Raw genomic sequence first — 72,089 nt, forward strand, 5'->3', positions numbered from 1 at the left:
AAAACATGTCGTCCTTAGACCAAACAAATAATATCCAACACATAATACATCACGTACACACGTCAAGAGGTCCAATCCACATGTTACGTTAAAGTCAGTACATAACCTAGATCAACCGGGACCCAGTATAGGTCCACGCGCTAAAGCAATTATCTCCATCTGCCAAGTCTTGAACATGATCACCAACAGAATCTTGAAACTCGACCAGAAACTACACCAACACCACTTATGCATGTCATCAAATATCTTCATCAAAAGCTCTGTCGATTAAACCCTTATCGGAACCAGAAGCCAAGCTTCTAAGTAAATAGGATAGCATCCGATCACCAGACCAAAACCAACTTACTGAATATGAACATGAGTATCATGAATAAGCCAATTCCATAACCAAATCATATCGGAGCCTACCAAATCATGTCGGATCCAAACCAACCAAAAACCACTCAATCTACTGGGACCAGAAGGGTGTTGGTAAAGCATCCAAATAGCTAGTGTTGGCATCAATGACAAAACATCAATGCAACACAAAATCAATTCCACCAAATGGCCAACAATCTCCCTCTTTGGAATTGATGGCAACACTAGATGTGAAAAAAATCTAAGTACCAAGAAATGCCAAATAGGTCTCCCCCAATGGAAGATAGCCAACAATCTCCCACATACAGTTTTGAAATAAAGACCAAACTTCCCCTATGAATGATATCTCAGTAGCTCTAAATTATACATATATCTCTCCCCCTAACGTATAGAACTCCATAAGTTTTCTTTTTCACGTCAATATCTCTCCCCCTTTGAGATCAATGCCAGAAATCTGATAAAAATATCAAAGCAAAAACATAAACCACTAAATCACAAAGCTGGCGACTCCCCCTGAGCAGTAGCATCCCCACATTAGTACCGGAATGAATAGTATCTCTGATAATGCATAGCGTACTGATGCCAAACCGCATCAATCAAGTCTCTAACAGAGGGGCAAAAACTCCCAATCTGTCTCTTAGGTACTCAAATGATTCTTTAGGCAAAGGTTAGTGAAAATATCTGCAATTTATTCTTTAGTGTTTGCATAAACAAGTCTAACTTCATTTGCTTCCACCTTTTCCTTCAAAAATTTCTACTTGATAGATATGTGCTTTGTCTTAGAATGAAATACCAAATTCTTTAATATGTCAATAGCAACAGAGTTGTCATAGTGAATAACTACCGGTGCATTACAATCCACCTTTATATCCTTCAAAAAAATTTCATCCATAAAACTTGTGTACAATTAGTAGCAGCAGCAACATACTCAGCTTCAGCAGTAGATAAATGAGTATATGACTGTTTCTTGTTGATCCATGAAACCAACTTCTTTCCAAGAAAGAAAGCTCCATCGGAAGTACTTTTCTGGTCATCAACATCTCCAGCCCAATCAGCATCTGTTTATGCACATAAAGTAAAGTCATCATCCTTAGGGTACCACAAATCATATTCTGATGTACCTTGCAAGTATCTAAAAATGTTTTTCACCTAACTCTCATGATTCTCTCTAGGATCACTCTAAAATCGTGAAACAATACAAACAAAATTCATTATGTCAGGCCTAGTCTAAGTTAAATAAAGAAGACCTCCAATCATTAATTTGTATCTTGTAGGATTTACCGGTGCAGAAACATCTTTTCTTGTCAATTTTTCACTTGTAACCATAGGAGAACTTACCCGTTTAGACTCTCCCATACTAAATTTATTCAACAATTCCTTAGCATACTTAGTTTGATAGATGAAAATACCTTTGTCAGTCTAAGTAATTTGCAAGCCTAAGAAAAATTTCATCTCACCAATCATAGACATTTCAAAATCTTTCTCCATATTCTTAGAAAATTCTATGCACAACTTATCTTCACCTCCAAAAATGATGTCATGAACAAATACTAAACAATAATCAATATATCATCATCAGTGATTTTGTAATATAAATTATTGTCAACATTAGCCTTAGTAAAACCAAGCTTCAAAAGATATTTATCCAACCTTGCATACTAAGCTTTAGGTGCTTGTTTCAATCCATATAAAGCTTTCCTTAACCTGCAAACTAAGTTTGTATCATCTGATAATGAAAAACCATCAAGTTTCTCAATATAAAATTCCTCATCAATATCCCCATTCAAAAATGCACATTTAACATCCATCTGATAAACCTTGTAGTTTTTATAAGCAGCATAGGCAAGAAATAATCTTACAACTTCAATCCTAGCTACAGGTACAAAAGTCTCTGCATAATCAATTTCTTCCTTCTGAGAATACCCTTTACAAACCAATCTAGCCTTATTCCTTATAACTTGACCATCCTCATTCAATTTATTCCTAAAAACCCATATAGTTCCAATAACATTCTTATTTTTAGGTCGGGGAACCAAAGTCCATGTGTTATTTTTCTCAATCTCATCTAATTCTTCTTCCATAACTTTCAACCAATATTCATTTTTACAAGCCTCAATTACTAATACCAGTTCAACTAGTGAAATTAAACATACCTCATTAGTTGATAGTCTTCTTCTTGTCATTACTCCATTGTTCTTATCGCCAATGATCGGATGTTCTGAATGATTCAATCTCACATACTTAGGAGTCCTCTAACTCTCTGTTCCTCTTGCCTGATCTTCAGTTACTGTAGAATTTTTTGATACTGCCAGAGTAACTGGTTCAACACTTTGTTCCAGTAAAGGTGCTACCGATTCAGATATAACCATTTCCACTGTCGGTTCCTTCTCATAAACTCTAATTTGACCTCTATTCATCTCATCCACTTTGACATTAGCACTATCCACAATTGTGTTCAATCTCTTGTTATAACATCTATATGCCTTGCTTTCATTAGAATAACCAAGAAATATGCCTTCATCACATCTAGGATCAAATTTTCCAATGATATCATCTCTCCTGATATAACATTTACTACCAAATATTCTGAAATACTTAACTGTAGGTGTATTGCCAAACCATAATTCATAAGGTGTCTTATCGGTTTCTCCTTTGATATGCACTTTGTTGAATGTATAAACTATTGTGCTCACTACTTCTCTCCAGTGGGTATGAGGTAGACTATCTTCCATCATCATTGTTCTAGTAGCATCCAAGATAGTTTTGTTCTTCCTTTCCCAACTCCATTCTATTGAGGTGTCCAGGGAGTAGAAAATTGTCTTCTTATACCATGCTTCTCACAAAAGTTATTAAATTCACCGGATTTGAATTCTCCACCATGATATGACCTCAAACATTCAATCTTCAATCCTATCTCATTTTCCACTTTAGCCTTAAATATTTTCAAATTCCTCAGATTTTTCCTTTAGAAAAGTAATCCACGTCATTCTAGAATAATCATCAATGATTCGCATGGAATATCTATCACCTCGAAAACTTTTAACTCTAGTAGGGCCACACAAATCAGTATGAATAAGATCAAGAACATCATTAGAATTATTTGGTATACTCTTAAAAGAGGTTCTGACCTATTTATCCATTTGACATTCTTTACATAGCAGATTATAGGGCTTCATAATCTTGGGTATATCCCTAACTGCCTTAGTTGAACTAATCTTTACAATACAATCAAAATTCACATGTCAAGGCCTTTTATGACATATCCAACTCTCATCAATTTATGTAATCAAACATGTCTTCTCAATGGAGTTCAAATGAAATATATTACCTTATGTTTGTGTTCCAGTTGCAATCTCCAAGCTAGATTTGTTAATGATTTTTCATTTTCCATCCTTGAACTATAATTGAAATCCCTTATCCACCAATTGTCTGACACTCAAAAGATTATGCCTTAAACCTTCAACATAATAAACATTGTCAATATTGTTCTTACCATCCAATGATATAGTTCATTTTCCTTTGATCATACATGCTTTGTCATCTCCAAATATAACTAGATCGTCATCAAATTCTTGCAAAGATAGAAACTTCCCTTTATCTCCAGTCATATGATGTGAACAACCACTATCAATTACCCATTCATCCTTGTATTTAATTTTAGCAGCAAGTTCCTTCTCTTCAAGTACATTCTCTTTCAGTGCCGGAACATCTTCCTTGATGTCCAGCAACACCCATTGTTGAAACCACTAGCAGAGTCTTCTGTCAATTCATCATCAGAATCAGTAATGCCTTCCTCATCTACTATGTAGCATGATTTGTCTATGTTTTTATTTTACTTATACTTGTTCTGATATCCAAGGTTAGGCTTAAAATATCTTCTAACTCTTTCTTCAAATTTTGAATTCCTTTCAGGACATCTAGATGTAAAATGACTAATCTTATTACATGCAAAATATTTAAAAGGCGCTTTTCCTTCATACTTACTTCCTACCAGTCCTTTAGGTACTCTTCTAGCAAATAATGCTTCAAGTTTCTCAAACTCATCATCTTCTCTCTTCATATCTTCCAATTCCTTTTCATACAAAGCTTTCCAATCTTTTTTATCGGTTGTAGATGTAGATACGTGAGAAGCAAGTTCAATCTTCATAGCTCTAGAAGGTCCAAATTCTTCAAGCTCAAAAGAAAATAGTTTCCCAACCAAGGTATCTCTATTGACAGATATATTAGCCATTGTTCTCAACTCATTAATAGTAGTAGCCTTCATTTTCTAAGCTGGTGGTAGAGCTCTCGGAACTTTAGAAACAATTTCATCTTTGCTCAGAGTTCCACCACAACATTGAATTCCCATAACAATCTCATTTACCCTTTCCATGAATGCAGTAATCCTTTCATCTTCTTCCATCTTTAGGTTTTCATATCTTACCCGGTAACCATCAAGTATAGCAATCTCCACTGTAGGGTCACCTTCATTAAGAGTCTCCAACTTGTTCCATATAGCCTTTCCAAATGATTTGTCAGTTAATCCCATTATTTGCTGATCAGAAAGTGCACACAAGAGGGATTCTCTTGCTCTACAATCATTCTCAAGCTCCTTATCCAGGTTTGCCAGAGGAGGATTTCCAGATGCCGGATTATAAGGTGTGACACAATTCTGTGTGATCTCCCAAATATCCTTGCCAAGACATCTCAGATGATTCTCCATCTGAATCTTTCATACTGTGTAATTTGTTCCATCAAACCTAGGAATAACTCTTTGTAAGATAGCTCTAGAAGAACTGGATGAACTAGAACTTTTAGTCACCATAGGATCTTCCTCAAGTGGCTAAGCTTTCTGCAAAGAGGACCAAAGCTCTGATACAAATTATTAGATAGTTCAAATAACCAGAAGACGGCTGAGAGGGGGGAGGTTATTCAGTTGTCACAGATTACTGGAACCATTAGCAATTAAAACTTAAATACCAGAACCCAAAACATTAATACTAGAATGCAGTTAAACCAATTAAGCATAAACAATAATCACAAAATAAATACCATCCACATGACACCAAGATTTATACGTGGAAACTCAGTAAAGGGAAAAACCATGGTGGGAAGCCTACCCACAGTTAGATAATACTTCTATAGTAAGTATGTGAATTACAATTGAGGGGCCTGCACTTGCAGGAAGTCCAATAGCCTAGAGTGGACTACTCATCACAAAAGGAGCCTCACTGACTACATAGAAATCTAGACTACAATCCAGAGAATTGTTGAACTACAAAAGATAGCATCTCCTATGCCCGAGTACAATTTTGGTTTAGCTCAATACTGAAGGACTAAATCCTCTTACATAAACCCAATTCAATCTGCAATGATCGACCAAATCATCTGCCTGAATGATACTACATTATTAGCATATTACATCCCTTTCCATAACCATGATGATCTACAATGAGATCTTACATCTATATATACAAACCCTCGACCATAAACAATCAAGTCAGCCACCAGACGATAAACCAATTACATACTTACAAAACATGTCATCCTTAGACCAAACAAATAATATCCAACATATAAGACATCCCGAACACACATTGAGAGGTCCAATCCACACATTACGTTAAAGTCGGTCCATAACCTAGATCAACTGAGACCCATTATAGGTCCACACACTAAATCAATTATCTCCATCTGCCAAGTCTCGAATATGATCACCAACAACATCCTAAAACTCCACCAAAAACTACACCAACACCACTTATGCATGTCATCAAAGATCTTCATCAAAACCTATGTCGATGAAACCCTCGTCAGAACTAGAAGCCAATCTTCTAAGCAAACAGGATAGCATCCAATCACTAGACTAGAACCAACTTACTGAATATGAACATGAGTATCATGAATAAGCCAATTCCATAACCAAACCATACCGAAACCTATTGGATCATGTTGGATCCAAACCAACCAAAAACCACTCAATCTACCGGGACCAGAAGGGTGTCAGTAAAGCATCCAAACAACTATTGTTGGAATTAATGACAAAATATCAATGCAACACATAATCAATTTCCCAAATGGCCAACATTTTCAAGACTAGGTGGCACAGATCTTCCCTAGTCCTCTAATTTTTCTGACATCAAAATTTGAACATGTTCATCATTATTGACACTACTAGAATTCCCAAGTACAACTCCTACACCTATTTATTACACACAAAAAGAAAAAGGAAAAGATGTTGGGGATAAGGGTTTGCCTAAGTAAAACCCAATTTAGTAATTAACCTTGAATTAAATGATGCAAATACTAAATAACTATTAAGGAGATATACCTCAGATCTACGATTGTTGATGATGATGGAAAGATCTTTGAATGTAATCACAAATTTTGAATGTAATGGCATGACATATAAAAGGACATCAAAAACCCTAATCGCACACACATACTTGCATGAAGATTGATGTAAATTTTCTCCACAATGTTTGAAGGATGAATATGTAGCCTTGAATCTTTGTAGATGCTCAATGATGAATGCTTCATGAATGCATAAATAATATGAATGGAACCTTAGATATAAAATAAATTGATAGGATGTCTTTATATAGGGTTCCTTGGGTAAATTATCGATTAGGCTAACCTCCAATGGTCATGTGTAGCCCCAGAGATCAAATGTCATTGAGGAGATATAGAATCTTCCCTATTTCAAATTAGGGCTTGTTTGAGAGGTACCAATGCATTTTGGAGTGCCCTAGTCTAGAACAATCAATTATCATCATATTTGTTAGTTGTTGCAGGTTTTATGTAAATATTCAAGAAAGGTATAAGGTTGCATATCCCTATCAAAGGAGTATTGTAGTATCTTGTGATATTTTTCAATATATAGTCTGATGTGTTGTTGAGTAGAGCTATTCAAGATTATGATTCATGTCCTTGATGTCAAAGGGGGAGAATATTTAGTATAGTGCTCTTTGTCCTTGATGTCAAAGGAGGAGAGATATACAAGTTGAGCTTAGTTTACTTTAGTATTGGTGTACACATGTGTTGCCATCAATGACAAAGGGGGAGAATGTTGGAAACTTGAGTTTTGTTGTTGTGTTACCATTGATCTCAACCAATCTTGTGTTGTCACTGATGTCAACCTATCTTAATTTATCAGAGATTTTGAAGTAAGGATGATATAGTGGAAGTTCTAATACACAGGAAAGAGTACTTATGGGTTCAAGTATGATGATGAACTAAGGATGGTATACTTATGGGTTCTAGTATGATGATGAAGTAAGAATGATGTAGTGGAAGTTCCAATATGTAGAAAAGACTATTTATGTGTTTTGGTACTATTGAATTATCTAGCATTGATGTTGATGTATTTTTGGAAAGGTGGTATAGTAGAAGTCTCAATATGTAAGAAATAATATTTAATATCTCAATGGAAGAATGTATTGCATTCCTCTAGCATGTGAATATTATATGTTATGGCTCCTCATATGATGTCTATTATCTATGTACATTGTACTATCGATTTTATAGGTTATCTACAATTCAGTTCAAAGAGTTGGTTTTTGTTGCTTCTAATAGTAAGGATGTATTTCAAAATAGGTCTAAAGTATACCTAGTAGCTTTCGGAGATATGGATTCAAGTACTGTAGTTTTGAGGATTTGTTCATGTGATCTATGTAGTGTTCTAGTTAAGTTTTCAAGTGGAAACTTGATCAGCAAGTGGAGTTATGATGTTCTAACTTCTGTGTGTTAGCTATTCTAGTCTTTGGCTTACTATGATGTTGCATTTTGCTTGGATAATATTCTTTTGATCTAGATATACCTTGTTGGTTGAGTGTGGATTTTTATATGAGTCTCATCATGGTGTGTGTAGATCTGCATTGAATTTCAAGCATTGGAGAATGTTTTTACATAGATGACTAGTTGGTGTGCTTCATTATTCATCTACATGTTTCATTTGATGTTGACCTCAAAGGATGTGAGAGTTTGTATAGTTCATTGGAATCATTTGGAAATGTTGTAATATAATTTTTTGGGGTCCTCTATATCTCCTAGAGTGGACCACATTTGATATTTTAGGTCTAGATGGCTAAATTAATGTAATAATATATATTCTATCTATGGCCAACCTAATTACTTGAGTTTTGATGATTAATATTGTATATAAAGGAGTGTGGATCTATTACTGAGTGTGTGGGATAGGTGTGAATTAATTTTCAAAGGTTTAAAAGACCTACAAGTAGATTTGGTATTGGAGATGTGTGAAAGATTGTTGTGAAGAGATTTGATTATGATATTCTCAATGTGACAGAGTTCAAAGATTGTGTTCTATAATGAGAAGAGTTTGTTATGATATTGATTACTTGACATAGTGGTTCAAGGTAAATCTCATGATCAATAGATCTTGTTCATTCCAATTCAACTATTCCTTTCTCTATTGGAGGATAGTGAGTCTCTTGGCAGCTTTTTGTATCTTTCCCTGAAATAGTGATTTTCACTCTTGCAAGTCATTTGTGTATTTCCCCGAGGAAGTGATCCTTAGCTTGCAAGTCCTTTTGGGAGTAGTGGGATTCCTTGGGCAGTGATCTCTAAAACAAAAATTGTAATACTTGTTCATATAGTGTGAGTTGAATCTCACCATGGTTTTTCCCTGTTTGGGTTTTCCACGTAAATTTGGTGTTCATGTGTTTATTGTGCTCCATGCTTTAATGATTTGTTTTTGCTAATATTATATGCTTGTGGCTTAAAGTTTGATAATCCGTATTAAGTATTTGAAGGTCCAAACTAATTCACCCCCCCTCTCAATATTGTGGTGTGTTCAACATTACCTTTATGATTGAGGGTATTATGCAGAAGATGATGAGGGGAGCAATTTATAGTCACATAAAAATCAAAAAATAGTGGAAGAACAAAGAAATATAAAGGATATCTTAAAAGATCAATGAAAACAAAAAGAAAGGTAAGAAAGTGTAGGTTAAATAAGACTAGGAGGAGATGCTCGACTCCCTAATTGGAGATTAGAACCTCATTAAGTGAGGTTGATTCTAGATCTTGGTGCTATTTTTGTTAGCAGTTTTGTTGTTTCTCTGGTTTGTCTAGTTTTCATAGGCCTATGTGCTTGTTTTTGGTATTATAATGGATATGTACCTCCTTTTATTATACTTTTGATGTTTAAGCTATTTATGTTTTGAACTTTTGGGATAAAGACCCTTTTACTTCTTATCTAATGAAAAATATTTTTTTTGTATGCGGATAGGAGGGGAGGACATTGACACAAAGGTGCCACATAAACAAGTTCAATATATTGGTGGTGGAGTCGATCTAATCCTAGGTAGTTAGATCTGATCTCCCCATGGATTAGATTGAACCCCACTTAGACTAGACCTTGACATTCCTTTAGGTGATTTTCCCTATTAAATTATTATCAAGACACAATACTATGCTTATACCTTTATGAGTTCCTTTGGAATCAAGAATGTACTCAATTAGCCCCTAACAAATGAAACAAGAAAATTAATGTTTCTTGAATGTTTTAAAATATTTGTATCCCTCTTCAAAATAAGAAACATTTCAAGGATGTCAAATAATCCTGAAATACCTCTTGAATTTCTCTAGAGCATGAAGAGATTGAGTATCCTTCAAAAGATTTAAGAACTTCAAAATATCTACATTGGGTAGTAGACATGTCCCTTTCATAGAACATATATAGTGCATAATATCAATCATTTCATATACATCACATTGTAAAATTTTGTAGCTAATCCTGCAAAATAGATACTGGATCTAGTTGGAAAATAAAAGAAAAACTTGCATATTGAAATCTAAAGAAAAAGAATAGAATGCAATTAAATTATTTACATTACTAAATTTGTATGAATTACAAAATGATATATATAGATCGTTGGAGCAAAAATTATGCACCAGATGCATGAAATTTTTGAAGATGAGTAAGAGTTAAACTAAAATTATGAGGAAGACTCTAAGTTAAAGACTCTTTAGTTAGCTTACATGCACAATGCAAATGCAATGTATGTTCTCTGTAAATCACGGCTAGAATAGAAAGTTTACTATGTGCTAATACCCCCCCTTAAGTCTAACTAAGGAGAGATATGGGTCCTAGCAACAAAGCCTGATCATAAACCCGATTACAATGAAGAAAGGAGAAAACCCAATTAAGAAAAACTCCTAACCATTATTCAAACTAAAGAAGAAAGATGCAATTATAGATGAAGAAGAATTGCAAATGAATCCACATTTCAATAGGATTGTATCAGTCATAGAAACCACTTCATGAGTACCTTCTGGATACTTTCAAAAAGAAGTTGTACATATTCTGCATTGCTCAAATGGATGAACAGACAAGTACATGGTCTTTGAATCCAGAAATTGATCATCTCAAGATGGGAAGATATGAATCTGTAGAAATGTGCTCCAAGATGAAGAACTACAAAATGTTCTCCAATTAGGATGATGCCATTGTTTATCAAATGCTCAACATTGTCCCACTAGAAAGAAACTTTGGAAACATTAGAGGATGTGACTTTGGAATCTCATGTAGTTAGGAACCCTGCTAGAAAGAATCTCTAGGAGCAAACAAAGTTGTAACATTGGAATGTCATGTAGACAAGAATTTAGAACAAAAGAATACTTTTGGCTATCAATCAGAGGAAGAGTGCATAGCAACTTTAATCTTCTATTTCATTCAAGAAACTTATTAAAAGAAACCTATACTAAATGCATTAAGAAAAACCCCCATATAAACTTTCTAAAAGTTTAATTTTCACAAAGCCCCATATTTTCCAAATCTTTATCATGCGGTGCTTGCACAACACGTAAAATTTGTAAAGATTCAATATAGAAAAGAAGCAAGGAGCATGCAAAAATTAGAGGAAGAATATGCATGCATCTAGAAACAAAGGTCTACGTCAACTTCCATGGTTATGGTAATCTTAAGAATATGCCTGCAAATAATTGTGTTTAGCTTCTTCTTCCTAGCAACCTCGCTCTGATACCATGTTAAATTTTCTAGACATGCACAGTATGGATCTAGCAAGAAGAGAAAAGAAATAAAACTTGCAGAATGAAAACAAAGCAGAAAGATTTGCATGTGAATGAAAATATTGTATTAAAATTACAATGATTGCATGATTTAAATACAATGTTGGCCACCACATAAAGATAAATTACGGTGAAGGGAGGTGGTAATAACTAGCCTAATAGACTGTTGCATTAGTTAGATTATTGCATGGAGCGCATAAAGCATGCAATTTAAGGATTGTCATAAATCACGATAAGACTGGAGTTGCATGTTAGGAATTAACGTTAACATGTTAAATTTCCTGACCTGCACAGTATGGATCTAGTAAGAAGAGAAAAGAAACAAAACTTGCAGAATGAAAACAGAGCAGAAAGATCTCCATATGAATGAAAATCTTGTATTAAAATTACAATGATTGCATGATTTAAATACAATGTTGGCCACCACATAAACTGAAATTATGGTGAAGGGAGGCGGTAATAACTAGCCTAACAGACTGTTGCATTAGTTAAATTATTGCATGGAGTGCATAAAGAATGCAGTTTAAGGACTGTCATACATCACAGTAAGATTGGAGTTGCATGTTAGGAATTAACACTAACATGTTAAATTTTCTTACCTGCACAATATGGATCTAGCAAGAAGAGAAAAGAAACAAAACTTGCAGAATGAAAACAGAGCAAATAAAAGAACAGAGCAGAAGATCTGCATATGAATGAAAATATTTTATTAAAATTACAATGATTGCATGATTTAAATATAATGTTGGCCACCACATAAACTAAAATTACGGTGAAAGTGGGTGGTAATAACTAGCCTAACAGACTGTTGCATTAGTTAGATTATTGCATGGAGCGCATAAAGCATACAATTTAAGGATTGTCATAAATCATGATAAGACTGGAGTTGCATGTTAGGAATTAATGCTAGCACGCCCCCTTAAGTCTAACTAAGGAGACAAGGCCAATGAAAGAAATGAAGAAAGAGGGAAAACCCAGTGGGAACAAAACACCCCTCAAAATAGATGCTAACTCTACATGACACTTAATATGCTATAGTATTCTTCAATCAAGAAGATCTCGTAGAAAGTGCTTATTTATGCCTCCACAAAGAAGAAAAAGAATGTCAATACAAAATGTAGCATAGTGAATGTTGTAGTAGGTTCCTTTGGAACAAATGATGCCTCTTCCTTTTGGAAGATAGAAACCTCGAGCTATCAAACTGCTGAATTCCCACTCAAGTGAAATATATGAAGGAATCAAGATGAATGGTTCTGGAATATACCCATGTTTCTCCAATCTCATGTTGAACAGTGACTTTGCCATACAAGATTCAGGAACAGTGACCATTGAAGTGTGAGATTTGTTCGGATGTGAATCAGGATGTGTCAAGATAGTAGTAGGGAGTGGCTGAGAGAGAACAAGAGAATCCAAACCAAAAGAAGATTCAACTTGATGTGAGCTAACATCATAGAGAAGACATGTGTCCTCAATGTTTTTATCATGATCAAAGAGAGATTCAATAAACAAATGATAAATGTCTGATAGGATGATATCTCGCTCATCAAGAGGACAAGAATGAACCTACTGAAGAGAATCTGAAGTAGCATTCGGAGAAGCCAAGATCTCTATCAAACTGGTAGTTTGAGGTGACTGAACAGCTGCCAATACTGGAGGTGTGGAAAGAGTAGAAGCAGGAGGAGATGTCTATGTAATCAAGGCAATTAAGACTCTTCCAATAAGCAATTTCATCTTCAGTGTCATCATCATACAGAGAATCATCATCATTATCAAGGGAGAGAAGCATGTCTTCATCTGAAAATGGAGGTTCATTGGGATCTCCATACATTTCCCATAATGTGGTCCAAAGAGTGCGAGGGCACTCAATTTGTGATAGAGCCGTGATGTGTGGTCCCCAACAATTAAACCAATTAATCCTAAGACATGATCATTTCTACTTTCCCATGCAGATTTATGCCAACAAGTACTTGGTTTGGGAATAAGGACCCATATAAATGTAGCAAAATATGAATCCAACAAAAATGCTTTAGGATTCCACTACGCCAAGAGTTGTAATTTCCTTTTTCCAAAATGATGACAGATGGATGATATCTAATTCCCATTTAGACTTAGACTACCCCCTTTTGGAGCTTTATTTCAGTTCTTTTTAAATACAAAAAACACTAATAGATACCCCCAAAGCAATGAGAATTTCATTCTAAAACAACTTAGAATTTCAATACCTGCAAAAAATAAATGTTCTACTCCTTTCTTCTAGCTCCCAAGCTCTGATACCATGTAAAATTTTGCAACTAATCCTACAAAATAGAGACTGGATCTAGCAGGAAAATAAAAGCAAAACTTGCATGTTGAAATATGAAGAAAAAGAACAGAATGTGATTAAATCATTTACATTACTAAATCTGTATGAATTACAAAATGATATATATAGATCATTGTAGCAGAAATTATGCACCAGATGCATGAAATTTCTGAAGATGAGTTAGAGTTCAACTAAAATTACGAGGAAGACTCTAAGTTAAAGACTCTTTACTTAGCTTACATGCACAATGCAAATGCAATGTTTGTTCTTCGTAAATCACGACTAGAATAGAAAGTTTATTGTGCGCTAACACACATATTATCAAGTAATTATCAAGCATTTAATTATTTAATTGTAATAGAAATTATTTATGATCACTAAATAAATTTAATAAGAATTAATAATAGTACATATTTCTAAAATTAATTACAAAGATCTTATTATTTATTGTGATATAGATTAAAAAAATCTTTTATAGTGTATTGTTTTTTTTCATAAAAAATGTAATATAAAATTAAAGATATTAGCGAACAGAAATATTTTTACACATAAACATGAATACATTGCCAAAAATAATTACATGACAATGAAACTTCATGATGATATAATAAATTAAAATTAAAATTTCAAATAATGAAATAATATATAAATCATATAATATAAAAATTTAATAACACTAAATAGAAAAGTATTAGGAATATTTTGAATGATGAAAAACAATACAATTTTATTAATAAAAGAGGATAGCAACAGATGTCAAATGAAATCTTTAAAAATATAGTGAATGTTTAGTTATAGAAAATGCATATCCCGAATATTGTTAATAAATAGGAGTTGTTCAACGAATTTTTAATTTAACTGACCTGTGCAAATCATAAATGTCTTTAATATATTAATTAATAATAACAGATAAATGTCTTCTCTAAATCGAAGTTCAACGACTAATTGTTTGCTATTTTTTAATTATTCAGTTTGAAATCTGGCATAGATCATAGTGTCATCAAGACATTATTTAGCGACTTGCCCAAGACGGATTCCTTACATCACAGAAATTTCATGATACCTAAATTATATTCATTACCATGCATTAATTACTTCAATCTTTTTGGTCAATGCTAGTATTATATTATATGGAGTTAGCCAAGGTGTGAAAGGAAATTTCTTACAAACAGATTATTGGAAGAGGTACTTCTTGTGTAGTATAAATAAAATATATAAATAAATAAAATAATAGATTAGATATAGATTTGCGTGGTAAAATCTTAGGTAATAGATATTGATCATGGTATTCAAAAATATTTACAATTTTCATGTAATTCTTTTTAGAGATATATTGAATATCTTCAAGATATCAACCACCTGACCTCGAATGATATTGATCATGGTATTCTAAAATATTTACAATCTTCATGTAATTCTTTTTAGAGATATATTGAATATCTTCAAGATATCAACCATGCCTCGAATGATATTGATCATGGTATTCGAAAATATTTACAATCTTCATGTAATTCTTTTTAGAGATATATTGAATATCTTCAAGATATCAACCACCAGGCCTCAAATTTGGTGGTCACCCCTACCTGTCATATGAATTTTTTATGATGATTTAGTCATTTCAATGCCTTTCAGATGACGTTTTAAGAAAAATATTAACTAATTGAAGCCAACCCAAAATGCAATGTGCATCTTTCTTGGAAGAAATGAAAATCGTTGTCTTAATGAGAAAATAATGATAAATTAGTAATATATGCAAAAATCTTAAATTTACTAAATAAGTTTCTAAATTAATACGTTAATATATATTATATATTAACATTAAATGATAATCAATTAATAATTACTAATTTAGTTATAATAAACATTAAAATTTTAAAATTATATGTATTATGACAAGTTTCTATAACAATCTTATTAAATATATTTAAAAAATTAAATTGACTAAGTTTCTAAATTCATATATACAAAAATAGAATATATTGTAAAAAATCATATTAAAATATTTTATCAATTACTATAACAATCTTATTAAATATATTTAAAAAATTAAATTGACTAAGTTTCTAAATTCATATATAGAAAAATAGAATATATTGTAAAAATTCATATTAAAATATTTTATCAATTATATTCTATCAGTTCAATTATGACAAGTTTCTAAATTCATATGAAAAATAAAACTATTCTAAAAAAATCATATTAAAATATTATAAAATTAGAAACAACTACATCCTTCCATTTCAAAATATTCTAAATAAATTTGTATTTTTATATAACAAACATTCTAAACTAATATATATCAATATTATAAATTATAATATTCTATGATATATATTACCTACTATATTTTTTTACGGTTTATTTATAATTTGAAGTGTCATCTATATGGTTTTAGAAAAAAAGAGCATGTCAATGCATAAGTTCTTCTACAGCCTGTCAGTAGTTTCTCATTTGATTCTTTAATTGTGGTCATTATCCAACAATACTCAAGCTTACGAGGAGATTGTTGAAGATAATAAGTTTGATTTAGAAAAAAGATTATCCGAAAGAGGCATTTGTAGGAAAGTAGTCATTCTTTGTCTCCAAAGGTTGTTAGTATCTTTCAACCTTATGTCATTCAAAGTCGATGAAAAGAGATGTGGTTAGAAGAGTTTAAAGAGTTAGTATGTTGTAATCAATAAGTAGGAACTGAATCCTTATCAATTGTCTAAAGAGTTTATGTGTCGTGATCAATATATTACTTGTTTACATAAAAATTGAATTCTTATAAAAAATTATAGAATATTTGATATCATATTTTCTTCTAATTGAACCAACAAGCATGATAAGCATCACTCATTTAATATTGTGCAATACTGATAGTAATGAATTATCTTTGCACTTCAAGTGTTTATTCTTTGTGCAGGTGTACTGCATTGATTGTTGCCATTATTTAATGTGATGGCAATCTTATGTTTGACTAAATTTGATTCCTCTTCTGAGTACATGAAAAATCTATGATATGTATCCCCATTTCTAAATATTTTTTGATCTTCGAATTCTCTGCAATATATATAAGAAAAGTGGAGGAACAGAAGAATAGTATAATAGTATTATCTTAGCATGTGATTGCTGTTGGAAAAAGAGAGCTTTGAATTGCAGAGATAACATGTGTGAAGAACTCAAATCTTTTTTGATTTTGGGTCAAAAGGGAATACCCTGTCCTCCCTTTGGCTTAAAGAACATTTGTGATTAAATGTAAAATTTATAACATTTGCAATTTCTTATTCTTGATCACCATGGAAACAGTCAAATAACTTGCATTCTACACCATTACTCTGAAATCTCGTGAGCCTCTCAAACTGCTCACGCTTTAAGGGTTGCATTTTAGAAATAAGTTTAGCTGTATGAAAGCGAACAGATATTACAGTAATATCAAGAAAATTTTGTGAGCCTCTCAAACTGCTCACGCTTTAAGGGTTGCATGTTAGAAATATTTTAAGTGAGTTTAAGTCAAAATGTATCTACAATACAATAAATAAAAAGAAAATTTCAAATTGTCATTATTTTATTATTTTCTGTCACCATAATCTTCACCAAACATTTATGATAGGAATGTGGCGAAATATTTCTAGAGTAGAAGTGTGATTCACATTATTTGTTTTTTTTGGTGTGTGTTGGAGACTTTTAATGAGGCACGTGTTAAGAAAGTGTAATAGTATTAAACCTTGGATTGTGAATCATCACCAAGAATTGAAGTTGGTGTTCAAAATCTTTCCAACTTAACTAACATACCTACCAACCTAGTCTATTAGAAGCACATATGGACCTTAACTTTTGTAAAAGAAATTCACAAATAGTTGTGGTTAAACTATTTATTTTTTTAGATTTGAAATTATTTTTTTGTAAAGGTGAATTGTTTTATATAATAGACATAGAGATATTATTTACATATGTTTGAACTTGCACACTTTTCAAAATATCAAAAGTGGGAGCTAAGCTCAATTGAATACATCCTAGAGTTTTGTCTTGTGTGTTGCCTCATCTCTAACATGGGCTACCAAGAAATTCTTTGCCCTGAAAGTTTCTCTAATCTATTCCATTTTTGTAATACCGAGATGGTCCTAACAAGTAAATAGGGCCCCTTCCAGAATACTCTCATTTTGCACTTCAAAAACTACCTGTTGCACATATAAGTCTTTGATGTCATTGATGTCAATCTATTGTTGTGGTTTGAGATGTTGGTGCTATTGGTTTGGAAGTGATGTTATGCATAAGTATATGGTGAAGAGTATGGTCTAGCAATTTCTAGCAGTTTATTCTAGTTAAGGCTAAGTCCCTAATGTTTGGTTGTATCTGCTTGCTGGTCTGGATGTAGTCCGAATGTCTATTTGTTGGTAATATGATACAGAGTTTATGGAGATTGACGTGGTGTTTTCAAGAATAGATGAATATGCTATGTTAACTATATATAAGCTTTTTGGATGGCTAATATTGATGATATGATGTATTTCTGGAAGATTAATGTCTTTTGTTTGGTCTGGAAAATGTGTTGCTATCTCTACTGACTATTTTGGTGAACTATATCTTTGTCCAGAATATATGTCTACACCGTATATATAGAAAATGGCTATGAGGATTGGAGTAGAATGATTATGGCTGACTGAATTTAGTTTTCCAGTTGGATGGATGTTTATCTGTGAGTGTTATTTATGTCTTGGATCTTTTTTGGCATAGTTTCAAGAGTGTGTGGAGGAACACATTTCTTTCTTTGCCTTTCTATTCCCTTGAGGTTATTGTGGATCATTTGATATTGTTCCTAATGTGTTTTGCTTCTTTCATAGTGGACCACATATTCTATTTTAGGTCCAGATTAAGATATTTTGGGTAAAACAATTTGTTATGAACTAACTTATGTGTTTTAGTCCATGCGGCTATGTGTAGAACCTTTATGAGGATTATTGGAAGGTGTTCCAACTTAGTGTGAATCTTCGCACATCTTCTTTTCCTTCCACCTGCAATGTTTTGGGTCAATAATGCATATACATGTTACATCTTTTGAACTGACCTAATTGAAGTTATTGATATTCTGGTTGGTATATAAATGACAAATTAATTATGTTAAGGTGTGGAATATGTGTGTGGTGTGTGGATGGATAGATGGTGTGCACAGGTATGGAGATGAAGTAGTAAGGCATATGATGTGAATAGATGTATGTTGAAGTAAAGCAGAGGTCTAGATGTATTATAGAGAAGAGTTGTATCAGATGAGTATTAAGTTGTAAACTCTTATCTACATGCTAGTAGATGTTATTCCTTCTACAGTTCAAATTTCTTATTCATATCGTATCTGGACAGTTGTTTAATACCTTGCCTTGAAGAAGTTCTCTTTACTTGTGAAAGTCTCTCTTGTGTATCTTGCCTAAGGTTGTGTGCCTTAGTCTACAAATCCAGAGCAGGGAGCTCCCTAGTCTATGCCCTAAATCATTGTAAATAGTTGTTATATATATTGTGAGTCTAAATCTCACCGTCATTTTTCCCGAATTGGATTTTTTACATAAAAATCCTGGTGTTCTTATGTGGGTTCTTTTGTTGTTTCCCTCACTTACTTTCATCCACATCTATTGAATGGAGATTATGGTTTAAGTGTTTTAACTTATTCAAGTTTTGGTATATGTCGATTCACCCCTTGTTCTTAGCATCTTATTGTGTTCAACACCACCTTCGCAATGTCATAGAATGATGCATGAGGGAGACTCTCCATGAGGCTTTCTTGAGAGAAGATTTCCCCAATATTTGTCTTCTTTTTAAAAAGTCATAGTTTCAAATTGTGTCATCTTGATTTGCAATGTAATCATGGACAAATTCTACCATAATATGGACTAGATGGCCATATGATTGTAACAAATTTGGATAATTGAACATGAAAGTTAAAAGGAGGGCCACACAAAATGGTATTTTTTATCAAAAACATTATATAGTGTCTGCTGAGACCCCCTAAAATGTTAATTTTTTTGTAGAATTTCAAAAAACACTCTAGCAATAAATTATCTAACATCATTTAGTTTATGCCAAAATTTTTGACTCATTTTTTAATGAATTTATGATTTTTTACTAATTTTTTATGTAGACACATCTTGACAAACAAAAAAAATTGAGTGTACTTTCCCCTAAATTTTTAAAAACTAATCAAAATTTAAAATATGTGTAGAATGGAGTCTAGTTTCTAAAAATGTATTTTGCTTCAAAATTCGATGAATGAGTAAAAACTATACCCAAAATACCACATGTTGGTTTTTGACCAAAAAAATGGCATACTAACAAAACAAATAAAAGAGGAAAACCTTAACATAATCAAAATGTAAAAAAAATTATATGGTTAGATAGCTAAGAGAGATCTTAACATCATCATGGTATTTTTTAAAATTTTCATTGCTCACATGCAAACATGATGTAGAGCACAACGAAAAAGATGTGAATTTTTTTTACCTTTTCAAAAAATCTCTTTGGCATGAAATGGTTGTCCAACCATTTGGGTTAAATGCCCAAGGAAAATCCAATTTAAAGGGTTCAAATTTTTCAATGTAGATAATGGACAAAATCAAAATGCATTTTTGGAATTCTAGCATCAAATTGTCTTCATTGGATCAATAATATTTCTCTTTCTCTCTCTAACTTTGATTTAGGCTTAGAGTCTAGGGTTTACGATTAATGATGGATATTTGAGGTTTTACCTTCCACTCCCCCTCTACCTCATTCCCTCTCTACTGATACATCTCTCTCTCTCTCTCTCTCTCTCTCTCTCTCTCTCTCTCTCTCTCTCTCTCTCTCTCTCTCTCTCTCTCTCTCTCTCTCTCTCTCTCTTCTCTTTGTCACCTCTCTTTTCCCTCTCTAGTTCTCTCCCACTCTCTCTCTCACTAGTTTTCCTTCCCTCCTCACTCCCATTCTTATCCATGCCTCCCTCCCTCTCTCTTCTTCTCTCTCCTATCTTATTATTTCTCTCCCCTCTCTCCCCATTCTCAAAATCACTACCTCTCCCTCCTGCTCTCTCTCTCTCCTCATCTCTAGGGCTCTCCCTTTGTCCATATATACCTCTTTACCTCTCCTTCCCTATCTCATTACCTACCTCTCTCTCTCTCCATTTGTCTCTCTCATCTCTATCGCTCCCCATTAGTCTCTCACCCCTCTCTCCCTAGTCTCTAGATCTCTCAACTCTATATCACTCCCCTCTCTAGTTCTTTCCCACCCTCTCCACCTCTCTCCATGCCTCCTTACCCCTCATTTTCTTGTTTTCTCTTTGTGAACCCCTCTCTCTCTCTCTCTCTCTCTCTCTCTCTCTCTCTCTCTCTCTCTCTCTCTCTCTCTCTCTCTCTCTCTCTCTCCCTCTTCGCTATCTAAGTCTCTCTATTACTTCCTATCTACCTCTCCCTCTCTCCCTCCTTAGTCCTCTCTTTCTCTTTGTTCTTCTCTCTCTCTCCCTCTTCACTATCTAAGTCTCTCTATTACTCCCTATCTACCTCTCCCTCTCTCCCTCCTTAGTCCTCTCTTTCTCTTTGTTCTTCTCTCTCTCTTATTCTCTCCCTCCACTCTATAGGTTTTAGGGAAGAGGTTGTAGGATATAGGCTTTAGGGTTTAGGGTTTAGAGTACAAGATTGATAGTACAGGATTTCAGATACATAGGGTTAAGGGTATTGCACATATTGATACTTCCCTCTATCTCTCCACCTCTCTCTCTCTCTCACCTCTCCCTCCCCTCTATAGGTCTATCCCTCCCTTTCTTCCTCTCTCCCTCATTATCTCCCCCTCCCTCCAAGTACCCCCATATGAGCCTACCTCCTTCTAGAAACACCACACCCCTTACACAATCAATTGTATTAATTTTAACTTCAAATGATTGGGTATGTGCAGGATCATGGTGGGCCAAATAGGCCCTTAAGTGACAATGAAAATCAGGAAAATGGAGTTAGGAAACTTGACGCAAAAATTTGAATAAATTACCAACATTATTTAAAAAATATGTAAGAATAAAATATATATAAAATTGAATGTAGTTTAAGCTACTAGTTGTTTTCTGAAAAAGAAGAGAAAAATCTATTTGATGAAAATTTGAAATTTCAATGCAGGAGTACTAAAATTTCAGGAAAAAGATGAGAAGCGCATGTCTATCTGAGCATCCTAACCACAATCAAATCATAATATTTTTTAATAAGATTTTAGATATAAGTAGAAGACTCATGTTCAGATGTGACACATATTTTTTTGTATTTTTTTTTAATAAATAATTAATTATGATTTTTTTACTACAATTTTTTAAAACTATAAAAACTCGTATGTTTGACCACCATAACTTGGTCAAAACTTTATGAAATTCATTTTATTTTTTAATCCTATAGTATACAAAGCATAGAATTTGATGCATGTTTCAAATTCAAAAAATGTGATATTGTTTTAAAGTTATAGATGTTTTCCAATCAACCTATCAATCAGGACTTTAGTCAGAATATCACCACTTTTTGGCCCCTCGCGATCTTGCACATACCCGATTGTTAAATACTATATATTATGCTTATGAAATGTTTAATATTATTAAATATAATTATTTTTTACTTTTCTAATAGAATTCTTTACTATTCTCCATGATATTAGGTAAGCAGGTAGCTACATAGAAAAGAGTTTCTCTCCTACAAAAATAATTACTTTAGAAGTGTTGGTAAACAGATTTGTTGCTTTAAGAAACTTTCTTGAAAAACTCTGTTTTGCCCTGTAATTAGCAACAAAGCATTCACAACAGTTGAAGAATCACAAAAAACAAAAGAATGGTAATTCTTCTCTGCATTTGAGAGGGGCAGCTCCCTCGTATAATGGGGGTATTTGGATTTTTCAAAAATTTAAAGAACGAACAATAAAGAAGGATTGAATTCCATACAAGGTATGAATCTAGTTTAAAATAAATTCCATATAATCAAGTTTGAGATACCACAACTTGAAACAATCTTCTTCGCATTCAATGTTAAAGGGAAAAGCATTAGGTAATCATCAATTAAACATAAGAACATTGATAATAACCCATGAGAATAAGTTGAACACACATCCAAATTGATCTCTATTGCTTAATTTCTTGAATAATACTATCCAAGTCTCTCATACAAAGCTTGTGAAAAAGTGGAATCCCTTACATTGAATAATAATGAGGTATATATAGGTGAAGTGGTAACCACCTGAGGTAACTACCCTAACCACCTTTATAACTACTTTATAACTTCCACAACTACTTGAAATAACTTCCTCAACTACTTGAAATAACTTCCTCAACTTTGGGAGAAATAACTACTTAGAATAACTACCCAAACTGAGAACTTAGGATAACTACCTCATCCAATGCTTAGAAAAACTACCCCTTACAAATAAGTTAGGATTCACCTAACTTTCACAAAAGAAAAGCCCAAATTCTAACTTTAATTACAATAAGTGACTTAGGTCACTTTTACAAAGATCAACTTGAAACATTAAAACATTAAAGTTAGGACCAATGTAAGGCACTTATCCATCTTCATCTTCTTTATTGATCTTTGTGACCATCTCATCATCCATTCATCTTTATTGACATCAACAAGTAGTTTTTGCCAACACATCTTCTTCAAGTACATATGTTCTTCAACTATCCCATTAAGCATCTTTTGCTTCCATGAATACACTTTCCAAAAACCAAGGAGTCTTGCATCAATGTGACTAACTTATTTAAAAATATTGCATATTTTGTTCACATTTCCCCATAACCATCTTGACATGACATTAAAGTGAGAAGAGTTGAATGTATTCACTAAATGATAAATTTATATACATCTATACATTCTTTGTCACATTCTGTCAATACTTCCTGCTATACATTCTTTGTCACATTCTGTCAATACTTCCTGCACTTCTCTTTATCTCCACATCAGCAAGATTCCGGAAATTGACTTTGGGATTTTTTTACATATCTTCTCATAAGCTTTTAAATTCATTCTAATATGTCTTTTGTGTGCAACCTGTTATTATTTCATTTTCCTCCATGAGATGACATGTTTTGGAGGCATTTGTCAAATGGATCTTTTTCTATGCAAATTCTTTCATGGCTTGTCCGGGTACTTTAGTGGGTGTCCATACCATGAGCATGAAATAATGTTTCTCTCAAGCATCCTTTTGAATAATTCATGATGCCATGTCTATGTTTGTCATGCTACACACATGTCGACCAATGCCTCTCCTTTACTTTGTATTCTTGGGTAACAATGTTGATTGCTAGGACATAGTTAAAACTAACATCTTTCATAGGCAATTTAAGGAGTATCGGAAATGTTTAACTCTTTGTTCTCCCTCTTCATCGACGTTATGGTATGTGTGAGAATCTTTACTTTGGCAACCTAGGAAGAGTTACCAACTTGTTGACAAAACCAATATGCCACCTTGAAACCTTTTCTTCACCTTGTCTATACTTACATTCTTTCCTTGTGCTATTACAAAACTCTAGTTTTAACAAAGGCAAAAGGATGCTAGCAGAGGTTACAGAATTTGTCTTTACACCCGCCAATTGCATCGACCTGAAAATTTCTAAAGACTTTCTTTTAACAGACCGATTTGTGTATATCCTGCAATCTTTGGTTGTCATGAGACCACATTTCTTTGATGTTTTTCCTTTGAAGATGCTTTAGTGCATGACCATACATTGCTATGAAGATGTGAAGAGCCCTACGAAATGGTTGGGAAATGCGACATTACTTCTGCAAATTGTATTTGTTTGAAAGTTTTGAAATCTTTTTCAACATCTCCATTTTGCACAGTCTGCAACTCAAACAGCTCATTCATTTTTTTTTCTATGTTCTTCCACACTTTGCATTCATATTGGCCAAGGTAATAGCAACTAAGTCATTCGATGATGGACATTCACAGCCTACTCTAAACCTTAGCACTGGCGTAGACAGAGAGTTCACAGAGGCGTGAGTGGATACCACGGCTTGCACTCCTAGCACGTCATGAGACCACATTTCTTTGATGATCATATCGAACAGTTCACATTCCTTGGCTATGCTTTCCGATTTTGTATCGTTCGAAACTTCCATTTTTTTTTGCACTGGCAGAGAGGAAAGCTGGCAAAAGTTGTTGAATTTGGGCTTTACACCTGAAAAATTGCATTTGCCTGAAAGCTTTTTTGCCAAGTTCATTTTGTGCATATCATGTCGTCCTTGACACATGAGACGACATCTTATTTTGAGGCATTCCACAAACGGTTCAGGCTTTGTGTTCACTCCTCTAGGCATGCGGTAGGATGACACCTCTATAAGACATTCTTTCAACAAGTCAGGTGTAGACTTTGCATTCACGTCTTACTGCGTGGATATCAACTTGTGCATTTCTAACTATAATATCTGACAAAGATCCACATTTGATCATGCTTTGATGAATGTCTCTTCGCATCTCCAAAACTCACATTTTGGAATGGGCATGAAGGATGCTAGCAAAGGGTTGTGGAATTCAGTTATAAGCCTGTGAACTGCATTTGCTTGATGTTTCTAAAAATGTTTCTATGAATCTTGCACCTTATTCTTCGATGAAGTAGTTATTTGCAAGTAGTTATTATAACTACCTTCTCTTCACCCTATGAAAACAAACGAAAAACTCCCTTTCTCAGAAATTTGTGAAAGTTGGCCAATCTTTCGATAATTTCACTTATCCTTCATGTCTTCACTTCATCGATGACTTTTGAGAGTGCCAAATTTTTCTTTTGATAAGCTTTCTCCAAATCTTTTTGGTGACTTTCCTTGTACACTCCACATCTTGTCACTAATGCTATTAGATGGGACATATCGGTGGTTTTGGATATTTGAGCAAGTCATCGATAAATGAGTGCATTGGGGTCTTTCAAAATTGAAACAATTCATTGACAAGTGAAGAGCTAAGTGAGAGAATCGGTCTTAAATACTTCGGAAACTTTGTGAAATGAGCAATAAATATCATTTTGATATGCCATTTGATAAAAGCTTCATCTTCGGTGATTTATTAAAATGTAACAACTCATCGAAAATGCCTCATGATTGAATACCTTGGCATATTTGAAAACTTGGCCACATTATGAAAAATCTCACCAGGAAGGAACATTGACACAAAAAATTTTAAATTTTGACAAGTTTGAAATTAGGGCTAACAACTGGCTCTGACTGGGGACAAGGATCGCAAGAGACGATGAAGGAACCCAGAATATTTTTGAAGGATCAATGTGTTATTGATTGGGCAACAGAGTCACAAAAAGAGGAGAGAACAAGAGAGACTTATTGGAGAGGCCAGACACAAACCAAAAATAGGACGAACACAACAAAACCTCTAATCCTAAATTATGTACATGGTAGGCAAAACCTACCTCAAATTACTCCAGGATGATCATACAAAGCCATTCATGGGCTGAGAGAAATATGCACCTTTGTGGAAAAGTAACATGCATCCATGTGGCACCTGTAAGCTCAGCAGATTGGCTATATTGACAAATGCGAGATGTGGAAGAATTTTGAATAACAAGCCGAATAGCCATATCTCATCATAAAATTGTGACTCTTCTTGAATGACATTGGTACTTCTTTCTACAGTGTTGATAACATGTTTTGGCATTACACTGAGCATATCAATTTTCTCTATTTGGAAATCATTTTGATGATTTAGATTGACAAATATCGACCCATGAATTGGACAACCTTTATATAGTTTGTGATGTGAAGAAACTCAAGTTGGTATGAGTATGGAATCTTTTTCTTCAATGTCAGCTTATGTTGAAAAGCATTCATTTGAAAACAAAGGATTGATGTAGACACTTTCACCAAGGAAGGAATCATCATTTGGAGATTTCAAGCACCAATCCGGGGTACAAACATCATTAGATATAACTTGATTGAACTCCTTCATTAGATCATTCATTTCTTCATTCTTCTTTGCATCACTGGTACAGTCCCCAAAACTAACCTCTTGTATGGGGGTGTCTTCTTGATTTAGTAATTCAAAAAGTGGATTGCTTCGAAGCTTGAATGCTCCATAAGGCATAGATTGCACTTCCATCGAGGTTGATACGTCTACATAGATTTCACTTTCAGCTTTCTCAACAATATCCATATAGTCTTCTATATTCTCTTCACTGGGGAATTCTTCTTCATGACATTCTTCATGAAATTTGAAAACTTCATACTCAGGTTGCATGTACGATAAAGATTGAATGCTTGATGAATCATCTTCTTTCACTTGGGACTCTCCATGAGTCACAATAGTACATGAATGTCTAGTAGTCATCAAATCTATGAATTCATCATTAGATTTATCCTCTTCAATTATTAGTGATGAATGAATAGGAACATCTTCTCCACATAGAAAGTCATCATATGGAGCAGTGAGACACCAACCAGGAATAAAGACTACTTGAGATTCATCTTTATTCTTTTCTTCTTCATCATTACTTTCAAGTTGGGGCTGCATGAAAGACTTGAGATCATTTGACACTTCTTCTTCAAGCTCCATGTTTTCAATTTCATTAATGATTTCTTCTTCGATTTGGCAATCTTTGTAATCTTCATGGCTTACACCAATGCAATCTTCTTTTCCTATCTTTATCACTTCTTCATGGTATTTTCCTTCACATGTATTCCTATGAGAGGATATAGCTTCATCACCTTTCATGCATGTCTTGTAAGAATTTGATTTTTCTTCTACTTTAAGCTCCTTGTTTCCAAGTCTATGGAAGGCTTTTTCTTGGCTATGGCAATCTTCATAATGCTCATGGCATGTCCTGATACAATCTCCCTTTTCTATCCTTCGCACTTCTTTTTGATCTTTCTCTTGACACACATCCTTATGAGTAGATTCAACTTCATCTTCTTTGGTACATGCTTTTTGTGATGAACCTTTTTCAAGAGTTGGATTGCAAGACATTTCATCTGGAATGTGTTCATCATCATGTTTTTGTTCAATCATTTGCAATTTTCGAAGCAAAGAAGGATGCACTTTGTTAGGATCAAGTTGCCTATTGCCATAGAAGCTTTTTAAAAATTGAACTTGTTTGGGATCATCAAGTACTTGATTTCTTTCAGCAATAGGTGGAGGAGAAGGAGTATCATCATTATTATCCATTGCCGATTCAACAATACAATCATGATCAAGAAATTGGTCCTCTCTTCCATCTTTTTCCTCGATCTTTTGTAGAGTTTGGAGTAAATAATGATGAATTTTATCAAGATGAAGTTTCTTTTCACCATAGAAACTCTTCAAGAAGTCAACTTGTGCAGGTTCATCAAGAGTTTGATTTTGTTGAGCAACTGGTACAGGAGAAGGATCACTTTTTGCTCCATTTTTCTTGGTTGTTGTTGATTTGGGTAAATGGTTAGAAGAAAGAAAACAAATCTTCTTTCCATCATTTTCTTCAATAGTTTGTAGAACTTGAAGCAAAGGAGGATGAATCTTTTCTGGAACAAGTTGCAAGCCTCCATAAAAGCTCTTCAAGAATTCAACTTGTATGGGCTCGTCAGGAACCTGCTTCTTTGGATATGGATAGTCTTCATCATCACTTTCGCTATCACTTTCCAATTTTCCTTTGTACCAAACCATTGTTGGCATTTGATCTTTCAGCAAGAGTCACCAACCTTCATTCTGGAGAAGGTACCTTGAAATTTCTGAGAAACAAAACACATTGGTCTTTCGCTCCCCAGCAGAGTCGCCAAAAATCTGTTGGTAAATGGATTTGTTGCTTTAAGAAACTTTCTTGAAAAACTTTGTTTTGCCCTGTAATTAGCAACAAAACATTCACAACAGTTGAAGAATCACAAAAAACAAAAGAATGGTAATTCTTCTCTGCATTTGAGAGGGGCAGCTCCCTCGTATAATGGGGGTATTTGGATTTTTCAAAAATTTAAAGAACGAACAATAAAGAAGGATTGAATGCCATACAAGGTATGAATCTAGTTTAAAATAAATTCCATATAATCAAGTTTGAGATACCACAACTTGAAACAATCTTCTTCACATTCAATGTTAAAGGGAAAAGCATTAGGTAATCATCAATTAAACATAAGAACATTGATAATAACCCATGAGGATAAGTTGAACACACATCCAAATTGATCTCTATTGCTTAATTTCTTGAATAATACTATCCAAGTCTCTCATGCAAAGCTTGTGAAAAAGTGGAATCCCTTACATTGAATAATAATGAGGTATATATAGGTGAAGTGGTAACCACCTGAGGTAACTACCCTAACCACCTTTATAACTACTTTATAACTTCCACAACTACTAGAAATAACTTCCTCAACTACTTGAAATAACTTCCTCAACTTTGGGAGAAAAAACTACTTAGAATAACTACCCAAACTGAGAACTTAGGATAACTACCTCATCCAATGCTTAGAAAAACTACCCCTTACAAATAAGTTAGGATTGACCTAACTTTCACAAAAGAAAAGCCCAAATTCTAACTTTAATTACAATAAGTGACTTAGGTCACTTTTACAAAGATCAACTTGAAACATTAAAACATTAAAGTTAGGACCAATGTAAGGCACTTATCCATCTTCATCTTCTTTATTGATCTTTGTGACCGTCTCATCATCTATTCATCTTTATTGACATCAACAAGTAGTTTTCGCCAACACATCTTCTTCAAGTACATATGTGCTTCAACTATCCCATTAAGCATCTTTTGCTTCCATGAATACACTTTCCAAAAACCAAGGAGTCTTGCATCAATGTGACTAACTTATTTCAAAATATTGCGTATTTTGTTCACATTTCCCCATAACCATCTTGACATGACATTAAAGTGAGAAGAGTTGAATGTATTCACTAAATGATAAATTTATATACATCTATACATTCTTTGTCACATTCTGTCAATACTTCCTGCACTTCTCTTTATCTCCACATCAGCAAGATTCTAGAAATTGACTTTGGGATTTTTTTACATATCTTCTCATAAGCTTTTAAATTCATTCTAATATGTCTTTTGTGTGCAACCTGTTATTATTTCATTTTCCTCCATGAGATGACATGTTTTGGAGGCATTTGTCAAATGGATCTTTTTCTATGCAAATTCTTTCACGGCTTGTCCGGTGTACTTCAGTGGGTGTCCATACCATGAGCATGAAATAATGTTTCTCTCAAGCATCCTTTTGAATAATTCATGATGCCATGTCTATGTTTGTCATGCTACACACATGTCGACCAATGCCTCTCCTTTACTTTGTATTCTTGGGTGACAATGTTGATTGCTAGGACATAGTTAAAACTAACATCTTTCATAGGCAATTTAAGGAGTATCGGAAATGTTTAACTCTTTGTTCTCCCTCTTCATCGACGTTATGGTATGTGTGAGAATCTTTACTTTGGCAACCTAGGAAGAGTTACCAACTTGTTGACAAAACCAATATGCCACCTTGAAACCTTTTCTTCACCTTGTCTATACTTACATTCTTTCCTTGTGCTATTGCAAAACTCCAGTTTTAACAAAGGCAAAAGGATGCTAGCAGAGGTTACAGAATTTGTCTTTACACCCGCCAATTGCATCGACCTAAAAATTTCTAAAGACTTTCTTTTAACAGACCAATTTGTGCATATCCTGCAATCTTTGGTTGTCATGAGACCACATTTCTTTGATGTTTTTCCTTTGAAGATGCTTTAGTGCATGACCATACATTGCTATGAAGACGTGAAGAGCCCTACGAAATGGTTGGGAAATGCGACATTACTTCTGCAAATTGCATTTGTTTGAAAGTTTTGAAATCTTTTTCAACATCTCCATTTTGCGCAGTCTGCAACTCAAACAGCTCATTCATTTTTTTTTCTATGTTCTTCCACACTTTGCATTCATATTGGCCAAGGTAATAGCAACTAAGTCATTCGATGATGGACGTTCACAGCCTACTCTGAACCTTAGCACTGGCGTAGACAGAGAGTTCACAGAGGCGTGAGTGGATACCACGGCTTGCACTCCTAGCACGTCATGAGACCACATTTCTTTGATGATCATATCGAACAGTTCACATTCCTTGGCTATGCTTTCCGATTTTGTATCGTTCGAAACTTCCATTTTTTTTTGTACTGGCAGAGAGGAAAGCTGGCAAAAGTTGTTGAATTTGGGCTTTACACCTGAAAAATTGCATTTGCCTGAAAGCTTTTTCGCCAAGTTCATTTTGTGCATATCATGTCATCCTTGACACATGAGACGACATCTTATTTTGAGGCATTCCACAAACGGTTCAGGCTTTGTGTTCACTCCTCTAGGCATGCGGTAGGATGACACCTCTATAAGACATTCTTTCAACAAGTCAAGTGTAGACTTTGCATTCATGTCTTACTGCGTGGATATCAACTTGTGCATTTCTAACTATAATATCTGACAGAGATCCACATTTGATCATGCTTTGATGAATGTCTCTTCGCATCTCCAAAACTCACATTTTGGAATGGGCATGAAGGATGCTAGCAAAGGGTTGTGGAATTCAGTTATAAGCCTGTGAACTGCATTTGCTTGAAGTTTCTAAAAACGTTTCTATGAATCTTGCACCTTATTCTTCGATGAAGTAGTTATTTGCAAGTAGTTATTATAACTACCTTCTCTTCACCCTATGAAAACAAACGAAAAACTCCCTTTCTGAGAAATTTGTGAAAGTTGGCCAATCTTTCGATAATTTCACTTATACTTCATGTCTTCACTTCATCGATGACTTTTGAGAGTGCCAAATTTTTCTTTTGATAAGCTTTCTCCAAATCTTTTTGGTGACTTTCCTTGTACACTCCACAACTTGTCACTAATGCTATTAGATGGGACATATCGGTGGTTTTGGATATTTGAGCAAGTCATCGATAAATGAGTGCATTGGGGTCTTTCAAAATTGAAACAATTCATTGACAAGTGAAGAGCTAAGTGAGAGAATCAGTCTTAAATACTTCGGAAACTTTGTGAAATGAGCAATAAATATCATTTTGATATGCCATTTGATAAAAGCTTCATCTTCGGTGATTTATTAAAATGTAACAACTCATCGAAAATGCCTCATGATTGAATACCTTGGCATATTTGAAAACTTGGCCACATTATGAAAAATCTCACCAGGAAGGAACATTGACACAAAATTTTTTAAATTTTGACAAGTTTGAAATTAGGGCTAACAAGAAGTAGTTTTAGTATTTGACCAATTCAAAATATATTCCACTTTGGCTGGGTCTATCCTTAACTCTCCAATGCAACCACATAGATTGAATACACCAAAAGAATTATTTTCAAACTCACATTTCTTTATATTAAAAAAATTATTTTTGCTTAATAATTTCAAACAATTGTTTAAGATGCAAGACATGATACTCATACATTTTTTAAACATGGATATCTCATCAAGATAAAGAATATTAGATGAAGCCATAAGAGAATCAATACCTTATTTACCAAATAAGTGATGGAAGATAGAGTATTTCACAAGGTAAATGGTAACATAAACCACTCTAGGAAATATTGCTTTACATTAAATTTTTTCTTCCATATATCCTTTTACTCTATCATAACTCATGATGCCCTAATTTTAAATATAATTGAGTAAATAACTTGACATGTTGGAGCTAATTTATAAGAAATATATAGTGTAGTGGTTACCTATTCATATAGTTTTTTTACTTAAATTGTGATAATTCACACACATGAGCCATATCCCATATTTTTGGGGGAACAATTACAATCAAAAGACCAAAAGGGGTTTTACTTGGCCTTATCATCTTTTATTCCAAAAATTTTGTTACCTATTTCTTGACCCCATTAGCTTCAATTTTACTTTGATGATACATCTCAACATTTGGCAAAGAAGAATTTAGTAAATATAAAATTTCATTCTCTATAACATAGTGTAGGGATAGCCCACATGGCTTCATAATCAGATATAAAACATTATTTACTAACTCACTAACTTTTTAGTGTTCTTGATGATTATGCAATCCATGTAATATTTATACTTAAAACCCTTTTCACTCTTATTATACTATTTTTTTTTATCGGTCACTCTTATTATACTCTTATCAAAAGGATATTTTTTTTACTTGAATGAATTAATTATTTAGCTTGATAAGCATGCACCATGGTTTTTTATTAAAGGTAAAATAGGTTTTGAAGGAACCCAAAACCTTTTACAAAGGAATGTTGCCTAAAATATAAACACAACCAATTGGTATCCAACCATCAATGAACCAACACAAAATAAGACAACAAAAATGAAATAGAACATACTACTATAATTTCTTAAGAGTCTTACCTACTTCGATGTCCTCTTGATATAAGTGATTATGAAGGTTGACCATCTCCTATAGCTATTTATTTTGAGCTTCAAAGGGTTTCCTAGAATGACTATGAGTGTGAGAACTCGGTCCTTGCTCAACTAAACAAGTGCCCTATTTACCTTTAATTACAACCTCACCAACGTTTTCAACAACCTTTGGCATCCCCATCAGATCATCTCCTCTCATATCTTAACCTTTTTAGTAAGAATGTACAAAGACCTTCTACACTATTTTCAGTAATAGTATAGCTCACCTTCACAATCTTATCCAACTTCTAATGAACTTGTTAAATTTTGTCTTCCAAAATCTTGATGCGGATGTCATAATCATTCTTCATCAATCTAACATCCTTAGCTACATATTCTAGTATAGCTAACATCATTTTGTTCGCTACTCTATTCCTAGAAAAATCCACACTGCCTTCCTTCATCCCCATCTTGTTCTGAAGAGACCACAACTTTTCATTAATAAGGTTAATTTCTACAAAAAACCACTTGAACATTTTAAATTGGCCCACAACACCCTCCTTATCTAGGTTGAAGACATTGTAAATCTCCTCCCTATTGGTGTTAAGAAAATTAAAATTGAGTGATCTCATAATTTATTAAGTTACACTTTTTGGCCAAACTTGACACTAAAATCAGCTTTTGCTGCAAATCTTCAATTACTAACACTTGTAGCAGCTAAACCATTAATAATTTGAAGATGAAGTAAGTTACAAATTTGTGAGAATTTTCATGTAGATTTTAAATATATTTATAAAAAAATAGAAATGAATTGTCCAAATTTTTGCGTAGCTTTTAATAACTTAATATTTATAGTAATCAACATTTTTCAGAAGTGTCATTTACTATGTAGTGCATAACATTTTTTATAGCAAGAATAAAATTCTAATTTTTAAAATATACATTTGTTACACCAGTATCTAGTGGATGGATATTTTTTCATCATTTTTTGTAACATATATTTTTTAGTTAATTTTTGAAATCAAAGTGATTGTAATCTGGACAAAGGTGTATTTCGTAATGCATAATTTTTTTTGTATGCATTTTAATTAATTTCTTCGTTTTGTGTTGAAATGAGGATATCATTACCTAGGGAAAATATTTTTTTTTACAAAAATTTTCCCTATTTTTTAATTTTTCCACGTGTGTTAAACACGGTCCTTAATGTTCGATGAAAAACCTATAGTCATAAGAACCAAAAAAATAAATTTATTAATGAAATTAAATATATTAAATATTGTACTTTTTGGAAAGCTTATAATAAGAAGTACATACTTACAAAACAAAAATTCTAAATGAATTCATTTGACACCCCCAAAAGCTAATATAAATGTGGTTTTTTGTCAGCATTTTGATAGGTACGAAGGAGACCCCATTGTAGATGTGATTAAAGAGTAGATAGGTTCTATCCAAGGAAGTTTGATCTAAGAAGATTTTAGATAACTCTCTTCAATTAATTGCACTTCAAATGAGACCTCTCAAGGATTAAATCATTATATTTTCTAAAAACTATGTCATTTCAACAAAAATCAAGATGTACCAAAAAGTGTAACCTAGTATTGTGGGATTACCTATATTTTTATTTTTATTTTTATTTCCTCAATTAGCTTATGAGGAGAAGGACCCTAATCTTTATGAGACAAATTAATATGCACTCACCATGGTTATGTTGGCTTTTCTCACCAAATCTTTCAATATAGAAGTCTCTTTATTTAGCAAAAAAATATATTAACTAGGCTAACACAAGCATATTGTATCTCTAATGTCTAAATGTTGTATTCCAAGAAAATTACCATAGATTGAGAGAAATAACATTCACCAATTTTTTATTTGAAATCAACCCCTACATAAAATGATAACTTACACTAGTTTTATTGATTAAAATTTGAACCTATGGTTGAAACACCTAAGTGAATAGGGTTGAGGCTAATCATCAGTCTACAATATTAACTTGCCAACTAAATTATAGTAAATTAATACATATAGGATAAAGTAAGTCAAATAATAAATCCACCTCCTTGTCTTCAAACTAGTTTTTCATATGGAATAACATCATGAGTCCTTCCTCTACTTTAAAATTGTAAACATCATCAAATACAAAAGCATATTTCTTTGCCAAGTAAATGAAATATTATCATATCAATTAATTTTTTATTTTATTTATTTATCTATGATCATGGAGATTGAATGCAATTCCTTCCTCCTCAATGAAGGTATTGTATGCATTTTCAAACGCCTCCCATCTAAATATCAATCCTTTTCACAATATGAACAATGTGATTTTCCTTTCTACTTCCCCTTGACCTTTTTTTAGATTGATGTATTAGCTTTCCTAGATTTCCATTAGTCTTAGTCCTTGTGTTTTCTTTCCACCACGTTGTCTATGGTTTTCCTTATAATTTTTATTAAATGAAGTGGTCTTCTTCTTGTTGATTTTAAGATACTATTCTTCAGTACATGCTTCATCAATATCTCATATTTTATCCTTGATTACAAGTATCTTCAGGTGTCAAAATTACTATTCAATGTACTTAATTAATGTTTCCTATTCCATAATTTATTTCCTGATTGAACCACTCTTTTCTAGAATTCACTTGTGTACTCTTGTGCACTTTGTTCCTACCTTCATTCGAAATAGTGTCATAGAATACCATGCTCCTTCTCAGAAAAAATTAAAGAAAAAATCTTTATGATAATCCCTTTTAAGTATTCCTAATTAGATATAGGTGGTTATTTCCTAAACTATATGGATAAGGTAAAACTCTTATACCATGTCAATGCATGACTAGCAAGCTTGAGCTTGGCAAAGTAAATTTATTTGTGCGGTGACATTTTATGAAAACAAAATTATAATTTAAACTTGGATGTCCATTGTTCAAGTTTATGATCATTTATATCTCCATGTTAAAACTAGATTTATATTTCAGCTTTGTATTCGAAGAAACTCCCTTTAAAAGGAAATGTGTTTAGACTCAAAATTTCCTATCTCCTTATCTTCCTTGTGCATCTTAGTCATGCCTAATCTCTCTATTACAAAATGCATAATAATATTTGACCTATCATATTTCCTACAAAAATAAACTTATTCTCATAGACCATCTTCTAACTACTTGAAATGAGACTTGACCAAATTCTTGTTACATTTATATTCCTCCTATAGCTCAAATCCACTGTCTTGAGTGAATCTCAAACTCATAAAAGTACATTTTTGCTTTCACATCATCTTTTACATGACATATCACATCTATATCTTTTATTGATTATCATCAAATAATATTTTGATACCACCTAATCCATAAAATACTATGGTTGTGCCTCAAGTCCTAAGTGGCCATGGAGTGAATTTAGCTCTATAAACATAATTTGTTTACTATATTTACAAAATAATTTATGTATAACCATTTCAATAATACAAGCGTGTGATCACAATTAATAATATACAATTCAAGGAATAGTAATTGATAGAAAAATCTAATTCAACTAGAGAAAACTTAAGTAAAAAGTAATAGAGCATGCAAAAGAAGCTCATATCACTATGTCAAATATTTTTATAGGTATTAAATTGTCACATAATTACGCATAATTACACCGAGAGGCATAACACTACAATGGCGCCCACCTAGCTATTTTTTCGATGTAATTTTAATGACTAGATAATGAATAATTTAAAAATAAGTTAAAGACTAAAATCTAAAATGAAAAGCAACTTTCTATTATTATTATTTATTAAACACAAAATATATATATATATATATATATATATATACATATCTAAATCTAGATTTAAAAGAAACAAATCTAAATTAAAAAGCAACTTATTGTTAGTGTTAGTGTTAGTGTTAGTGTTAATTAAATGTAAAAAAATTATATTTTTAAATCTAGATTTAAAATAAACTTCTATTTTTATTTTTTGCATTCAAATCATTTCATATTCTAGCACAAGACTCTAAAAATTATATTTTTAAATCTAGATTTAAAAGTAAATTTCTAATTTAAAAAATTATGTTTTTAAATCTATATTTAAAAGAAACTTCTACTTTTTTCATGTAAATCATTTCATATTCTAAAATAAAACTAAATTCTAATAAATATTAACGTCATGGAATTAATCCATCCATGCTAAAAGTAAATATTTTTTAATTTTGATATCTCTCGGCGTCATCTACATAAATTTTATTTATAAAATATAGGTATGCTAGTTTAATTAACACTTACAAAAAATGTATACATGCCTCTTCATGCATTATTTTCCTCTTACAGTTATGAAAACCATGACTTTCACCTTGCAATCCACCAAACAAGCATAAGCATGAATTTTATCAAAATAGTAACAACGCTTTAAAAGCATGTAAATTCACACATTAGAAACCTTCTATATCCCTTCATAAGAACCATGCAAGTTAGGGGTGCTATTGGATATAGGATATATCATAACATATTAGTTTATGAATTCGATATATATAAGAGAGAGAGAGAGAGAGAGAGAGAGAGAGAGAGAGAGAGAGAGAGAGAGAGAGAGAGAGAGAGAGAGAGAGAGAGAGAGAGAGAGAGAGAGAGAGAGGTATAAGGAGTAAAACAATGAAATGGATTTTGAGTTAGCTCTAAGACATCGAAATTTATATAAATATATATCTATTTACTTTTGTCTTTTATGAGGCCATGTAGAGGATTTGATTATGTTATTTTGTGTATTGCATAATATTTATTTATTTCTAAGAGATCATGAAGTGATGGTCATATGCTTGTATACCATAAAGGAGATACATGCTTAATTTAAAAAGAGGAGTTTGACCTCTATACACCGTGTAGGACAATATTTAAGGTAATGAGAGACTGTTATTTATATAAAGTTATTGAACATTCAAATGTATGTGGTATACACCCTCATTTAGATTAAAAATTCTTTCAAGATGGAAGAAGGTTAAGGTTTTTTATTATATGACATTTTTACTAATATTTGATGAAGATTATGTTCCTAATTTTATGGATGTCTTTTATTCCTTTTTTGATAATGGGTTAAAGTGATCTTTTAAAAGAGAACAAACCACTATACAAAGACCATCATAGATATAATATAGAAGCTCATCAAACTACACACATTATAAACATCAACAAATAAAAGAGACCATCAATAGTAAGGCTAAATACCAACAACCAAGATACTAAACTAATACAAAAAGGATTAGAAGAGGAAATGAGTAAAGCACAATGTTGAGTCTAATATCTATGACAAAAGAATAAATATCCCTCAAAAATAAGAAACCTTGAATTATGGTTCTTGATAGATTGTTTGAAGTTGTAAAGTTGTAGATTTTTTAACTTCCTTTTACTACAATAGTCCTTGAATCCTTGAAATGATTTTCCTTCCTATTATTTATCCCTTTTTTAACATTTTCCCATTAATAAACCAGCTTCTCAAATTGTTCTCGTGTATGAATTATCTCTAACTTGATTTATATTTGGTGGCAAAAGGAACATGCTACAAACCTCAAAATGTAACAAAATAACAAAGAACCTTTTCATCTTCTTCTAAATCTTTGTTTTTATTAGGGTTGGTTACTTCTTATCTATTTTAGGGTTATCTTGCTCCAATTTTATTTTCTTCTTACCTAATGATGTTGAATAGAAATTGATCCTTCTTAATGGAGCTAATAGCACCTTCAACTACAAGATCTCCACTATGTTCATCATAGATATCAACCCTCTTCTTATTAATATTCCCTAAAACTATAGAGATATTTATTTTATTGTAATACAATTTAAATTCATTATTTTTGATATTTCTCAATAGAATATTCAACTATATCATTGTCGACTCATAGAATAATAAATTTTATATAAAGCACTGACAATAATATTTATCTCGTAATTAAAATTAGATATTTGTTTGAAACATGTATAATACATCTAGAACCTAAAATTTGATAAATAAATTTAAAAACTTCTATATGTCATTACATATTCATATTTGTTTAATAATAATTATTATTATTATTATGAATAATAAATAGGTTTTTAAATGAAAACAAGACATATATAACTAATTTATAATATGAAAAAATATGGTATAACTTTTTCAAATAAATACTGCCTAAACATTAATAAAGCAATATCCTTATTCAGTGGACAATTATGTGCAGCTATCTAGGTAGAGGTCAATACGCCTTTATGGACCATTAAACTGCATCTGAAGTACATTTTCTTGTTTCTAATTAGTTAATGTTGATCTAGATGCTGGTGTAAACTTCTAGACCATATCAGGTGGGAACAACTTTTCTTTTCTAGGTTCTAGGTATTTGGTCTTGCAGCAAAATCCAATGTACTTAAAGTTTATCAGGCAATGAAAATTCCATGATTCAAAATATTCTACCGCTCAGAATCAAACCTAAATTATTTTATTTTGTTTTTAATTTCTTGAGATTGCAATTTACAGATTTGACTGAATAACTTGAACTCGATCAACTAAATGTTTTGCTACAAAACTATCTATGAACAGAGAAGTTTGTTGGCATCCATCTGTATACCCATATTGGGTTTTATAGCCGTTGCCATGTTAGGAGCTTGAGATCTCTTACAGTTTATTACAGCTATGACTATAGCAGGAATCAGAAATCCTTAAAGCACCTCATGTGCATCATATAATGCAATTGAGGTGCATTAAGCAAGTCTTCTATCTTGCAAATAGTCATCAAGCCTTTCAGACAGTTTTTTCTTTTGCCTATTAACGGTTCTGATTCTCAGTGGCTGGCCAATGTTTGCCAGAAAAAGGGACAGAAGCAGATGAAAAAAGTATATTATTCTGAGAAGTATGAGGAGAAGCTCTCAAAGCAGCAGGATCTGTAATGGGTTCTCCCCATTTCCTTTGATCAGAATTAGGCACTATGTTATTTCCTCCATTGCTTGCTCCTCCTTTAGTTTGTGTGCCCTGACTGATAATGGAGGCTATTGCATTCACAAGGGCGTTTGTAAAATTGGGATCTGAAGTAATAGCGGCAGTTGCAGCACTGACAGAATCTGCCAGAGAATGTTGAGTTGATGAAGTGGTAGAACAAGTGTTGCTTGTGGTGACAGTGCTTCTTGCAGAAGTGTCAGACATTACATTCTGAATCAATGACTGGCAGGAATATCTTGAGAGAACTCCTTGAATGGCTCTTGCAGCAGGATTGTTGAGAGATGAGTCAAGAGGATTTTGGAACCTCTGGTTTGCAAGATCATAGTTTGTTGTGGTTGTAGTGGAAATGGAAGAATTGGGTCTGGCATAAGGAGGAGGAGGAGGAGGTTGGCCATAGTAGAGATGGGTGCTGCTCCAGGGATTGGAACTAGAGCCCACCGGTAAGGAATGTTCAGAGCGAAGTATTGTGTTATTTAGATGAGGATTGGAAAGCATGTTTGATCCAGCAGATGGGTATCGGAATGGAAGAGGGAAGGTTGAAGCCAAAGATGTGGAGGATGATCCAGCTGCTATTGAATTACGTAGGTTTAACTGTGAAGTGGGGTTTTTTGTGAGATCTAATGTTATTGTGGGAAAGGAAGATGAGGTACTAATGGTGGGATTGGAAGCAAAGCATTGGTCTAACCTAGAAATATAGGGATTGTTGGAGTTCATGGCTTCCATGCTTGAGGTTGAACCAGAGAGAAGCATGCATGCTGCTGCTGATGTGGTTGATGCCATGGCAGTGGCAGCCATTGGAAGTGGATGGTTGTGACTGCCCTCATATGTTGTGATTAGTATAGCCATCTCATCTGGACATCTTTGTACCTGCACCATGGTTTTAAGTGAAGCTCAGTAATCTCCATGATTTAAAAACAATATTTTGTATTACATAAAGAGACTGTAGTTGAAATTTAGTTGAAGAAATAAGGATAGAGCTTAAATGGTCTGTTTTTAAGTTCTAGGGTAGAAAGGTACCTGCTTTCTAACTGGGCATCCGGGGGCCACAGTGCAGCGATAGTATGCTCGTGGGCAGGGATTGCCCTTGGCTATCTTTTGCCCATACTTTCTCCATTGACACCCATCGTTCATCTGCAAAATTAGTGAAAAAATTTACTCTCCCTTGATAGCAAAAGTAGTTATTAGCTACAGTACAAAAACTTTATAAAACCATGAAGATAACCTAAAAAAGTCTAGTGTCATAAAAAGACACTATGCGAAAATTAGACTAATTTATATTTCATCTATGTATACAAATAATAAAAGTTGTTTTAAGGATAATCCTACAATCCAATCTATTGTTCTCTTCTTTCTATGAAAGAAAATGTGAATTGAAAAACATGTACAGTGGTTGGTCAAATTAATTAGAATAAAAAATTTTAGATTAAATTATCTATATTTTTCGATCTACATTTTTTGATGATGGATCACTGAATGTGATCTTAAAGGTTAATCATAAGCATACACAATTTAATTTATAAACTTACTCTAATTAAATATACACAAATAAAATCAAAAGCAAAGATACAACAACTATTATATTTTTCTCGAAGAAAAATTATCTTTTCTAATGAATAAAAAGCCATCTTCACATTTCATCAATATGCAATTGCTTTCAGCATCAATTTAAATTATAAGAAATTATTTGATGAAGCCAAGCGATAAGAATTTTGTTGTTTCATATAGTGAGTAGTTTAGTTAGTATGGATGAATTTGCAGCTTGATGGAGTGGGTAGTTTAGTTAGTATGGATTTTACCTCAATTAGGTAATCGATGAGGTCAAATTATATACTTTATCGTGCTATAGAATGCATGAAACTTCCCTAGATCAGCTAAAAGTGATTAGGCTGGAACTTCCTAGATCAGCTAAAAGTGATTAGGCTGTTCAAATGTGTTATGTGGAATCCACGAACTTCAAGTTATCAGATTCTTTTTGGATTTTCTTTTGAATAAAGTCAGGTTGCAGTTAAAAAGTTAAAAGCTTTACATGTCAGTATAAAGTATATCATATTATCATCTACACGAGATACATACAAATTTCATTCAATAAAGTTATTCTGATAAGTACTGGGGTTGGCATGGGAATGTATTATACAAAGCTTTATTCTGAAAATATATTGCTGTTCTTTCTACTATTGTGGCTAATTTTAGGTTGGAATAACAATAGAAGCTTCATCTGGCAAAGGGGTGGCTCAGTTCAGAATGCTCCAAGAGATACATATCAGAATGCTCCAAGAGATACATATTAGGATATAAGCAAGTGAATCTATTAGTTAAGATTCAATTTTGGATTATCTATTTATTATTTATTGTTAGAATGTTCTATTACTGAATTATTAATTTCAGACTATCCATTTGTTGTTGGAATGTTCTACCACTGAACAACTGATTTTTTTTGGATCATCATTGATTGAAATATGACTTACATGGTCGAACATGAACAAACTTATAGAACACAAACACAAATTGAAAGAGAAGCATGAAGGAAAATTGGCTCTTACTGTTGGTGCTTCGCATCTGGCACGTACAGAGACCCTGGCTTTCCTTATAGGAGGTGCAGGTTCTGAATTTTCTCCTGCCTCATGTGATGTTTTGATTGCTTTATTTGACTGCCAAAACCCTTGTTGCCGATGATCCATTCCTTCCTCCTTTACTCTACAAATGCTTTCAGGGCTACGATTTGCCTGGTGTTGCTGGCCCAGTACTGCAATGTCAAGAGACTCTGACTTCATCAAACCACCTTCTGATTTGGTAGGGCTACTTGGTGGAGACAAGTTTCCTTCATTAGTTTCTCCGCTGGTGTCTTCATCCTTGAAATCTAAAGAAAGACTGAAGCCTTTGAGATGTCCTTGTGACCTTTTTGTATGTTCCGCACCTTCTTTCCCACTTTCTCCTCTCGTTTCTTCATCAGTGGCTTTATTTGAGGGGGGATTTGTCCCAAGAGACAGATGAACTAGCTCTGATTCCTCTTCCCACTTTTCCACCTCCTGAAACACAACATATTAGTAAAGTTGTTTCTGGATTCAATTGTGTGAGATTTGTTTATCTCAAATTTTGAGATAACAATCCGCAATCCATCATCAGAATATAAAATATAAAAGAGAGCTGTTTTTTTCTCAAATAGAATTCTGTTTATTATTGGATGAATTCTGTTTATTATTGGATTCCACGACTGCTCACCTTTGAAGTCTCTACTGGCTGTGCACTGTTTTCTTCTTGTTGTTCTTGCTGCATGACTCTGAAGAGATGCATCTGGAGATTCTGATAATTGTTCATCAGCTGAGACAAAGCCACTTTCAACCTCTTGTTTTCCTCTTTTATCCGGTCCACTTCTCCATGTAAAGTCTCAAGCTGTTCAAACACCAAGAAAGAATTAATTTATGAGACCCATATTACGTAATGAAAACTGACTGGCATGAATTAAAAAACTAAAAGAGCCATGAAAGATCGATGCTTACTTGACTTCCTACAATAAGATCCCGTGGTGGGCTACAATCAACTGTAGCTAATGATCGGTCGCTCTGAACATTCCCATTCAATTCGATTTGGATCTGCACACCCACATGATATTTTACTCAATAACAATCCATTGAACGTATTTATGTTGCACTGTCAGTCAGGAAAGCTATTTCCAGTCTATCTGAACAAACATAGATGTACCATTCCAATCCATTGAAAGTGATTTCCGCAGAACTCGATTCTGATTGAAACGAAAAAGTTATTAAAAAAACACCCAAATTTTCAGCCAAATCCTGCAATCGATTAAGGATAAGATCTTCGAATGGGCTCATTTCGAATAAAACCAGTCTCTCAAATACAATCAAGGACATTCTAAGGTCATAATGTTTATACATATTGTCTTAAGAAAATCTTGTCTTCCAACTGACCTAACAGTAATCAACAAACTTGTTTTACTACCATAGAAAGGAAACAAAACCGAACAAGAATCAGGCGGAATATGAACCATTCCTAAATCTTCCCATAATTTTTCTCCTCCCAATTCATCTTTCCCTTACATATACCTCAAACTTTTCACGAACACCTTTTTGTCAATTATAATTTATAATTGACCACGATAATTTGATTAAGCAGATTTCAGACAAAAGACATAATCTAGCATACTTCTCAAGAGGATTATGAATACCCAATATACTCAAGACAAGAGTTTTAAACATACCTTGGATCTTTCACCATTTTCAGAATCACTGAAAGATACAGAAGCCCTTGCAGAAGATTTCTTATCACTATGAATCTCATCACTATCCTCCATAGCTTCTCCCTCCTCTTCCTCACCATTGATATTCACTACATCCACAGAATTCACTGAATTTTTCTCCCCCTTCTCCTTGACCTCAGATTCTCCATTCTCTAGTTCTTCCAATCTAACAGAAAGATCAATCTCCATAACTCTATCCAACCGACCTTCCATAGTCCTCCTCTTTCTGGAATTAATACTATTATTATCATTATCCTTATTCACGGGGCCTTGAGGGAGAGATCTCTTCATTTGGTTACCCTCGTGACTGACATCCAATCCTTCATCCATCCTAAGAATTGAAGAAAAAAGTTTATTTCATACCCTTCTCTTCAAAATGAGAGTGCACCAGAAAAAAACCAGGGAAAAACATAATCTTGAATGGCATGGAAATGGTTTTTGTAGATGAATTCAACGGTTGACAAGCATTTGGCATCTTTGTTGGAGAGACGACTTGTACAACAGCAACGCCGCCGGATGCACCGTTGCCTCTTGAAATTCATATTAAAAATGAGTTTCAACTTCTAAGAGTTTTGTACAATTTCCCTTCAAAATGTCCACTTGCAACCAAATCGGGAAATTCGGAAGTACACGTCAAACTTATGAGCGACTACGTTTTCTGACCACTCCTTCAAACCCTAAATTTAGTTGGCGACTATTGCCGTCATAGAAATTTTTGAGACACGTCTCGTTTTCCAATGTTTTGCCTTTCAAAATGCACACAGATTTACAAATTTTGCACGTCAAAGTTTCATCAATTTAGCCCTTTGTGAAAGCAGACGGTTTTACAAATTCTAGTACATAGGGAGAAAGAAAGAAAGGAAAAAACATTCTTTTATAGTTCACGATGTTAGGTAATTTGTGTATAGGTCTACAGAAGGTTTATAGTAATATGGGATTATCTCGTATTCTTTGTGGGAGGCATCTAACAGTGCTACAAACAAGGCATACATACCTTACCCCCTTGGGATTTGAACTTGTGACCTCTCTTTCAAGAGCACAAATTCTCTTCCAAGGAGGGATGCTAAGTTTTGTTTATTTTTATTTATTTTTTCAATTTGGGTTTAGTTCTTGGTTTGTATGTGTTATCCATATTTTAGTAATGTTTCAAATTTATTGTGGAAGCTTTTCTGTATTTGAGTTTATAAATGAACACTAACTTTTAAATGGTTTTGCACATCATTATTTTAATCGTTAATGTTGCTATTGGCAAACTGAAAGTATAAGAAAATAGTTCCTCTTCAAAAGCATCTTTGAAAGATTATTCTGAATGTCTTTCATGGACTATGTCTTCTAAAATCTCAATCGATGTATGTAGATGGAGAAATCATTTAATTATCAAATTTCAACCTACTGTTAGATGGAGAAATCTGGTAAAATAGGTATGCAACTTAAAATAAGCTTAATATCAATGGCATGTCTTTGGTATGAGTATTATATAATGGAATGTTTGAGGTCAAATAAACCTCACAAGAAATTATACAGTGTGATGTTCAAAAAGGATTTACAAACCAAGATATTATTTGTTTACACTAGGTTAAATTGTTAAATTTTTCAATACTTTTGCTTTTTGTTATTTACCATATAATATGGCTAGCTAGTCATTTCTTGTGAAATAATCAAAAGGAAAGATATGGTGGAGTTGTTAGTTTTCTCCTCTCTAAATGATAGCCACATATAGTAAATCAAGGATTTAACCCTAACAATAGAGCATTATGTACTCTCTTCAATATTGGTAATTCTTCCTTTGGGTTGATCAATGTTTATACTCCTAATTATGTACTCTAATCTTGGTGTTAGAATACTAATTTAGTACCCCCTAATTCTCTGGTCATGTTCACAGATTTTAATATGGTTGAAGATAATTCTTATAATTATGGTAGTGGCACTCTCCCTATGTTGTTGATAGCTAATAAAAAATGTCTAGTTTTACATACACAATAAAGTAGTCCTTTTTTATTCCAACATTGGTCATCCTTACAGCCAATTTTTTTAGTATACATGTATAGAATAACCTTTTATTTCAATTTTTAATAGGTTCTTAAAAGACTAAATACAATTATGATGCAAGCCCAATCCTTTTTCTCTTTTGCTAATGATTTGTCCTTGCTAGTTGAGCATTTGTCGAATGTTGCCCTTTCTAATCATTCACTAATAAAATTTTGCATTGAATGCAAGTTTACTAATTCAAATCCACACACACACACACATATATATAACCCACCTTCCTCATATCCAACATGCTTAAAATTCAAAACCATATCCCTATCATCAAATTAGATGGATTGAGTGGTTGAATGGTAAATATTAAACATTCCTCCTTTTCTCTTCACATTTGTGGGATTTATTTGGCACATTTAACTATCACATTTATGAATTCATAACCACAAAATTGTCACATAACCACTAAGTGAGAAGGGCATCCTTCTACTACATCTCTATAAGCTACAATTACCAAAAAATATCTAAAAAGATAAATCTCAAATAACCAATCCTCTAAAGGAGCCCAAATTAAATATTGTCTTTAAAAAAACAAATGTAGGGAAAAATTTATATGTAATCTAGGGCATACTCTCGTGCATAAACACATTTTTTAATCATAGGATATAATTCTAAAGAATATATGATTGTAATTAAGATGGATGATCATCCTTTTTATTCCCTTTGAGTATGTTCTAGCCACCCTCCTAAGATTTTAATGGATCACATGCATTCAATTTGAAGGTTCCACAACCTTCCATCTTTCTTAACATGTGACTAATATTTTTCTTAGTGGTTCGCATGTGTCAGGTCCTAAGTTCTCATGACTTCTTGACTCCTACAAGTTTCTAGTCATGAAACCATCTAAAACTATAAATATTTAGTTGTAAACATATTCAAACAATTAGTTTTTGAGTTGGTTAATCTAACTTTTGTTGTCACATTAGTGTAGAGAGTATTCTATGATTTAAAATCCATTAGCTCATTCATCATTTGAGTTATGCATTTCAAATTATAGCAAAAATATAACTTATTGTAGTAACTTTATGTAATCTAATATCTCCTTGGTTAATTGTAGGTATTTTGGTGAGAAGTGAAAAAAGAAGTGACAATTTTTTTTTTATTTTGTAATTTTACTTCACTACATTTACTAATGTGAATATAATATGAATATGGTAAATATCACAATATTTTAATTCATGTTAAAATTTAATTTAGTGATAGTCATTCTTGTATTACATATGACTGTTTACAAGTTTAAGGAAGGATTATTAAGTAGACTTGATTACTAGTTATCACATATTTTCTATTATTTTTGTGTACCCTCCACACACTCTTCAAATACCAAATCAATAACCAATAGTGTAGAAAATAATTAGTGTTTGTGTAACTTATGATTTAGTAGTTCCAAACAAGGAAACATCATAGTGATCTTTATTGTAAAAATCATTTGTGAATCATATTATTGTACCCACATCATGCATCTTCTATGATAGTCATTATATCAACTATAATGACCACATCCTCCATAATATTTTATGAATCTTTCTTAACCCTCATGGATGGCATTCCCCGGTCTTATTAATAAAACTATGTTCTAAGATTATCCAAGTATAATTATGGGACCTAATAGTTGATGTCAATGTTGGGGATAGATTCATTTTAATGTTATCTTGAAGACCTAAGTAACACAATTGTATGCTCATGATTTCCCCAACAATGACATCAACTATTAGGTCCCATAATTATTCTTAGATAATCTTGGAACATAGTTTTATTAATAAGGCCATGAAATGCTATCCATGAGGGTTAAGAAAGAATCATAAAATATTATGGAGGATTTAATAATTATATTTGATATAATGACTATCATATAAGATGCTTGATGTGGGTTCAATAATATGATTCACAAATTATTTTTATAATAAAGATCACTATGATGTTTCCTTCTTTGGAACTACTAAAGCATAAGTTGCACAAACACTAATTATTTTCTACAATATTGGTGAATGGTTTGGCATTTGAAGAGTGTGTGGAGGGTACATAAAAATAATAGAAAAGGTATGATAACTAGTTATCAAGTCTACTTAATAATCCTTCCTTAAAATTGCAAACATTCATATGTGATAAAAGAATGACTATCACTAAAATTAACTTTTAATGAATTAACATATTGTGATATTTACGATATTTGTATTACATTCACATTAGTAAATATGGTGAAGTAAAATTAAAACAAATCTATCCCCAACAATAACCTAAGGTCTTCGAGATAACATTAAAAGAAATATATCCCCAACAATGACATTAACTATTAGGTCCCATAATTATTCTTAGATAATCATAGAATGTAGTTTTATTAATAAGTCAAGGAATAATTATGACCTACCTAATAGTTGATGTATATAATTTGTAATTATACTTTTTTATAACTTCTACCTAACATCAGGTGTAACTAGTAAGTTGGAGATTTATAGTTGGTGTTTTTAGAAGAAAAAAAAGGGAAAGTGCATCTCGCTTAATAGAGGAGTGGTGACTTTGTCAGGACATAGACAATCATTAGATTAAAAAATAATACTATTCATAGAGAAAGGATGATGATTTAAGGATCAATCTAGGAAAGAATAAATTGCAACTTATGCCAAAAAAAACAATAGCAAGAAAAAATCTAGTTAATATGTATGCTCATGATTTTCATGGTTTTGAACAAGTTGGTATGTCAAGTAGAGTAAATCCATTCAATGATCTAAGGTATCAATACTAATATATCTTTGATGATTTAGTGGATCTAGCATGATTATAAACTTATAATTGGCATAAGAGGTCATCCATAGCACATAGCATACACATGCCAAGAATAAGCATACAATATTGGAATGAGCATGAAAAAATTAAGATTTAATTCAATAATACACATGGACAATGATGTGCATGAAAAAAATTAAGATTTCATTCAATAATACACATGGCCAAAGATGTGTATCGCATTGGATGTAAAATATAATGGAATCAAGGAAAAGGATCATATATGAAGGAAAGAAGTGTCTTCATAATATCCTAACAAGTTCTCTATGGGATAGAATGTGTGACCCCTTCAAGTTAGAGTGATAACACTCTCGATATGCAACACCTTGAAAGTAGTGGCATGACCTTGGCACACATATCCAGCATATGAAAGCACCCTAACTATGTCATCATATAGTTTCTATGTTGATGAGATCTACTATGATGTACCATATCATCTCATGGTCTAGATCGTGTCTTTGCAAACTCTCCCAACATACCACTATATATTGTATCTCGGTTCATTTTAATTACCCTATGTGTGTTTCTTTAGTTATTACTTTATTAAAAATTATGACTCAGCAATTGTAGTCGTAGAGTCACTCATTGAATTGAAATAATAATGAGAACCACTCCTACCCATTATACCTCAATCCTAGATTCCTCATGCACAAATAGCCATATGATTGTGGCACAAAACTTAATGCAAAAAATTTCATTTTGTTTAACCAAAAGGTGTAAAATTTTAAAATATTAATGATGCATATGATCATTCCATAAAATAATTCATTCATATGAGATTTAATTAAAAAAAAAAAACTCTTCAAGAGAAAAAAAACCACCAAATTTCTCAACCCTCCATTAATGGAATCATATAAAACCTAAATTAAAACCACCAATTTTTTATTTTAATAAAAAAAAATTAAGAGTGCCATTTTGGTTCTACAATAAACCAAAAAACTTTTGCATTATCATTTTTTTTTAAATTCAAAAATCTTTTTTTTCTAAATGTCATAACTTTGACTTGTAAATGTTGAATTTTAAAAATTTAAAGCCTCTAAATCATTCTTTAAAATTATTTCATATGACTCCACCTAATGTGAGCATGGATCAAAGAAGAATGTGTCGTTTTAATTGCAAATTTAAATTAGGAATAATCATTCCTTCATAAGTACAAACAATGGAACAAAAGACTCCTTTCATACACACTAGCTAGCAATATTTTCCTACCATTTATAATGCTCAATCTCATGTGACAACCACTCCAAACATACCATTTTCTACCCATTAATTTTCATTAATTTATTTCTATAATTTTTAAAAGAGGGCGGGGGCAAGAGTTTAGATGTGATAAAATAGAAGAGTATGAATTAAAAAATAATAATTTTCTTTTTATTCCCTTTCCCTCTATATCTTTTTTTATACTTTTCATTTTTTATTTTTTTCAAATTTTATTTATTCCTTTTGTCAAATAAAATATTTCATCATAAATAAATCAATAAATTAATTTAATAACATTGCAAACTAATTTAATTCCAATTGTTATCTTTTAACTAGCTATGAAGTTAAATCAAAGAAATTATCACTTAAACCAAATAAAAAATATTGAGATAATAATTTATCAACTTTATTTGTTAGTATATAAAATCTAATTAAGTTGAATTTATATTTTGTAATAATCAAGAAATTAAAATAAGTTAAATTAAACTAAACAATAACAATTAAGATATATCTAATCATTAGAGATGGCTATAATAGCGTTTCAACTTCTTGAAGATTCAAATGAGCTTCTTTCTGGTACAACACTTGGTGGCAACCTTTCTATCCTACCCCTAACTCTCTTGAGAGCCCTCATTTCATCTATCATGTCTTTGTTAAGTTTTGTTGCACCCTTTGGATAAAGTCTTATTGATCAAGTAGCTCTCGCACCATTGTCTCCCTCTTTGCTCTAGCTCCTACTACCCATATTTTCGCTAGAGGTAGTGCACTCTCTGTCAAGTCTCACTCATTTTTCTCTTATGCCTGATTCTTTTCTTCCACCATCTATGACTGGGATTATTTTTTCTCACCCTTAGCATCTTTCTTGCCCTCTTCCTTGTGTCATACCATCCCTTATGGTGTTTTGTTGCAAGGATGTGCTAAAAAAAATATGGACTTCTACTAGCACATTGGCATGTTGTGCTATTTTTCCTACCACTAGCCCTCTCTTCTCAATTTACATAGATTGGTTTGGGATTCTTGGAAGCCCCTTGTGGTTGGTAAGATAGAATTCTTATCTTGTGCTAAAGGTTTCTTCATTGCTTATTTTTCTTCTTCAAAGGATCATGACTTGACCCTTGGTCAACTTTGGGATTTGAGAAAGAACTCTCTCAGTCAAACCTTTGTTTAGTTATTTTAACCCTCTTACTAAAATAATCAATGTGTGCTTGATGTGGTTGAAACTATCAAATATTCCCCTTCTATTACAAGAGGATTTCTATTTTGATTCCATTAGAAATTTTGTGGGTCATTTTCTGAAGGTTGATGAGTCTGTTACACATATGGGTTTGTTTACCTTCACTCACATTTTGGTGTATCTTGACATCTCCATGCTTCTTCACAAGGAGGTTGTCTTGATGGTTGGGGATAGGCCTTGGACACAATCATTGGATTATGAGGGTCTCCCCTTTAAAATATCATCGATGTTTTTCTATCAGTCATTTGGCTTCAGATTGCTCACTTTCACATAAAAAGGATTTTCTACTTGGTGGAAGACTAGTCATGAAGATCATCTGAGTTGGATATATGGTCTCTCTTGATAATGGGTCTTTCCAAGCTTCTAAAGAGTGTCTTGCTTCATACATGGCCTCATCGGGCCTCGTGGTCCCTATTGTGCTTCCCTTAACTATTAATTCTTCCCCTGAGGTGCTAATTGTCTCCTCTCTACTTCTCTCTTCTCATGATTTTGATTCTCTCCTTTCACTCTATCATCAAGTTTCTCTATTGTTGGTCCATCAATGGGGGGCTCTCCTCTTACATCCCTTAGTTGTGGGGTCATTGATGATAGCATAGCTTGGATAGTTATTTGTGGGAGGAGGAAACATCCTTCCACTTCTGCATCGAGAAGAAAAAGTATTTAATCTAGGGTTAGGACCCTTATTTCCCATCGGTATCTTGCTCTAGTCAAAAGCTTCTTGGTCTTGGTGTGATTCTCTTAGTCTCACTTCTGATGAGACTCTCTCTACTTGCCTTGATAGCAATTTTTACTATAATGGGTTTGGGATTTTCCCCTATTTATCTAATCAAAACTATTAAGATCTATTGCTAACCATTTCCATTTTAAAGACAATTAAGCTTATTTTAATTGTAGTTGAATTCATTTAAATTATTTTCAACCAAGAATATAATAATGCAACAAATTACTTTTCACTAGCATAAATATTGTCGTTTCAATATAAACATTTAATATTTCTAAAAATGGTAAATGCACATTTTAAAATAACTTTAAATATAATGTAAACAAATAAATTAAATAAACATAAAGTGCCAACCACACATTGTACTTTTTACAAAATGTATATCTCAAAATTATTATTGATTTTGATATGGGCTAACATAGGATTCCACAAGGCTAAGACAAGTGATATGGGTAAATAAAATCTATGTCAAAATATCTAAATACCAATTATTGTTTGATACCTATAATTCTTTTGGATGCCGGGATCAAATATTAGGTATACTTGTTCCATACAATAATTAGTTGAAGCAACATAATCAAACCGACATGATATAAATCATAACACAATATTGAATCATTACATCTATTATAATCATATATGACTAACATGATTTAGAAAAAATATGCTTAATTAACTAATACATAATTTTGATACACTAAAATGATCTTTAGAACATACATGAGCACAACGTATGCATCTCATAATGAATAGTTAGAAATGAAAACTTATACATAATATCATTAGAAGCACCTCAATTCTCATACAAGCATCACAACAAAATCTTCTATAATGCATCCTAAAAGCACCTCAATTATACAAGAACCTCATCGACAAGTTTAATGCAATGGATCATCTCATGAATCGCATGATACACTAAAGCAATACTCAATACAAATCATGTTATAAAAATTAGAAAGAATAAACGAAAAAAAGGCAACCACGTGTGAACTCATTATTTATATATATATATATATATATATATATATATATATATATATATATATATATATATATATATATATATATATATATAAACCTCTATAATTGATATATAAACATAAAGAGTATTTTATATATACGGACTCTAACTATCACAACCAATTCTAACAACTTAATAGTCAAAACCATGGACTTTGAGTTATTAATTATCCAACTTCTTACACTCTAAATAGAGAAAACACATAGTCATTAGTGGATATTTGACTATCTAATTTACCTACCCATTTGTCATCCACAAAGTCATGTATCTCATGACTTATCCACATTATAAATATCATGATAACACAAATAGTTAAGTCTAGAAGTCCCTTTCAAATATCTAAAATCTGCCTTAACATAAATCAAATGCAACTTACCTAGATTAAACATACTGCTTGGATGCTATCTAACTTAATGCAAACCATTCAATTAATAGCACTTAGACATATCCTCAAAATCATCATCTAATTTTAAAATAACTCTTGAATTAAAAATATAAATAAAATAAAATATAAATGTGAATAATTTTAAAGCAAAGCAAAATAAGTCTTAAGTAGATAAATTAGATCTGAACCAGAATAAAATGTATCTATTGTACTATATGAAATAACAACAATAATAGAAATTAAAATTATTATAATTCTTAAAAGAAAAAATAAATTCTATGTAAAAGACATTATCATAGAGACACTATTTTTATTGTTTTTTTTTTATCTAGTAAATACAAATATAAATTACTATGTAATACTTTTGAAATTTTATATTTTAAATAAGATTTTTTTGTCACATTATTTATTTATATTTTATTAAAGAGTTATTTTATTTTTCAATAATACGATAATAAGTCAAAATAAATTACATACAAAATAAAAATTACTTTAGTTATTACTTATCATATTTATTTTATTATATGATTGTCATTTTTAATATTTATCTAAAAAAATTACATCACAAATTATCATTTTTAATATTTATATTTATCATATTTTATTTATTAAGTTATTTTATAGTTAGTATATTTACTTTGAAGGTGTTTTATTTAATTTTATTCACTCAATAACTATTTTATTATTTTAGTTTTAATTTTTATTATTTTACACACTCACTTCTCACCCTTGTTGTCTTTATAGTTGTCTCTCAAATAATTACTATAATATTTTTAAGACACTACATGACACTTATTTCTATATTTAATTATGTTGACTATACTTTATATTTTATAGAGGAAGAACACCAATAGTTTGTATAGTTCCAATAACCAAATTTTGTGCACTCAACCCCACAATTACTAACTTTAAAGAAACCAAAACAATTATAACTAAAAGTCCATAAATAAATTTCTCATGTATCAATAGCCAATCACTTTTTAGCATTTTTAGACCATAAATGGCCCATTTGTGCTATTGACAATTTTAAGTGCACGATTATTGGGGCATCTTTAAGGAAGTATCGGACGATACTTTGAAATGTGTACTTTTTTACCCTTGTGCGTATAACTAATCCAACAACATGCATCGCCACTACCTAGAAGCCAAAACAATAGCTATAAGCAATTAAGTTACATACAAAAACAACAACAAAAAAAATTATCGAAATCCTATATACCATTTAAAATCTATAAATAAACAAAATTAACTATAACAATTATTGATACACTTCCCCTAATTTAAATGCTCTTAAAATATATACTTTTATCTTTTAACTTTATCCGCAATGAAAATTTATATATTTGTAAATATATAATAAAGAAAATAGCTCATGTAAATAAATATTATACCAGTAGTATATTCACTCATAATGGTTTTACTTTACCAAAGTTGACTTGAGTCTTTTAAGGCAGAAAAATAAAAAAAGATTACCATGTGCTCACAGTTTGACCAGTCTTAATTGCGTAAATTCTCAACATGTAATAAAGGTAACAATGTGGACCAAATTTAATGTAGCACACCATGTAATAAAATTACAGCATATAAACATTGATATTAAGGCACTCGCTTCTAGGGTTTGTAATGGAGACCAATTGACCTCATTATCTAAATGCCGTCAAACATGTGGGACAATCCACGTTAAATGCCACAAAACACTGAGCACCCTCTATTAACCTAGTAGAGAAAATATTTCTTTCAAATTGGAAAATAAAGCCCCACAACTATCTTTTATTGCAAAACGTCTTCCCCACTTTAATTTCCAAGGTTGCACCTTTTTCAAGGAAGATCCTTCAACTCATGGGATGTATTGACTTCTTTATTTATTCCATTGAAAAAACCTATTAACAATGCAGTTCAATATATTTTATTACTAGTAATCTTCATTCAAATTTACCTTATAAATCCGGTTGAAATTATAGCTAAAATGTATATATCAATTACATATATAGGAAGACAAAAGTAATAGTAAAATATAATAGAAGTGACAAATTTGGGTGTGTTGGTATACAATCAGAAGGAAGTGAAGATTTCAAGATTTAAGTGTACTTCAATTATAATGGAAGTTAAAATAAAAAACTAGAAAAATAATGAGAATAATATATCATCAAATTAATTAGACAAACAATGAGAGACAATGCTAGTTGTACAATTTTGCAATAACCTTCAAGAGAGTATTGTAGAGTGTTTTTATATTCACACGAAGATCACAATGCAAAAGAAGTATTGTTTATTTCTAATAACTATTAGTTAAAGTTTTAAAGCATGAGGGATCAAGAGAATGCAATATTGAATGACGTAGATTTAAGAAATGAGTGAGTCCTTTATATGATCTCATTGTTGAAGCCATAATCAAAGAAAAGAAAAATGTTGTGTTATTTACAATAGAACATGCTACATTTTTAAAGAAGTGTGTATTCTTTTTTATTTTTTTGTAAAATGAAATAGAGTGCCATAATGATGCAACAAGAGTAGGTAGGACATAAATGTATAGCTCAAATTTAGCAATAGCATGGGGGCTTCACTGGCCCTGCAATATTATATCACGTGCATCCATATTGGGGGGGGTTTATCCCAAAATTGAGGGTACAATATATTGCCTATTGGTGAAAATAGGGGAGGTGGGGTTTAATTAGAGCTATGAAAAAAAGCAATATTTGGTGAAAATAGGGGGGCTTTTAATTCAGCTTGTGTATTGGGAGGGGGTGACAAAAAAGGAGTTCAGGGCAATATTTTTTGAAAATAGGGGAATTCTTTAGTATGCCATGAACACACATGCTATAACCCAGGTTCACTAAGTGAAGCCCCCATAAAGCAATAGTCTCTAGATAACTCATGTAAATAAATATGCATATATACATATACATATACATATATGTATATGCATACATATATACATATATATACATACATATATATATACATACATACATACATATATATATACATATACATGTATGTATGTATGTATGTATGTATGTACACACACACACACACACACACACACACACACACATATATGTATATATATATATTTGTGTATGTGTGTGTGTGTGTGTGCATATATTTCAAAAATTGCTAGTAAGAGCTCAAGAGTGTGAGAGATTGAGATAATGTTTTGATTCAATAACTCATGTAAATAAATATACATGTATACATATACATGTATGTATGTGCATACATACATACATACATACATACGTGTGTGTGTGTGTGTAAGTGTATATATTTCAGAAATTTCTAGTAAGAGCTCAAGAGTGTGAGAGATTGAGATAATGTTCTGATTCAATCAAATAAATTCAAAAAATGGGAGGTTTAGATAGAAAGTGAGTGAGGATTTTGGCTAAAGAGCTATTCACATTCATTACAAAGTAGGTATCACTAACTTGAGTTGACAAAATATGGTGTAACACTCATAAATAACTGTTGAACAAAAAACAATTGTAAGACATCAATGCAGCATGCAAACATTGGCAGATCATGTATCCTTTGACACATTGTGCATTAGCCTTTAGATAAATTTAGTGCATGCAAAGGTTAGACACTATGGAATAACAACATGAACACATCTAAAACATGAATTTATATAAAAGAGATCATAATAGATATGTCCTTGGTAGTATGAGAAAAAAATGCTAAGGTAGTGGCCAAATGAAACTAAAAACATGCTAGAGGAGACAAATGCCATTTTTTTCTTTATTATAAGATAAAACGTGTTTTGAAGGGACCCAAAACTATTTTTACAAAACATTGTCACAAAGAAAAGGCACAAACCACTGATAACAAACAGATTACCAAAACACAACAAAAATAATGATTAGTAGAATGAATTAATGCATATTTTTTTAAACACTAGCAACTTCAATTTCATGTTCAATAAATTACTCCTACAAATTAGGAAAGTATCATAGTTGTTTTTTCTCCTCTTGGAAGGATTTATTTTTGCTTACCCTAGTGCAAGAGGTGAGAGTCCTAGTTTCCTCACTAAGGGTAGCTTGCTTGCTCTTATCTTTCATTTGTCAGCCTTCATCCTAAATCTCTTCTCTAAAAGTATCCACAACCTAATCTTCCCTAAGATGAATCAACTTATTGGTCATGATCTTGATGCCCTTGTACTATTATGGATAGAACATTGGTTGATTTGACATATCATTTCACGATTTTGGTTGACCTCCTACATCTTCAAAACCTTTAATTTTGTTAGCCTAGTCAATCTTCAAAAGAGAGATTTCATTTTCCATGAAGTTCATAGAAGACTTAGAAATATCTTTTAACTTAGATGAGGAAAGAGAGTTCCTCACATTTCCCATCAACATTATTAGTAACTTTCATATTCAGGGGTCTAAGTTTAACATTTATCTTATTGATTTCAAGAAAGAACCTCTTCACAAGCTTAAGTTGCCCAACAACACCCTTGGGTGCTAAACCAAGGTCATTGTAAACCTCCTCCTTGTTAGAATGGAGGTACGATAAATCCTCCAAGAGACCCATATGCACATTACCCCACCCCTTCATAAAATTATCAAGGGTTTGCATAGTATTAGGCAAATAATCAATAGTACCTTGCCCCTTCCTCAAATCATCAGAATGGGTAGGATCCAAATTTGATCACCCACCTTAGCTTTACCTTTGGAAACACCTCTATGTTGATCATCCCCTGTTTTGACCTTAATTTGTTCGACATTAGAAAAGATAGCCCTTTGTTGATCATCCCCTATTCTAGCCTTTTTACCATGTTTAGCAGTAGAAATGACATTCTCGACAACATTTACATCCCCAATGTGCGAGTCATTCATCCAAGAGGTATTGGTTGTCATCCTCCTTCTCGTGGCATTCTTATTCTTGTCCTTCTCATCCTAAATGGGTGTGGAAGAAAACACATGCACTAAAGTATCCTCATAGTTAGTTTCCTTCACTCATTCTTCCTCATAGTCCTCATCCTTAGTTTCAATATATTCGGTGTCAATGAGATACCAGTGTTAGTCCAAAATAACAATGTGAAATTATTAAGAACATGCAATTTTTTTATGCTACACAAACTATGATTATAAAAAATATACAATTAATCGAATAAAACATTTACTTATATATATATGTGAACTTTTAATAATACCAAATTTTCATAATTCAAAGATAAAATATATTTTATTATCTTATTTTATTTTTAAGAATCACATAAAGCCTTGTGGGTATGACCTCCCTAGCTTAAATCAACCAAAAAAAACATTAAAAAAACCAAACTTAGAATATTGTTAAGACAATGTCCATCCAACACATTTAACTAATTTCAAAAATTTCAAACGCTGAATTTGTAGGTGAGGGTGACGAAGAAATACAATTATAAATATAATTTAGAAAATTTGGGCCTTCCCCACACAACAGCTGGGGAAATTGATAAAGCCTAAACAAATATGAGTATATAAAAATGCATTGACCTTACATCTAAATCATTTTATAAATTACTTTGGAAGTAGAGCTAATAATATCAACTCTTATTGTTAAATTTTTAGTTGCCCTATAAACTTGGTCAATTTTCATTTGATTACAAACAAAACTCTAATTTAAAATTGAATTGGTTGATCAACTATCACACCAAAAATATTTATTTTAGTTAAAATAGCCAAAAAATAATTTGGGAAGTCAAAGCTTGTAAACTATTAAAATGTACAAAGTATGAGAATGTGAGTGAATTTTTAATAAAAGTATTAAAGTTGACATAAGAAGAAACGTGGTATCCTTTTAAATAGTAATTGGTGCATTGAATCATCTTAGCTCAGATGAACATGTTTTCTTTTAATTATAATATTTTTTAGGTCATAAGTGAGAAAATGGTTTATAAGGAGGTAGGTACACATTTTAATGTTGTTTTATATTCTTTTATAAATAATGTAAAATGTAAATTAATGATGTACATATGTAGTCATTATGATGAGATAATTGTTTAATTATGTAGTCATTATGATGAGATAAAGATTAATTAATATTATTAAATTTGACTTGTCATTTGATTGCTTATTCTTTTCATTTTTTCATTCCTAAAGGACTCTAAGTACATCAAAATCCATTTTAAATTAATACATTAATTTTAGCTAAGATATGAATTATGGATTTGTATAGTTATTAAGTATTCAAGAGATTCTTGTAAAGGAGAATTAGCCAAAGTCAAAGGCTTAACCACTTGGAGTTAAAAAGGCGTCTAAATAATTATTAAATAGAATTGAAAACCTTCAACCACTTGGGTTAAAAGGAGTCTCACATTTATATATAGAATTGAAGAGAAATAAAAGATTATCTAATTGTATTTTTATTTTTTATTATTTTAATATAAGAATGGTTTAATTCAATGAAATGAATTAGATTTTAGATTAATATAAACAAGTTGAATTATTCATAGATTAAGTAACTATTCTATTGAAATGAACGGATTAAGAAAAGTTGAGATCATTTAATGAGAGTGAAGTATTAATATGATGTAGTTTGCTTGATGTTGATGTTTACTTGAAAATAGATATGTTGTTAAATCTTACAAATTAGCTGGGTAGGATCACCTTTCTAATTCAACTCCCTTGACTTCAGAACTTGTCCAATTCCTATTATTATATCCCTAATTTATATCTACTCTTAAATGTTGTGATGTTGCTACAATACTTATCCAAGAGTCAAGCTAATGTTAATGATCAACTTTTCAAGCTTGCTATGTAAGAATTGAGGTTGTCATTTTCCTTGTGGCTACTTCGAACCCTATTTTGTTGTTGTTGTTGTTGTTGTTGTTGTTGTTGTTGTTGTTGTTGTTGATAGCGTGTATGAAAATATAATTAATGCTGAAATGGAAAAAATGTAAAGATGTTAACATTTGAAATGTTGTGGTAATGCTTAATGGCAATGTAAATGGATGTTCTTCAATGATGTGGAATATATCTATCTATTTTGCTCAAAATTTTAAATATGTTCTTACAAGATTGAAAAACATAGAACCTAGAAAATTTTGTCTTATTACAAAGATGAACTCTTGAAACCATCTATGTCCATTTCCAATATTACAAGTCAAGTACAGTAAATCCTATAGTCAAATTTTGTTAAACTATCCTTAAAATATATATAAAATTGCAATGAATGTTGACTCACTACATTGAATTTTATGGTAAACTTATGCATAATTTGGGAAAAAAGTAATTTCTATGGTGAATTTATACAAATAGATCAACATTATTGTTTCTGCTTAAACAATCTATTGTAAAAATTATCAAGTGGTTTAAAAATTACTTAACATGGATGGAAAAAATATATTACACAAAAGTAAAAGAATTTTCCATTTGCTTAATTATCAATGGTAATTTAGAAAAGTCAGCAACTTGCTTGATTATCAATGATGGAACAATACTGTTATATTTTGAGAAGTAAATTATACCAAAAAAACTTTTAAGGAAATAACTAGTAGACTTACTTCTATTTGTTTTATTTCTTCAAATTAGGGGTTGTGAAAGCTTGTGGATATTCAAGGATGGCTATGACTTGTCTCGTAGAATTGCAAACTAGTTCATTGAGGCTAATGTGACATAGAGTAGAGCTTCTAATTGACAAATTTGTACCATAGTAATATGTTTGGAAGTGTAACCATGTATACCCTTTTCTTATACATTATTAGTTTATTCCCTAAACTCTAATTTAGGAAATTTAGTATTTTTTCTAATTAAAAATGGTGAACGGCTTTTTTTTATTTTAACAAATAAATTGTACACAAAAAATTTGGGGGGATAAGTTATATACTTAACTATCAACCATATACTTTGTTAAAATCAAGGGCTAAGAAAAATTGTACATATTTTAGTATATGTATGGATTGTCCCACAAGTTTGCACATTAGTTCATTGATTCTAATGTGGCACAGTCACATGGTGTAGAGATTCTAATTAGAAAATCAAGACCATAGTAATATGATAAGTAATCAGAACACATAATTTTTTAATGCATTATTAGTTTATTCACTCACATTTCATCCACATAACAACATTTAATGTGATGAAATGAGACCTCAATAATATTGAAATCAATGAGACATTACAAAATTTCTTGATAGCATTGGTGGTAGTAGCTCAATGTTCATTGTAAGTACATGTTATGTAGTGTTGTATATGAGAAACATAGTTCACTAGTCTAAACATGCAAACTAGGGATCAAATCCATCCACATCAACATACACTAAGGAAAAAACCACTAGGCCTAACTAAAAACCCATGGGAGAGCTAGACGTATGAATTGATTAGTTCCTCATTGTGCTTTCATATGAATTGATAAGAGAATTATTAAATGCAAGAACTGGGTCTAAAGTAGTAAAATTGATGATAAATAGCATAAATATTAAGCTATAGAATAGACATGAAGACTTTGAGAACAAATCTAGAAATAGGAATCAGAGAGGAACCTTTGTGCAATTTGAGCATGAAAGTGTTAGTCTATGTCAATAGGTACCCCTGACCCAAAGGGGCACTGGCTATAGGGGGAGGGAATTTGCACCCCTTGATCCCCATGCCCATTATTTCATCATACGTTGTTAGAGCTCCTATAGTATTGCCTGTACTCACCCCTTGTTGGGGCTCATAAAATTTGAGTCAAGTTTTGAGGCCCATTTCGAAATTTTGCTCTGCATTTCAGAATGAATACCTAGTGAATCAGCTTGAATGGTTTAGCTTGAGGGCATGTAAAATGGAGCAAGTTAATTATCAAAGGGTAAGGCTTGGGAAATGTGTCCTATAGCTTTCACTCGGCCTATGAAGTGATTTGAAACTTTCAAATTTCAATTTGGATCAGTTTGTCAGGTACCCATTTCAAGGGGTGAGCTGAAAGTGCATGTTAGGTGCAAATGCAGATTTTATTAAGTAGCCTACTTCAAGCTCCTATATCTTTTGACCAATTGATCTTCATGTTGAAATTCAAAGTCCACTGAATTCTATGCATATAGGTGAGTCCACATGCCAAGTTTCATGTCTTTATGAATCCATTTGCTCAATTTGGTAAGCCCAATCCATTTGCAATTTGGTTGTTTGCATAAGTCCATGTTTTAGTAGCTAGTCAGAGCCCTACTTTGCATAAGTGTAAAAGTTGCCCACGTGAATGTCATGTCAGATTATTTCTTTCGGGCTATTGCTGGTATAAAAGACAAGCTGTGTTTCTAGGTTCAGGCCCTTGCCAATCCGTTTGATCAGTTTTCTAAGATGGTCTTTTTGCCACTCATTCAATTTTCAGCATTTTCATTGCTACATCAGTATTTGCACCCAGTCAGCTTCCTGGTCGAATTGAGCATTCCAAGGTCTTCTTTGTACTTCAAGGTAATTATGCCCCAGTTTTGGGGGTCTACGGAGATCATTTGATATTTTTAAGAAAGGCACTTTGAGTACCCTGTGCATTGGTTTTATCAGGTTCATAGTGCTGACAGAGCCAGTTGGTCATCTTTGACCACTAATATTTCTTCACTCAAGATTCGTCTTGAGAAACCGCTTGGCAAAGTTCACGTTTGTATATTAGAGTACACGCCTGTCAGTTTACAAAGTCCAGAAAGGTGTTTTGACTAGTTTGAAAAATATGTCTTTGGGATTAAACCCGAAAATGTGGCGCAGATGCTTAAAAGTTGCGAAACTCAGTTTAATGATCAGAAAACTACGCTGATCGATTCCAAAGGTATGTTTAAGGTTCGTGAGGCATTTCAAAGGTCAGTTACATGAAAACAAAAAAAAAAATTAGTCGGACCCACTTTGGGGCCCGACCTGGCTCATGCTCATGCATTGATTTTATTGGCGACTTGGTTCACTGGGAGAATTTTAGAATTTTTTTAATGTGGATTGTGATCACGAGACATGTCATAAGAGTTCAAGATGCTAATTTAACTCTGGGCAGTTTCAAATTGGGGAGTTTAATGCCAAATCCTCCTTCAGTGACAGAGAAGAGACATTTAAAAAAATGCAAATGCACTTGGCAGATGGTGTGGCATGGAGGGAGGCATTTAGAATTTCAAACAAATTCTTCTCCTCCCTATTGTTCGTTGAAAACCCCCAATGTTTGGAGAGAGGCAGCAATAAAATCTAAACTAAATGCATTGGCAGGCAATGAAACTTTTACCAAATGCAGTCTGGCAGATGTAATGCCAATAATATTCTCTGTTGGAGCCAATTAAACTTTCAACAAACATAAAAATGAAAAGCCAATTAATCTTTCAGAAAATGAAGATAACAACAAATGCAAATGGCATGTTAAATGTCAGCCATTTTCCCTCCTCCCTAAATGTGGTGTTTGGCAGCATTTAAAACTTCCAGATCATATGCAATGGGCAGGTGTATATGTCAAAGTTTCCGTCCTAGAGTATGGCGTGGAAATGGTGTAAAGGCTTAAGGAAATTTCAGCAAGTGATTGTTAGGTGTAATGCAAGTCCATAACCCTCTCCAGCTCCTCCAAGGATCACATGGACATTAGAAATTACCAAAGCAAATGGCATGTTAAATGCTAGCCATAGTTCCTTCCTCCTTTTGTGTGGTGAAACTATCAAATGCAAGCTGCAGACCAGCAATCCTCCCTGCTATGGCACGTATGTTGTTTCTAAGTTGGGGGTGTAAAATCTTTAAAAACAAATGCAAAGTGCAAGCATAAAGCCCAGCCTTGCTTCCTCCCTGCTCTGTCATGAATGTTAGGAGGCATTGATATTACAAATTGCATTTGGCAGGTGTAAATCGCCATACCTCTTCTTGGGTGGCATGAGTGTTTTTTAGGAAGCTTAGAAAACTTTAAACAAATTCAAATCTTCAACGAAGGCGCCATTAAAACACTCATAAATTGCTAAAAAATGAATTTCTAGGCATAGAGCATTATCCCACATTGGCTAGACAAGCGTAAATTTTTGTATTTAAAACTAAAGCTCCACCATAACCTAGTGTCAAAGCCTTGAAGGCTTTTCACGCAAGATTTTGGTTGGGCGCCTAGTGGACCCCACATGTGTGTGCATGAATCCCAAGGTGAGGAGGCTAGCTGGCGACCAGATGGACCCCACGTGTGCATGGTTCCCGAGGTAAGCGCCTTCGTTTTGCAGTAAAAAGGAGAATTAGAAAGCATGCAAGTTTGAGGATCAATGATCGATGACAAGTGGCAGATAGGTGAGGTGTCATCCCAGGTGTTGTCATGAGAGAATCACAAGATGCCATGTGGCAGGGCGTCAGATGAAAAATCAGGCAAAAAATCAAATTTAAATGCATAGTTAAGACTATAGTGTAAAATTGAAAAATTTAAATGATGGTGCACATTGAGAGATTATTTCGCCTAGGGGTTATTTTTTGCCCAAACATAGACATATTATATATCATCGGAAAGCTCTAAAGACAAGGAAACCATTCATAGAGTTTGTTTCAACAAACATGAGATATTTTGAGAGAAGTTTCCAGGGGAAGAAAAGGAGATATTTTTGCAGTTAGGAAAAAAGGGACACTTGGCACATTCTAATGCATTTTGGTCTTTTCCCGCCTCCTTCATATTCCAATTTCTTCTTAATTGTAAGCTGGTTCCATATTTTTTGTGAGCAAGGCTCGATGATCTTGGTTTCTGGTTCTGGCATTATTTTTTAGTTTTTTGCAAATGATAATATTTTTCTTTTGGGTTTTCAGTGTTGTCTTTACTATAGGTTTTGTTTCAGTTTGCAGGTTTACACATATGCAAGGCATATATGATTTTCCATGAAATTGTCTCCAGAAAATGTATTAAGATTCATACAGTTTCACATTATCAAGGATAATTTGGATTTGTTTCTTTCAGTCTTCTCTGAGAGTGTAATGTTTGTCTTTTGGGTATTCTTCAAGGAAGGATTTAAATCCTGAAACCTAGCATTAGTGTTTCCGAATGTATTTGTTGGATACATATAAGTATGATTTTATGATAGAGCAAAGGATTGTATTAATGTAAGGCATTAATACGTAAAAATTTAATGTTGAAAGTATCTTGCAGCTGAGATTTCTCTTCCAGTTTTATGCATGACTTTGTGGCCTGGATAAGGCACTGGTCTTTTGTAACATTGGAGGATTGTCATAACACAATTTTAAAATAAAAAATTAGAATGTCTTTCTTTGTTTTCTGTTATGTGGAAATGTTCCACCTATCTCATGTTCAAGCATGTTGAGTTGTCAATGTGGATTTATCCTACCTACAGTACCCTCCTTGTTTTTGAACCTTTTATGAGATCTATCTGCTTTTATTGATGTTGTCATATGTGGGTAAATGAGTCTAATTCAATGCATCAAAGGTACACCCACCTAGGTTTTGCAGAGCCTTAAGAGTAGAAGGATTCAAATCCTTGTTATGTTGTCCAAGCCTTGAGGTTCTTCATACATTGAATTGGTTATTTCATAGATCAATTACAGGTGAACTTGGGTTAACCAGTTTTGGTGAACAACAAAAATGGCGACTCTACTGGGGAGTAATAGTGTTTTGTAATTGCATTTATCAGTAAGGTTGAGAAAAGTTGTATTCACCTTGTTGATTGCAATCAAACCCATGATTCTGGCCAAAGTCATTTGGGGAAGAGTCTTAGAAGTTTAGAAATTTGAAAGTCATTTTCAGATTTGAAAGTGTGTATCCTGGAAAGTCTTGTTGCTTTGAAATTTAAAATATTATGTGACTCTATTGTGTGTGGTATGACCCAGAAATCTAAAAGTGTTCAGAGTGAAGATCAGTAGTTAAATTCTATTCCTCTTTAGGGAGGTGGTGACTCTGTAAGAACGAACCTGAGATTTGAAGGAGTTCTTCAAATCTTCAGTCAGAAGTGAAGTGAACAGCTGCAACATTTTTTTCTCTAGGTATTCCTCAAAGTATTCATGAAATAATTTTGTTCCTTATGAGGTGAAACAGTCACCATTAAAAGGAAAAGAAATATACACTTTACATACTTCATATTTTGAAATTTTTCAATTAATTGATGGGAGAAGTATGTGCTTCTGAAAATTAGTGACTGCATATGTTTTGAAGAGATTTCGTAAAACAGTAAAGACATATCAACATAGTAATGGTTCAGTAAATGCTATAAACTTGATGGATCTAGATGTTGTTCCTAGATTTAAAAATCCTTTTGTCAAATCTGAAAGAAATTTATAGAGAGATTAAAGTATGTCTTCAAGAGATCCAAGATAAATTCATCTGGTTTTTAAGAGAGAAAGTAGGGAAAAGAAAGAAAGAGTCATCATTTTTTTTTTATGAAAGACTTATAGCTTCGTTAAATGAGCTTTCAGCTGATTCTAGACCCCATGAGTCTATTTGGATTGAGTTATTCTTAGAGCTTGATGAGCCTGACTCTATTAATTGGTCGACTACCTTGAGAGAAGAAAAAAGAGTTGCATGCATTAAAGAATGGATAGATGAGATTGAAAGGACTAAATCTGAAAAACATACACAGAATTGAGTATAATGATGGAGATGAATCAATGAGTGGATGTATCTCCTATGATGCTGAAGGTAACTCTTATTCTCAGCATGACAGTGCAGATGTGTATTCAGAGCAAGAAGAAACTTGTGAGAACATAATTAATTGTTCAAATAATCATGAGCCTGTTGAGGTTCCAAATCTTAATGATATGGATCACCTTGTTGTTAAGTTCAATCCACAAAATGTTTGCAATCAAAGTTATGAAACTATGTTGCAACAAATAGCAGCACTTTATGAGCAACATGATAAAGGTTATGATGCAGATACAAGTTGTTGTAATGATGAAGTAAATGTGTATAAAGACATGAGCACTGTTGATTTAATACCTTTATCAGATTGGGACAATGTTTACAGCATAGAGGATGAAGCCAAGGAAAATGAAAATGAAGAAGAAGGTTCACTAAGTAGTGAATGAATCTCAGAACTCTTAGCTGGTGATCTTCAGAGGTATGCATCCAAAAATGTGCCCAATCGCTTATACCCAACCAGTACTTGTTCAGATACTAGTGATGTTTTTGAGGGTGTGAAGTATGATACATATGTTGTTGATTCTTTCCCTATATTTGATTTGAGTGATGGACAAGATGAAAATGCATATATGATTGATAGGTGTGAAGATGAAGATTCATATGCTGATATGAACTCAAAATTTAATATGCATTGTGTGGATCTTGCTTTTAAAAGGCATAACAAATCTGAACTGATCTTCGCTGATTTGCAAGTGGAAAATCAACCATTGACCAATGGCAATATGTGTCTTTACTTGTGCAAGAGGCTGATAGGAATTGTGATCAGCAAGCTGAGGTACAATCATTTTATGAGGAAGTTTTCCTCTCTAGTTTGCAAGCCATCATTGTGGAAGAGTGTTTATCATTTGAGAAAATTCGCAATAGAGATGTGTTTGATGTTCTCAACTTTCAGACTAAGTGGGGTTACTTATCTTTTCAGCTGGGAAGTAATGGTAAAGAGTATGGCACTCTTACGTCACATAGTGACAAGCCCTTTCAGCATTTGTTTGGCTTTCAAAGATTGAATGATTATGAACATGTTGATGATTATGTTTCATGTGATCATCTGATTAGAAATGGAAGTGTGATTGCTCAGGCGGATAACAATGAAACTTCCATCTTACCTCCAGTTTATGGAAACGAAAATCATGTGTTTGACAGAGGTAAGAATTGATTTCAGTTTTGATGGCATGGGGCCATTTATAAGTTGTATATTTTGTATAGTCGTTTTGCTTCAGTTGTGTGGTTTTCAATAAAGTGCCTTGTTGTTCGGGTAGAATAAGGAACCCTTGTATTTGAGAACAGAAGAGAAATGATCCGTTTTGGGTGGTCTGCTTTACCATAGATTCTGAATTCTTGTGTTGATCTTGCAATCAACCATCCCCAGTCAGAGCCACTGTTGGGGCTCATAAAATTTGAGTCAAGTTTTGAGGCCCATTTCAAACTTTTTCTCTACATTTCAGAATGAATACCTAGTGAATCAACTTGAATGGTTTAGTTTGAGGGCATGTAAAATGGACCCAGTTAATTATCAAAGGGTAAGGCTTGGAAATGTGTACTATAGCTTTCATTCAGCCTATGAAGTGATTTGCAACTTTCAGATTTCAATTTGGATCATTTGTCAAGTACCCATTTCAAGGGGTGAGCTGAAAGTGCATGTTAGGTGCAAATGCAGATTTTATTAAGTAGTCTACTTCGAGCTCCTGTATCTTTTGACCAGTTGATCATCATGTTAAAATTAAAATTCCACTGAATTCTATACATATAGGTGAGTCCACATGCCAAGTTTCAAGTCTTAATGATTCCATTTGCTCAGTTTGGTAAGCCCAATCTGTTTGCAATTTGGTTGTTTGCATAAGTCCCTATTTTAGCAGCTAGTCATAGCCCTACTTTGCATAAGTGTAAAAGTTGCCCAGGTGAATGTCATATCAGAGTATTTCTTCTGGGCTATTGCTGATATAAAGACAAGTTGTGTTTCTAGTTTAAGGCCCCTGACAATCCGTTTGATCAATTTTCCAAGATGGTCTTTTTGCCACTCATTCAGTTTTCTGCATTTTCATTACTACATCAGTTAAAGTGGCTATTTCCATGAGCACACAATTTGCACCTAGTCAACTTCCCGGTCGAACTGAGAATTCCAAGGTCTTCTTTGTACTTCAAGGTAATTATGCCCCAGTTTTGGGGGTCTACAAAGATCGTTTGGTATTTTTAAGAAAGGCACTTTGATTTCCCTACGCATTGGTTTTATCAGGTTCATAGTGCTGACAGAGCCAGTTGGTCATCTTTGACCATTAATATTTCTTCACTCAGAATTCATCTTGAGAAACCGCTTGGCAAAGTTCATGTTTGTATATCAGAGTACACGCCTGTTAGTTTGTGAAGTCCAGAAAGGTGTTTTGACCAGTTTGAAAAATACGTCTTTGGAATCAAATGAGAAAATGTGGCGCAGGAGCCTGAAAGTCGCGAAACTCAGTTTAATGATTTGAAAACTACATTGATCGATTCCAGAGGTATGTTTAAGGTTCATGAGGAATTTCGATGGTCAATTACATGAAAACAAAAAAAAAATTGTTGGACCCACTTTGGAACCCGACCTAACTCAGGATCGTGCTTTGATTTTATTGGCGACTTGGTTCACTGGGAGATTTTAGAATTTTTTAAATGTGGATTGTGATCACAAGACATGTCATAAGAGTTCAAGATGCTAATTGAACTCCAGGAAATTTCAAATTGGCGAGTTTAATGCCAAATCCTCCTTCAGCAACAGAGAAGAGACATTTAAAAAAATGCAAATGCACCTGGCAGATGGTGTGGCATGGAGGGGGGCATTTAGAATTTCAAACAAATTCTTCTCCTCCCTATTGTTCATTGAAAACCCCAGTGTTTGGAGAGAGGCAGCAATAAAATCTAAACTAAATGCATTGCCAGACAATGAAACTTTTACCAAATGCAGTCTGGCAGATGTAATGCCAATAATCTTCTTTGTTGGAGCCAATTAAACTTTCAGCAAACATGAAAATGAAAAGCTAATTAAACTTTCAGCAAATGAAAATGGCATGTTAAATGCCAACCATTTTCCCTCCTCACTAAACATTGTGTTTGGGAGCATTTAAAACTTCCAGATCATATGCAATGGGCAAGTCTATATGTCCAAGTCTCCCTCCTGGAGTATGGCGTGGAAATGGTGTAAAGGCTAAAGGAAATTTCAGCAAGTGATTGCTAGGTGTAATGCAAGTCCATAACCCTCTCCAACTCCTCCAAGGGTCACATGGGCATTAGAAATTACCAAAGCAAAGGGCATGTTAAATGCCAGCCATAGTTCCTTCCTCCTTTTGTGTGGTGTTGAAAGAGGGAAATGAAACTTTCAAATGCAAGTTGTAGACTAGCATTCCTCCCTATTGTGGCACGTATGTTGTTGCTGAGTTGGGGGTGTAAAATCTTTAAAAACAAATGCAAAGTGCAAGCATAAATCCCAACCTTGCTTCCTCCCTGCTCCGTCGTGAATGTTAGGAGGCATTGATATTACAAATCACATTTGGCAGGTGTAAATCGCCATACCTTCTCCTGTGTGGCATGAGTGGTTTTGAGGAAGCTTAGAAAACTTTAAACAAATGCAAATATTCAACGAAGGTGCCATTAAAACACTCATAAATTGCTAAAAAATGCATTTCCAGGCATAGAGCATTATCCCACATTGGTTGGGCGAGAGTAAATTTTTATATTTAAAACTAAAGCTCCACCATAACATAGTGTCAAAGCCTTGAAGGCTTTTGACGCAAGGTCTCAGTTGGGCGCCCAATGGACACCACGCGCGTGTGCATGAATCCCAAGGCAAGGAGGCTAGCTGGCGACCAGATGGACCCCACATGTGCATGGTTCTCGAGGTAAGCACCCTAGTTTTGCAATAAAAAGGAGAATTAAAAAGCATGCAAGTTCGAGGATGAATGACGGTGGTCACTACTCCGCAAGGCGAAGATGCACGAAGGTTACCCATCGCGGATCAGCAAAAAAGCATGTGCGGAAAATGGTGGATTAAAGATCATGCAAGTTCAAAGATGATCGACGGTTGGCGCTACTCCGCAAAGAAAAGGTGCTCGATCGTTACCCTTCGCGGAGTAGTATTGATGATGTGGCGATCCAGGTGGCGGTCCAACTGGTGGTCTTGGTGAGATGATGTTGAGGTGGTGATGAGCAAGCAGTCCAGTGGCAATCTAGGTGGCAGTCCGAAAGGCAGTGAAGAGGTAGACAAGTGGCAGATAGGTGAGGTGTCATCCTAGTTGGTGCCATGAGTGAATCAAAATCTGCCATGTGGCAGGTTGTCAAATGAAAAATCAGCCAAAAAATCAAAGTTAAATGCATAGTTGAAACTATAGTGTAAAATTGAAAAATTTAAATGATGGTGCACATTGAGAGATTATTTCGCCCAGGGGTTAGTTTTTGCCCAAACATAGACATATTATATATCATCGAAAATCTCTCAAGATAAGGAAACCAGTCATGCAGTTTGTTTCAAAAATCATGAGATATTTTGAGAGCAGTTTCCACGAGAAGAAAAGGAGATATTTTTGTAGTTAGGGAAAAAGGGACACTTGGAGCATTCTGATGCATTCTAGTCTTTTCGCCCCTCCTTCATATTCCCATTTCTTTTCAATTGTAAGGGTTCCAAAAAAATTTGTGAGCAAGGCTCCATGATCTTGGTTTCCAATTCTGGTATTGTTTTTCAGTTTTTTGCAAACGATGGTGTTTTTCTTCTGGGTTTTCAGTGTTGCCTTTACTGTAGGTTTTGTTTCAGTTTGCAGGTTTACACAAATGCAAGGCATGTGTGATTTTACATGAAATTGTCTCTAGAAAATGTATTAAGATTCATACAGTTTCACATTATCAAGGATAATTTGGATTTGTCTCTTTCAGTCTTCTCTAAGAGTGTAATGTTTGTCTTTTGGGTATTCTTCAAGGAAGGATTTAAATCCTGAAACCCAGCATTAGTGTTTTTGAATGTATTTGTTGGATACATATAAGTATGATTTTATGACAGACCAAAGGATTGTATTAATGTA

The 72,089-nt window shown here is 32.9% G+C and overlaps 1 protein-coding gene across 1 annotated transcript; it reads right to left on the reverse strand.

Annotated features, from left to right (window-relative positions):
* Positions 1-39,502: 39,502 nt before the first annotated feature.
* LOC131036838 (WRKY transcription factor 72A) lies at positions 39,503-42,874 on the reverse strand. Its single transcript, XM_057968833.2, has 3 exons — positions 42,436-42,874; positions 40,913-41,026; positions 39,503-40,762 (listed from the first exon to the last, which is right to left on the reverse strand). The coding sequence occupies exons 1-3, from the start codon at positions 42,664-42,666 to the stop codon at positions 39,725-39,727; spliced, it is 1,383 nt and encodes a 460-aa protein (XP_057824816.1). The 5' UTR covers positions 42,667-42,874; the 3' UTR covers positions 39,503-39,724.
* Positions 42,875-72,089: the final 29,215 nt, after the last annotated feature.

This window comes from Cryptomeria japonica, chromosome 3 (assembly GCF_030272615.1).
Source record: "Cryptomeria japonica chromosome 3, Sugi_1.0, whole genome shotgun sequence".
NCBI classification, from domain to species: Eukaryota; Viridiplantae; Streptophyta; class Pinopsida; order Cupressales; family Cupressaceae; genus Cryptomeria; species Cryptomeria japonica.

Bases quoted from the DNA above. Each gene is read 5' to 3' on its own strand.
- LOC131036838 (XM_057968833.2), bottom strand. From the start codon at position 42,666: ATGAAGTCAGAGTCTCTTGACATTGCAGTACTGGGCCAGCAACACCAG. The intron at 41,027-42,435 runs GTAAGAGCCAAT...CTAATTTTGCAG, and splicing joins CCAGATGCGAAGCACCAACA to ATGAACGATGGGTGTCAATG. The intron at 40,763-40,912 runs GTACCTTTCTAC...ACCATGGTGCAG, and splicing joins GATGCCCAGTTAGAAAGCAG to GTACAAAGATGTCCAGATGA.